The 53,113-nt window shown below is 42.9% G+C and overlaps 1 pseudogene; it reads right to left on the bottom strand.

Annotated features, from left to right (window-relative positions):
- Positions 1 to 43,386: 43,386 nt before the first annotated feature.
- LOC125932361 (protein Mdm4-like) lies at positions 43,387 to 47,573 on the bottom strand (annotated as a pseudogene).
- Between the last annotated feature and the right edge of the window lie 5,540 nt (positions 47,574 to 53,113).

The raw sequence follows: 53,113 nt of genomic DNA, 5'->3' as shown, positions 1-53,113 counted from the left end.
AGGGGGAGAAATCTGCTCTGGTCTAGGCCATGAACAAGAAATAAACTTGTATTTTGTTAAGCTGCTGAGATTTAAGGGCTGTTTGCTTCAGCACCTAGTAAGCATTGCCATAATAAAAATAGCAGAATAAAATGGAATGACGTGGAAAGGAAGGAATATAATGGAATAAATTAAAATACGACAGAGTAGAGTACAATCGGATAGAAACTATCAGGGTGCATTGCAGGTAATAAAAAGTAAATTTGGTGAAGCATTTGTTTCAAGTCCTATGTATACTACTTCTCAATATACATTTTATTTTTTGCTGGAGGAATAGGTGAAAAGTTTGAAAGCCACTGCCTTGAAGGTTGGAAGAGGTTTTGGGTGTGAGGGGGTGTGATACAAGAAGAAGCTTGAGGTAAGATGAGGATTGCATATCCAATACCTTTTTCACTATAGACTTGCTAGGCACCCTACTTCTGGCTGGTTGTAGTGGGAGTGTGTTCTTTGTGCCTGCCTGCTCCACTTTCTCTTCCATGGGAATAGCATCCCAATATTAGTCTTTTTTTTTTCTTTTAAGTACGCCTAATGTTGGGCTTGAACACAGGACCCCAAGGTCATGAGTTATGTGCTCTCCTGATTGAGCCAGCGGGGTGTCCCTCAGTCATCTGATAGCTTGTGTGGGGCTGGCTCTACCCTGTGAAAATCAAGATGAAGGACACATGTAGGAAGTCTGGACAATCAAAGTGTCTGGACGGTCTCAGAGATTGGTTCAAGGATGAACACATGAGCCGAGTTGGTCCACTCAGAGCTAAAACTGGGACTTAGGCTGGAGTGATCATAAAAAGAAGTGTTTTGTTTCTCCTGGTTTTGGAGCTTTGGGGATATAAATATTTGGGGATATAAACTGCTAGTGGCCATCTTACTTACCATCACAGAGGAGAACTTGCCTGGGAAAAAACACCATTACTGAGGAAGGCAGAGCTAGAGATTGAACAAGACAGAGTCCCGATGACATCATTTGAACCCCTGGATCTAGCCATGCCTGAAGTCATCCTTATAGTTTCTAAATGAGTGTATAAATTCAGCAGTTGGTTTCTTCTAGATTGGATTGGGGTTTTGACAGTTGTAATTGAAAGAATCCTGAGGCTGTGGTCTTCTACATCTTTTAGATTTCACTTGCATGGTAAAATGGGCCTCAGAAAAGGATTAAAGTTGAAAACAGCTGCTTTGCCAAGGCAAAGGGGTTTCAATCACTGAAGAATCAGGCCTTTGACATATGGAAAAAGTGTAAGGTAAAATCAAGGGGAACCTAATTTTTTCTTGTTTTCTGTTTGAGAGGATGAAGAACAGATGAGGACCATTAGAACTACTAATATCTTTCTCTTCATGTAAACAAATATTTATTGAACACCTTCCATGTGCTGAGGACTATGTTAGGTTCTGGTGAAACAGCATTGAGTAATAACAGAGTAAATTCTTCTGAAGAGCTTGCTATGTGTCAGACACTGTTGTAACAGCTTTATGCTTATTAATCTTATTTGTTCTTCATAGCCATCTTATCAGGCAGATAACTATTTCCCATTTTACAGATGACAAAACTGAGGCACAAAGCAGTTAAGCTAAGAAGCAGCAGAGCTAGTGTTGAACCTTGGGATACTGGTTTCAAGTCTGAGTCTTACAGTCATTAAACCATACTGTCATGTCCTTGCTCACTCTGTGCTCATAGCTGTTCCTACAAAGGGCCATCCTCGAAATCTCTTGGGATCTCTGCTCCAAGTTTCTTCTTTCAGAATTCAGATTAACAAAGTCTGACTTTGAACTTGACTTGAACTGTACCATCACTTGTTGAACTCTAAGCCCTCCTCAATTTATCTTTCTGAATTTGGTAACTATTAGCTACTCATATGTGTGACCCTGGTTGTGGAGAGGATAAAAGGTCACTCACAGCCACAGTTAAGTCTAATGGTTAAGAACATAACTTTTGGGGGGGCGCCTGGGTGGCTCAGTTGGTTAAGCCTCTGACTTCGGCTCAGGTCATGACCTTGTGGTTTGTGAGTTCGAGCCCTGTGTTGGGCTCTGTGCTGACAGCTCAGAGCCTGGAGCCTGCTTCAGATTCTGGGTCTCCCTCTCTCTCTGCCCCTCCCCTGCTTGTGCTCTGTCTCTCTCTGTCTCTCTCTCTCTCTCTCTCTCTCTCTCTCAAAAATAAATAAACATTAAAATTTTTTTTTTTTAAAAAAGAACATAACTTTTGGGCTCATCTTAGATACTGGATTCTAATCTCTGCTCTGCCATTTTCTGGCTGCGTGACCTTGCAGAAGTTACTGACCCTCTCTGAGCTTCTGTCTCTTCATCTTAGAAATGGGGTTAATGATTCTAATCCATCTCGTTGTTGCACAACTGGAATAAAGTAATAAAGCGCCTGGGGCAGAGTCAGTGCCCAGTAAATGCTTGTTGTTATAGCTTTTTCTTTTCTGTCTTTCCTTCTTTTTTTTTCTTTTTTCTTTTTTCTTTCTTTCTTTCTTTCTTTCTTTTTTTTTTTATCTTCTTTTTTTTTTTGGTTTTTGGCTCTCAGCTCCTTGTTTGTAAAATGAGATGCTGGGCAAGATGCTTTCTGAGGTCTCTGCTGGCTTATGTTTGTGTGACTAGTATTTTCCAAATGCTAATTTGGGAATGGCACATTCCCACTGTCATGGTTTTTCTTTTTAAAGAATTATTTTCTGTTGTGTCTCCATAAGATTGGGCTTTTTGTGCTAGCTTGCAGCCAAAGGAGCTTTAAGCCTCTCATATGACATCATAAGTTGGTGCCCATAAAAATGATGAAATGCTATATACCAAAAAATTCCAAGGGCCAAGGGTTCTAATCCAAATCTAGGCCTTCTCCCTCGGGTGGGGGTGAGTGGCTTGGCTTCCCAGGTCCTTGACTTCTTTGACATTGCTGGAAACACTCCTATCCAGAAGCTAGAGGTGGTGGCACTGGGGGATGGGAAGAGGGTGACAAAGCAGGGGAGGGGCCAGGAAATATTGGAGGAGGAGAGGAAGGGAGGGAGGGAGCAATGAAAGAAGGAGGGGTGGCAGGAGAGTCAGGGTGAGCTGGGGGGGGGGGAAGAGGAGCAAGAAGAGGAGGGGAGAAAAGTCAGAGGAAGCAGGGAGGAAAAAGAGAGAGAAAGGCTAGGATTCAACTGGAATGCGGGCAAGGAAGACTTGGGCAGGCCAACTGGGGAAGTCAGCTCAGACTTCGCCATGAAGTATTCAATCTGTTATGGTAAAAGGTGATTTCTAAACCATCCTGTTGAAAAGCATGGAACAAATTCAAAACTAGAAGACCATATTGGGTTGAGGAAAAATTAATGACCATAGAATGCTCCTCAAAAGCCAAACTATCATAGCGCCGTTGACCTTTTTTCCACTCTGCAGGGTTACACACAAACCATGACTTATTTCCTGTTGAAATGCATAACTAAATACAATGCAAACAAAAAATAGTTGAAAAAGACTAAATGTCTATACTTCTCAGAAAGACACTCTTCAATGGGGGGAATTTTCCTTCCTTCATTCACTTATCCATTGCTTTATCTGCCAGTCATTCAGTAGGCACCTGTTACCTGCCATGCCCATGGTAGATGATAGGGATTCAGAGATAACTAAGACACATTTCCTGCCCTGTGAAAGAATGAAAATACAGTGCCAGCTTAGACCCATCCCCCCATCCAGATCCCCTTGAATCTTATCTGGCCTTAATGACTCACCTGTAACCTATAGAATGAAGTGAAAGTAATGTATAAGGTTAGGTTATAAAAGGTGGTACAAAAAAAAAATGGTACAGCTTCTGCTTTGCTTTCTGGAACATTCACACTTAGAGCCTTGAACTGCCATGAAAGAAATCTGATTGCCTGAGGCCACCATGGTGTGAGGAATCTCAAGTAGCTACATGAAGAGGCCATGTGTGTATTTTCTGATTAACAGACCCAGCTGATGTCCCGGCCAACAGCCAGGATCAACTTGCAGATGAGCTGTTCAGTCACCTTCAACCACTGAGTCTTCTTAATTTAAGTCCCAAACAACATGGGGCAGAGCCAAGCCATTCTCGCTGTTGCTCTGGTTGAATTACTGACTCACAGAATCCATCCATGGGCATAATAAAAGTGTTGATTTATATCACTAAGCTTTAGGATGATTTGCTATGTAGTAGGAATAATTGGAACACTTTCTAGTGATCATTAAAATCCCAAATAACCCTGAAAACACAGTTATTATATTACCACCATGATCTTCATCCCTAGAGGTGTTCTTCATTCACCCATTCGTGATACTCACAATTTAAAGAGTCACTGCCCTCAAGAGGTTGATAGCCTGAGATGGGCAGATTCAACCCAAGGGGCTTAACACTTAACCAGAATGTGTCAAAGGGGCCAAAAATCTAGCCCTTCAAGAAGCTTTATCAATGCAACAACCTAAAAATGGCAACTACAGGCCTTCCTTATACCATGATTCAGGGATGTGCCAACTTCTTAAACTCAATTTCATTTCCCACCAGTCTGTCTTTTCTTAGAGCACAGATACCAACCCATGATAGCCATGCATTGAGGAAAATCTGAGTCTACCATAGACTCATGCAATGCTAAATCTAAAAGAGATTTACAGATCATCTGATCCAATTCACACACACTTGCCCACTGAGGAAATTATTGAGGTCCAAAAAAGTGGGTGCCTTATCCAGAGCCACGCAGCCAGCTGGTGGCCATGTGCCAGGACACAGGGTCCCTGTCTTGTTTCTATACAGCCTCTTTCCCTTGAACATCAGGGAAGGCATTGTACTCCAGGTGGCATCATGTAGGCATTCCAAGCACATATCATGGGGTCCAATAGAACTGGGGAGAATCTCCGTTCTGCTACTTACTAGCTATGTGAATGTGGCCCAGTTACTTGATTTCACTGAGCCTCTGATTTACCATCTGTAAAAGGAGGGGTAATTACGACACTTCACCGACCAGGGTGTCTTACAGCAGTTAATTGAGATGATACACAGAAACATAACTTCATGCCTGGTGTGGTCTGTAGTAAGCACTTACAAAGCCCAGATCACTCTAGAATGACAACTTTAGGCTATGCCTTGAAGAAGTGCACTTTGGGCTGAGTGAGAAAGTTTGGTTCATTTTTTTTCTAGTTTGAAGGTGATGCTGGCGCAGGCCAGCGCTGCTGCCAGGCTTCTGGAGAAGAAGCGGCTGCTGGTGTCAGCTGAGCGCTTGTGAGGCTGCTGCATCATCACCTCTGTTCCCTGGATGCTGACAGAGAACTCACTGGCTTGTCCCTCTGCGACATTGCCCTCCACCTGTGAATGACATTTCAACTCCTCTAGACCCTGATGCACCTCCATCTAATTCCTTCCTCCCACCTTAATCCTCCTTGTCGCCCCTCGTACTTGAGGGCTCCCTGAGGGTGTCTGCAAGGGGCTGCAGTGTGAGCAGCTTCCTGCCTCCTCATGCCCAGGGAGGTGGCGCAATGCGCTCTAGGGGAAATAATAATCCACCTGTTCCGCTCTGGCTGCTGGCACTTCAGAGTGCCTTGGTGACCTCACATCCTGCAGCAAGCTCCAGAGCTTAGCTATCAAGCAGGGGAGAGAACTGCTGAGGGCCCAGAACAGAAGGAAGTCGAACGGACAGCCCAAGCTAACATTCCCATCCAGGTGTGTGGGTTGGCTCCTATGCCAGGAATGGTGCCAATCACCAGAAAGAAGAGGCTAAATCTCCTTTAGTTCTCAGGCCCACGTGGTCATTGGTGAACTTTTCTTACAAATGTACAGTGTTCCAGGCATTATCTTTAGCCCACAGGTAGGGTACAGAGATGAACAGAATGGTGATGGACCTACTTTCTACAAGCTCACAGTGTTCAGGGAGGAGGCAGACTCAGAATCAACGACAGCACAGTGGGATCAAGGTTGAATTTGCCACATGTGTGACAATAACAGGGGACATAAAAGATGTGGCTGTTGGTGCTGTCAGAGGTAGAGGGAGGGGCTAGGAAGTTTTTACACAAGAAGTGGCATCCATACTGGGCACTCAGCGATGAGTAAGGCTTGGCTAAAGCAGTAAGTGGGATCCAGGCCGAGGGGACCAGCACATGCAGAAAAGGACAGCAGTCTGAAAGAACATGGAGTGTTTGGGGGAGCACAAAGCACCTGGTGGGAAATGAAGTTAGTAAAATGATTGGGGGCCAGACTTGAGACCCTTGGCTCCATATATAATCTAGAAGTTGTACTTTATTCCATAGGCAAGTGGAGCTTCTCAAGGTTCTTGAGCAGGGGACCGACATGCAGTTTTTTATTTTACAAGGATAGCGCTGCTCCCAGGGTGGAGGGTGAAGCAAATGGGTCTGAATTTCGATGCAGTGAGACCATTCAGCAGGCTCTGGCCTCATCCAGGCAGGAGGGGATGGGGTCTTCCATGTGGCAGGCACCCGCAGGACGGATGCTGGTGGAGTTCCATGTGGCCACAGCCTGATCGGATTGAACTTATGCACACCCCTTCTGGATCCCCCAGACCCTGATGAGTGCTAAGTCCTCCATAAACATTTGTTGAAGAAATGAACAAATGTGGAATGTTCTACCTTCCGAGGACTCCCGTGATGAGCAGCAGAGACTTTGCAAGACCCCGAATTGTCCTTGGATCTTGACCTCCTGATGTAGAATGTGGAGGCTTCAGTCTGCAACAGGGCAAACCGGGGCCATTGCTCTTCCCTGGTCATTCTAGGTGGCAAAGGCTCCTTATTTAGGAGGGGCTGTGGAATCACGCCATGAAGTGTCCCCGGCATCCACAGATTTTGTATGGAGGTCGGAAACGAGGGAGCAAAAATCAGTCAGATGCTTTTCACCAGGAGGCCACAATGCTACAGACCTACCTGTTGCCGCTGTCTTCTACTCCTGTCTCTTCTAGTTCCAGGGTCCCATATGAGCTGTTAGCTCACTTTTGCGTCTGTTAAGTCCTGGGTTGGCAGGGGGTGTCTTGGTTTGAGTACCCCCTAGGAGCAGATCCAGAGACAGAGAGTCAAATGCAAGTCATTTATTTGGAAAGCAGTCCCATGAAACCCTGGTTGGAAAGTGGACGCATGAGAAGGAAACAGAAGGGAGCCACAACTGCATGTGACGGGTAGGCAAGTTACCATGTGAGCTCCTGGAGATCAATCCCACTCTCTCAGGAGGGAACTCTCAAGGGTAGTGTTGGAGACATTCCAGACTTATCCCACTAGTAGGATGAGAAATCTGGGATATTTGTCTACCAACTCCCATCTGCCGTTGTTTGAGGGCAGTTTCCAGGGGCACTGACTCTCCAGTACTTCCGTCTTGCCCTGAGCACCTGCCAGGGGTGTTCTCCTGGAGACGTTTGCAGTAAACAGCCTTGGGTGTGCAGATGGAGGAGGATCTGTACAGGATGACCACAGGATCTGTTACAGACATTCACAAGCACGGGGAGGGCATGCGAGTCCACCCCAGGGAGAGTCTTCAGTCCCGAGTTCAGGGAGGAAAGTGGGCATGACAAACACTGAGGTTTAATGGAAATGCATTGCCATTTCCATATGGGGTATTGGGGTACATGTGTTATGAGCCTGAGTTTAAAAAAAAAATTAGCTTTGTGTCTCATTCAAAGCACAAATCAGATGATCACTTGCGCTTTGGCATCTTTTCCAGCCTGTACACGGGTAGACTGGAAGGTAGTACCATTATGTGGCCTGGCCAGGCCAGGGGCACACTTTAGTATCCCATAATTTCCATCGGCCTTTCTCCAGAACCTCTTTGAAGAAACACCGAGACCACCAAGAACCCAGGTGACTGTCAGCAAGTGCAGCCAGACAAGTCATCTGGCCCACCCCAGACCCCGTGTAAGGCCTAAGACATTCCAGAGCTGCCGCTCCTCATAGGCCTAGGACCAGTGCTGTGAGACTTAGAATCCCCTGGGGCACATGTCTAAAAGTCAGATTACTGGGCTGCACTCCTGAGATGCTGATTCAGGAGGCCTGGACTGGGAGCTGGGAATCTGCATTTTAGACCAGATTCCCAGATGATTCAAAATAAGTGTTGAGAAGTGCAGTGTTAGAAGCTACTGGGCACAGACAGAGGAAGCACACAGGAGGTGGGAAAAGAGGCAGAGAGTGAAGAGGTGAACTTTCACAGGCATGAAAGGAGGAAGAGACGTGTGAAAACTTCCAGTGGGGTGGGTGGCTAGGAGTGTGAGGGCCTGCTGCCTCAAATAATTGCCTTCAAGTCCCGAACGCTAAGAAGCAGCCTTCCTTCTGATAAACTCTCAGGGCAAACATGAGTTTTCGAAGCTATGTGATCTAAGGGAGTCGAAGCTACGTGATCTGAGGGAGTAGATTTAAGTAAGAGAGAGTATCAGGAGATCTTTGGGCTAGGGAGAAGTCTCCTCTCCGCAGGGCTGGATCAGGATGAGACAGGTCTTGCCAACCCAGCAGGACTTCCCAGCCGTTACAACAAAGAGGGAGCCGCCGACAGAAAAACACCTGGGGAAAGAGAAGACCTGAAGTGCCTGACTGGACTGAATGTATTTCATGGTTACAAAAGCATCAGTTTTTCAAAAGGTAAATTTCTTTCTGCTGTAGGGTTCTTAGGGGAGCTAAAAACACAGCTTTACCTTGGTGACAGCAGAAACAAAACAAAAATCAATGAAAAAAACAAAACAGATGAAACTGAAATGCCTTCACAGCTGCTCATACCACTTCGGTCTGGGAGGAAAATTCAGGGGGACCTACTAAGAGACTGCATGTGTCAAGTTAGGCAGTGAAGGACAGACTTCTGGTAGAGATTGGTCCAGTGCTTCTCACACTTGAGAGTTCATCGGAGTGACCAGGGGGACTTAAAACACACTTGAGTGTCTGATTCAGTAGGTCTGGGGTAGGGATCAAGGACTTGCTCCTGCTGCTGCTCTGGCAGTCATACTTGGAGAACCACTGGGTTAGACCACGATCTAAGGTTTAGACCAAGGTCTGGGATGTCCAAGGAACAGAGGATATGAAGCTTTGTCTAAAAACTGGGCAAGAGGAGAAGGTATCAACAGACCCTAGTTAAAAACATGATGGAGGGATCCTAAAACATTAATACCCCCTTACCTTAGATGGACATTTCTACTCCTACCTGTATGCTTCCTTCTTGGGGAAAGAGGACTTCATGTCCTTGCCCTCCACGCTCCTTCAAGATGAAGATGATATACCCTTATCTGCTCTAGCAAAACACTCCAGGCAAAATGGGAAGCTCTGTGTCCAACCCTGGTTCAGAAATCAGATCATTCCTGGCCTCTGAAGAGGAGACCAGATGCGTTCATGTGAATAATGAACTCTCTGGGGACCCTTAGTTCCACCCAGTAATTTTCAATGTTGGGACAGGCATGATCCACCATCTGATATTTCCAGCCCCTTTGCAGAAGCCCACAGGTCAAACTTTTTTTTTTAACTGCTTTGGCATTAACACGGTTTTTCTGGGCATAAACATCTCAGGAAATAAGAGTTGAGCCAGAGAAGAATTATTTCTCAGAATACACGGAAGCAAACCTCCTCAGTTCTAGGCTCTAACTTAGGCTGTTGGAGAGGAGCATGGCAACTCTTTGAGGTCACCAAGGTGTGCTTTGCGGCTGGACTTTTGCACCAGGAGAAAGGCAGCTACTTCATAAATCCCAAAGGAGGCTTTCATTCAGCTTCCTCAGCCTACCTACTCAAGTCTGTTCTGACTGGACTGTGCTTCCACATTTGCATTCACAATCTGACTTGAGCTCTTTACTTTGACTTGCACCTTAATTTGCATCTATGGATTACCCACACATATTCAGATCTCTAAATCATAGGCTGAATTAAGGCCATGGATTAAATTAGGAATAAGACATCGAAGACAAATCTCTTAGAGCAGTTTTCCCTAACAATTTGAGGAGCTTCCAGACCCCTAGGAGAAGCCCACAAAAGCTGTGGACCCTCTTTCCAGGAAAATGCACCAATGGACAGAATTCTGCATACGATCATGTGGACACCTCAGTTTAAGAATCCACAGTTCATACTAAAGAAGAATAATCCCAATGGAAAAGAAGAGGCTAAGGTGGAAGGAGGAGGGGGAGGAGGGGCAGAATGTGAAGAAGGGCAAGTCTCAGGGAGAGCAGTTCTATATTAGTTAAAGCAACATAACACTAGCTGCTATAACAAACTCTCTGAACTCAAGCGTCTTGACACAACAGTCCTTTGTGGGTGGTCCTGGTCAGCAAGAGTGACTTTCCCAAGGCAAGTGAGTGGTTCAGGAGCTCAGGCTTCTTCCACCTCATGGCTCTGCTGTGCCCCAGAGTCTCAGGGTCCATTGCAAACAGCCAGCCAAAGAATAAAGACCACAGGTGAAGTTCATATTCTTCTTCAAAACCCCAGCCTGGAAGTGCTACATATCACTTCCAGTCATATTTCATTGATAACTGGTTTCAGAGCCACATCTGCATGTGGGGCTGGAGAGTGTATTCACTGTCTGGGTAACCATTCCTTAGCGACAACTCCAAAGGGGAGTATGAACTTTTGGTGGCCAGAAAGGTATATCTTTCCCTAACCACTGCATGCATGTAAAATCCGGTTAAAATAAAAGGTGAGCATTGCCTTGAGAGGGAGAAGAAACCACCAAAAGATATTTTGAAGCCCCAAGCATGTATAGAGTAGACCATCTGTGGCTCTACCTTGTTGGTAGGATGTAATTGAGGTTACAGACAAATTTTCCAGTCTCAGGATTTTCTAGAACCAGATGGTGAAGTTCCCCCTTCTCTCTAGCTCTTACTTTCCTCCTACTTCTTCTTCTTCTTCTTTTTTTGAATGTTTATTTATTTTGAGAGTGAGAGTGCACGCACATGAGAGAGAGCGGGGGAAAGGCAGAGAGAGAGGGAGACAGAGAATCCCAAGCAGGCTCCACACTATCAGCACAGAGCCTGTTGCAGGGCTCATACCCACGAACCGTGAGATCATGACCTGAGCTGAAATCGAGTCGGATGCTTAATCAACTGAGCCACCCAGGCACCCCTCCTCATACTTCTAAACGAAAGTGCTATTTCCAGGAGCAATTTCCCATTTATAATGGATGCTTTCATACCCATCCATCTGAACCAGAATTTGGTTGGTCAATTGAAAAAAATAATTAAAACCAGGATACATGTTAAAACCGTAAACATTTTATTTAACTTAGAACATGTAAATAAACATTCATTCACTAAACTTTTGGTGTACAGCCAAGTCGTTCTCTTTGAATAAAAATCAGCTGATGGGAGTTGCAGACTTTCCTTCTTGCATGATCTGTATCTAAAATGCACTGTCTATGATTCCTAGTTTTGGAAATGCAGCAAGATTTTAAGACACTTGTGAGCTCAGTGCATAATCCTCCTAATTTCTTAATGATTTTTCAGTCTCTTACAGTTGTTTGGCAGACACATATTCAACAGCATTTTTAGCTACCTGCTCCTATTACATCTTCCAAAATTCCAATTTTGTTTCCATGAAAGCAACTATTTTTGCATTCATATTTTGTAATTCACACATTGTATAAATTAATTGTAATAACAAGTACAACTGGAACAATTGTCATAAACAGGCTTGGAAGCAAACACAATCAACTCTTAGTAAATGTAAACAATGGAAGCAGAAGCGTGCATGGTATCAGAGCGTGGCTCTGAGCATCCAGTGTGCCCTGGACCTCAATTGGCATGTTTTGAAGGAAATAGAGAGGCCTTGGCTTATTTGGTGTGGAGCCAGCCTCCAAGATGGCCCACAGTGATCCTTGCCTTTTGGTATTTACACCTTTATGTAGTTTCCTCCCATAGTGAATCCATGGTTGGTCTGTGTGACCGAGAGAATATGGCAGACGTGTCTGTTGTGTGGCTTCTGAGGGTAAATCTAAAAGAGTTTTGGGACTTCTGTCTTGGTGTCTTAGATCATTTGCTTTGGGAGAAGTGGTCATCATGCATGAGGACATTCAAGCAGCCTGGTGGGGAGAAACCCACTTGGAAAGAATCTGAGTTCTGCCACCAACAGCACCAATCTGCCACCTTGGAAGCAGACTGGCCAGCCCTAGTCAAGCGTTGCTGATAATTGTAGCCTCAGGCACTGTGGCTGTACTCTTATGAGAGATCCCAAGCCAGAACCACCTGGCCAAGCTGTTCTTGAATTCCTAATCCATAGACGTGTTGGAAGATAATGAGTGTTTATTGTTTTAAGCCACCAACTTTTAGGGTCATTTGTTACACAGCAATAGACAACGAATACATTTGACAAAATGGTTATGTGTCTGTCATTTAGAGAAGCACCTGTAGCAATGGGCTGTCTATTGTGCTGGAAACTTCCCTACCTGCATTTGCATTTTGGAGTGGTGGCCACAGACCGTGTGTGAGGTAGTTGAACAGGGAGGAGGATGTGATCATGAAGGAGAATGGCTCATGTGAGACTAAATCTAGAAATCTTGATGCTCTTAGCACCAGACTCAACCAAGCTAATAGGTTTAAGCTTGATTTAGAGTATTGTCAGATAACTGGAGCTGCTTTATTCTAAGCATAGTCCGTGGAACAGCAGCCTCCGTGGACCAGCAGATCACCTTGGAGCTTGCTAGAAGTTTAGCATCTCATGCTCCACCTCAGGCATATTGAATCAGAATCTGCATTTTAACGAGATCCCCTGGGGATTCATGTACACTTTAAAGTCTGGGGAGCACTTAACTAAAGGATGATTGGTGTAGTGACTTGGGAATTGAAAGGAACACATTCTGAAAGAATTGCTTCTAGAAAGGGTTTTCTTTTTCTGGAAATAAAATCCCTAACTAACAGGAATGCTGTGGAATTGGTTCCTGAATTAGAAGAGGTTGGATTTCATGTCCCTCAAGATGAACTCCACTTTTCAACATTCTGTAGGTCTATTCTGTGATCCTTGTCTCCAGTTTCATTCTGTCTTAGAAGGCTACGGTACCTGTCCCAGGAGTCCAGATCCTGAGTTTCACAGTGTTCTTTCTTCCTACCCCTTTCGTCACTCTTGTTTGCTTTAATAAGGCAAATTCATCAAAACCCAGTGATGTTTTCTTGCTACTTGAGGGTCTAGATTTGGCTCCAGTGAGAAAAACCCCACATTTTTCTGATTGTGGTATACCTAGGACACATGGCTTCCGGAGGGGCTGAGAAGAAGGCAGGCTGCTCGCTCCTGCTATTTACCTCCTGAGACTCCTCACGAGCCCCCTTGAGCTGGAAGGCAAGATTTTAAGGAGGCTGGAGGAGTCATTAATTATGTTATCACAAAAAAATATTTGGTGCTTTTTTTTCAAACATTACAGCTGCCATTGCTTCTGGTAATGCCCTTTTATTTGTCCAGGGGGGTTTGCTCCCATTAGATTAGATTAAGTGTCTCATCTGAGGCACAATAACAGATTTGGCCCAGGCTTTAGCTGCTGGCTGTGGTTGACTGATACCCAAGCTTTTGACTCCCTGCTGCGTATCTAAGCGGTACAAGCTGCAGTCAATGCATTTAATCTACATAAAAAGAACACAAATTGCACGTTAGCCTTTTTGAGTCCAGTAATCAGGTCCCCCCCCCCACATTCACACCTTTCCTGTGCCCTCCCCACCCCTGCTCTACCAGACGATTTGAGGCACCCTTGTGTTGCAAAAAAAAAAAAAAAATTTTTTTTCTGAGTCAGGTAAAAAGAAAAGTCTTTTGCATTTTAATTGCACTTGATCTGCACATTGAATGACCTCTGTAATTTATATATTGTTCATAGTTAGTGCTTTCTGCAGTCCTGCTGTGCAGCTGATAACATAATTCAGAGGCGCACACCTTGGGCTCTGTGGGTAGGGGCTTGGGTTTTCTGTTCTTTCTGAGTTTGCAAAATTCTCTCGCTCTTTCAGATTCAAGCTGCTGTGGCCGATGTCAGTCACTATCTGCTTATGCAGATGTAGCAAAAAAGCCACTCAATGAGCCCCAGCCAGCTCCTTTGTTTACACGTAAAGATTGCCCTTTCCTTTTCAGCCGCCTGCTCTGTTTGCAGACCCGCTGGCTGTTTCTGAGCAGTTTCCTCCACACCCTCCCCGGATCCTGCAGTGAATCAACTAGAGCTGTAGAAAGAGCAGCCAACCCAGGTATCACACTGTAGCGGGCTAACTGCAGAGCCAGTGAGACCCGAGACAATCAATAAATACGGAGGGCTTTATAATTAGAGAATGGGGAAATGACTTTTTTTTTTTTTTACATTAGATGGTTAGCTCTTTAGAGCTACAGCCATGACATTTTTGTGATTTGAAAACTATTCTAAGCATTTAAGACAAGTCTATGGGAATCAAAGTTCAGTTTTTAGGAAATGTTTAGGTGTTTAATCGTTTTTATTTGCTTCATATTCCCACTGAAGCTGTATTCCTCACATCCTCCAGAAGGATAAATTATGGGATTGAGGATTGGCCCATCTCAGATTTTGCTTTAGTGGTTTTGCTCTCAAAACCTTTCAGGATTAAGAGATTAGACCCTTGCCACTCCAAGTGTGGTCCACGATGCACCCGCTGCATCTTACCTACGAGCTTGTTTAAATGCAGAATCTCAGAATCTGCATTTTAACGAGATCCCCAGGTGGCTTGAAAATCACAGTCTGAGAAGCACTGAGTTGGGTCTCAGCCTTGGCCACACATTCAAATCGTCTGAAAACTTAAAACAACAACAACAACAACAGCAACAACAACATTAATGTCTGGACCCTAAGCCCAGAGATGGTGATCCAGTCGCTGTAGCATAGAACCAGGCATTGAGAATTTTTACCACCTGCTCACGTGATCTAACATGCAGCCAAGGGTGAGAATCACAGGGTTACACAAAATCTTAGAGAAGGATTCAAAACAAACAGTTCTAAGCCTAAATCAGTGCCCCACGGACATCTCCAAAATCCTTTCACCCAGGCTCCCTGGAAACCAACAGAATTTTCAGCACAATTTAACTTGACAAGTATTTCTTCACTGCCTCTTATGGGTCCATCTCACCACATCCCCCCCCCCCCCGGTCCACTGAGACAGGCCACGAAGGCAAAATCACCTTGTGGACTAGAGCGAGTTCTTTGTAGAATTCCCTGCGCCATGATACGGAGAGGTCACCCTGTGTGTCGGCTGATGGCCCCATGGGACTCTGAGAAGATGGGTGCTCAGACAGCTCTTGAGACACACCTTTTTGTAGAAGTTGTAGGACACACCAGTCTGGCTTCCTAAGAACTGCTTTAAGAGAATCCTGGTTTCACGGGCATGCATGATTTCATATTTTGACATCTTTTCTAGCATATGTTTAGCAAACTTTCTGATTTTTTATTTTTACTTAGCAGAGAGGCAGGTGGCCCTTGGGAAAAGATTTTGGAACGGAAATCAGAAGACATGGGTTTGAGTTCTTATTCACCACAAAGCGGTGTATTACAATATCTGAAATTGACTTTAAAATTCCTCACCAATTATAGAGCGATCTTACATGCTGCAGATTTAGGTTAAGCAATAACCCAGATGCAGATCAATCATGCACACGCCAGGGCTGGTCTGTGGGCATTCAAAGCAGAGGGGACACTCTCCAGAGGCTGCTACTATATCCATTTCTGCTATCTGGATTACCTAGGTTGTGCTAATGAGCATAGCAAATGTCAGAACAAGGTTTTATTATTGGAATAAATGACTTGTTAATTAGCAAGATGAATGTTGAAATTAGTTCTCATTGATAAAATCACACGAATTCAAGATAAGTGGATCTGCCCAAATATTTTAGCAATACTTTCTACTCTCACATGAGCCAGGCATAAGAACCTAGTGACATCCATAGCTTGTACCCTTAGGCATGGTACCCAAGATTATGGGTACCCATAATATGGGCCCTTGTCCAACCATTGGTTTAGGAAGGTTTCTTATTGCTGGCTATAATGATAGCATATTCCAGTCATGCTATGTTGTTGTTGTTGTGTCTGTTTTCCAGTGAACCTTTCGAGCAAGGTGATAGAATATGGTTTGAGGATTGCTTTCCTCATAATCTTGTCCTGCGGCTGCAGTGGAGTAGCTAGCTAACCCTCATCAGTTCAAACCTTTTCAGCAGCTACCATTAGCTACAAAAAATATTCTAATAGCTGAGTATGAACAAACAGGCATGAGTCAGCCACAACCCACTTTGAATCTCACATCTAGTTGCTATACCTCTCTAGGCCTCAGGCATTTTGTTTAAAGAAACCAGTGGGGCACCTGGGTGGCTCAGTCAGTTAAGCATCCACCTTTGGCTTAGGTCATGATCTCACAGCTGGTGAGTTCAAGCCCCATGTTGGGCTCTCTGCTGTCAGCACAGAGCCCGCTTTGGATCCTCTGTTTCCCTCTCTCTCTGCTCCTCCTCTGTTCTCGCTGGCTTGCTCTCTCTCAAAATAAATAAATAAAAAAAAGAAACCTAAAGGATTGTCAATGTTAGTTTTTTTCTGGCTTAATAATCTAAATTTTAAAAAGTTTTAACATGAAAAGTCAAACAGACCAAAATACTCTAGGCTGCAGTAGATCTTGCTTTTGAGCCCCCTGCATCCCCCTGCTGGGCCCCCTCAATCCCAACCCATATTGTGTGACTCTTCAATAATCCAAACCCCTGGGAAACTTAGCCCATGCTTGCCATTCTCTCTGTATGGTCCCAATTAAGTCTGTAGACTATAATATGGAATCCTGACAAGGCTCTGAATGTTGCTAAGTTAATAGAATATTCTGGCAAAAAGCAGAGTGGAGGAGATGATACTTTACAATTGTCCCACTTAGCATGCTCCCTTTATTCTGAGAAACCCTGGCAATGAGGTTGCTTTCAATTTAATAGTTTCCTTCAAGGGAACCTACAATGGCACTCATCTCCCAGTGTGGCTTAGATGAGGCATCAAGTCCGATGACCCTGAGGCAAGCCCCAGCAACTCCTGCTTGGTGCTTTGTGGGGTCAGTGAAGCTATTGCAAGAAGCAGACCCCAAACAGTGAGGCTCAGTCACTTGCATGTTCCAGCAAAGGAGGAAGAGCATGTTTAATTGACCCACTGGTAGATAGTTGGTCTTATTTCATCCTTCTAAACTGCCTTGGTATCTTTCTATTGTGGCTTCCCAAGGATTCCTGGCGTGAGTCTTTTATAGTCCCTCACGAAGCCATTGTACTATTTTCAGTCAAGATCTGCAGCATGAAACAAAGAAGGCACTTAACAGAGCTGTTTCCAGTGCAGTTGTTGAAAATAATCCCAACCTATTGGGGCCAAAACTAACCAAGATCAAGACAAAGATCAAACTGTTGTTGCAATCTTGTGCAATAGCAGCTCCAATGAAAAAATGCTGGGCAGCAAACCAGCAGAGACAGTTAATCTCAAAGATTTTTCCTTAGAAAAATTCTTCAAGACATCTGGCCCCCAGCTCTGAAGTTTTCCTGTTTTGTGTTATCTAAATGTTTGTTGGGTTTCAGCTTTGCTATGTGTTTTTGGTTTTCAAAAAGAATTTACCTTTATCTTAAAAGGCAGCATAAAATGAACGATCCCTTAACGGCTTCAAGCAGGTTATAATTGCATATTTTTGTACCTGACTGTATTTAAATAATGAGAACATGAAAAATATGAGTATCAGAAGTCTTGGTTAAATGTCCATGAAAGATAAAGCAGGAGGGGTTGACCAGTATTTCTTTAAGGTGATTTGGATTGTTCAAGTCTACTAACTAACTGGCTACTGAAGAAGTTCATTTGTCCACCATTATGTAAACCTAAAAAAACCCACTTAAGCCATTTGTTTGAAGGAATCTGAATATAAAACTCCAGTGATCCCACTGTTTTCCCAGAATCAAATGCGATGCGCCTTGAACTCAGGCAAGCTATTTTGCTTAATAAGCATTTAGTTTTTTTTTTTAATGTTTGTTTATTTTTGAGAGAGAGAGAGAGTGAGTGAGCAAGGGAGGGGGAGAGAGGGAGAGAGAGAGCAGGGGAGGGGCAGAGAGAGGGAGGGAGACACAGAATCCGAAGCAGGCTCCAGGTTCTGAGCTCTTAGCTCAGAGCCCAACGTGGGGCTCGAACTTGTGAACCGCGAGATCATGACCTGAGCTGAAGTAGGATGCTCAATTGACTGAGCCATCCAGGAGCCCTGATAAACATTTAATAATTATCCATTATATGCCAGTTGCTATGGTGGGAGATTAGGAGTATAACCTCAAAAAAAACCCCAAAACTGTAAGGAAGTACGGATACATATTTGAGAACCATCAGCTACCACCCTGATTTTGAAATCCATGGTCAAGATTCGAGCCACGGGAAGTGCTAATGACAGCCATCCAAAGCCAAGAGGCCAGTAGAAATGAGATGTACATGTGGTGCCCTAGAAGTTGGAAGGAGGAGAGCTTGGAAGGCCCAGGGGTTCAACTTTTTAACTCATCCCATTCTCCTCTCCTTACCCTTGTTCTGTCTCTGAGGTCATCAGTCTGTAGGGAGGAATGAGTGATTAAATCGGTCACTGTATTGAGTGTCTCAGCCATGGCTCTCCTTCAGAATCATCTCTAAAACTTAAAAAAACAAAACAAAAACCTTTTGCCCCAGTTCAGAATCACAATTACTAAGATGGAGCTAAGGACTCCATATTTTTATAGTATTCCCCTCATAATTCTGATGCTCATCTAGGGTTAAGGCTTACTGAACATAGAACCAATGTGTTCAGAACACTTTGTTGCTAAAGGGCCAGGGGACTGTGAAATAAATAGAGAGCTAGGTCCCTGCCTACAAATGAATTATTACAACCAGAAGAGAACTTTAGAGAGAGAACAAGAAAATAATAGAGAAACTGAGAGGAAAACAACCCAGAAAGAAGGCTATGGAACTGTGTTGTTACATTTATTGTTTCAGAGGTAGGAAGTAGGAAGTAGTATTTAAGCTTTTGTACAAGTAGGCTCACCCCTAACATTTGTAAGACATGGAACCAAAGCACAAATGGAAGGAGATATTTGGAGATATATAGATATAGATACATATCTCCAAATAATTAAAAGGTATAAATAAGCTCAGAAAGTATTAATCAAAACATGTCCATCCCTCTACCTTGACAAACATATCTTTGTATGACCTGAAAGAACAGGTTTGAGTATAAAATTACTGAACTCCTTGGAGTTTCACACTGGATCATAATGACATGGGGAAAGTAAGCCTGGGTCACCGGCCTGTAGCCCACCTACCCATCCCTTCCCTCATAGGCTCTATCTCCCACTGTAAGGAGCCCCATAGGTACATGGACCAGTGAGCTGGAGTCTCTGTCTAAATTCTAGTCACACATCTCTGAAAACAGCTACCCCCTTGGCCTTCTCTCTAGCGCATTATGTTCCTACTAGCTACATAATCTGCTCTTGGGAAGAAGATCCCAGAGAAGAAGCCCATGCAGTCTCTGAAAGCTGGCTTTGTTCATTTGGTCAGGTAATTCCAGGGTTCCTGTCATCTAAACCATGGTGTAGAAGGTTTTGGCCTTTCTGGTTCCTCACCCTGTAGGAAGGGGCCCAGCCGGAGTTGGGTTCTGTAATGGTCAAGGCCAAGGATAGGGCCCCTCTTCATGGGATTAAAGGATAGCCCTGTGTACAGGCAAGATGATGGATGAGTCCTACGAATTATAGGCTCAGCCTGTGGGAACATGAAAATCATTGTGTATACAATGGTTCTAGAGAAGAATAAGTTTATCTCATTCCCCATCCTTTTCATCCCAGGTGTGGGATCAAATTTACATCTGTCAGCCACACTTGACTCAGGGTTTTTAATCACTAAGTGTTACCTTGAGCTGAAAAGTAGTAGTAGGATTAGGTTCAGCTTGGAAAGAAAAAAAAAAACCCATTCTGGCATAAACAAGGTAGAAGTTTTTCTTTCACATAAATGTAAACAATCAAGTCTACTGTAGTGATTTTAGAATACCTAGGGTCACAAGTTCCTTCTGTTTTGATGCTCTGCCATCCTCAAGATTTGGTTTCTCCTTCATGGTCCAAAAATGGCTGCTTGAGCTCTACCCATCACATCCATATTCCAGCCAGCTGGAAAGAGAAAGAGAAGAGTATTCTATTTTTAAAGACACTCTCTAGAATTTGTGTATCCCACTTCTTCCTCTATGTCATTGACCAGAACTTAGTTATGTAGCCACAACCAGCTAAAACTTGTGCCCCGATAAAAATGGAAATTCTAACAGAAACCCATGGGGGAGGGGAAGGAAAAAAAAAAGGTGAGAGTGGGAGAGAGCCAAAGCATAAGAGACTCTTAAAAACTGCGAACAAACTGAGGGTTGATGGGGGGTGGGAGGGAGGGGAGGGTGGGTGATGGGTATTGAGGAGGGCACCTTTTGGGATGAGCACTGGGTGTTGTATGGAAACCAATTTGACAATAAATTTCATATATTGAAAAAAATGGAAATTCTATCTCTGAGGAAAACGAGGAATCTGGTGACAAGTAGCAATGTCTGCAATGGGGTTTTGATTTCAAACAATAGAAACTGACTTTGGAAAATTTAGGCAAAAGGGGAATTTACTGGATGGCTATTGGGTGATTCAGATATTTGATAGGCTGAGTAGAGGGTCAAGCTCTGAAAGTGAGCAAGTGATCTATCCAGAACACTATCATCAACCCAACCCTGAGAGGTGCCAACACCACCAGACTCTAAATGCTGCCATCAGTGCTATGTGTAATTTTTCAAATGTCCCTGCAACTTGGCATCATTCTTTCTAGAATTGTGCTGTTCAATATGGCAACAAGTACATGTGTTTAGTGGTACCATATTGTACAGTGCAGATGTAGAGCATTTCCATCATTGCAGAAAATTTCATTGGACTGTGCTAGTCTAGACTCAAAACCCTGGACCAAGGCATCCAATTTGCCAAGCACTAGCCATAAACTATTATGTGCCTACCTCTTGGCCATTAGGAGTACCCCCTCCCACACACACACCAAGATGCAATAGAACTCACTCAAAATAGGGACAGGTTTGGAGGCCCGGCAGCTAAAAAGGCAGGAAATGTCCTCTACACACTTACTGACAGTGTGATCTTGGGCTGACTACTTCTCTAGCTTCAATTTTTTTTTTTTTTTGCATTTGCACAATGGAAATAATGATAACTGCCTCTTAGGATTGTTATGGAGATAAAAAGATAAGATATGAAAATTACAAGGACCATCTGGGTTAATGGAGTCTTAGATATAATAATAACCAAATGCAGTGCGTGGTCCATGATTGGACCCTGCTTTGAACAACCAGCTGCAAAAGACATTTGGGAGACAATTGGGGAAATTTTAATATAGAATGAGTGTTAGATAATATTAGGAAATTATTGTTAGTTTTCTTAGGTGTGAGAATGGCATTGTGATTATATAGGACATGATAAAGTTTTTAATGGTAAAATATTACTATGTCTATAATTCTAAATATTAAAAATGGATGAAAGACATATGACAAAATGTTCATACATCTAGATTTAAATCTAGATGATAGGTAAATGGGTGTTATTCTCCTTAGTCTCTCTTATTTTTGACATTTTAAAATAATTTATGAAGAAAGAAAGAAAAGTACCATGTCCATAACAGGAATTCAATAAATGTGAATTTCTCTTCTTCCCTCATGGTCTTAAAGACCTTATAGTCTTTTCAAAATGGCTGCAATGTTTCCCATACTTTTCCCAGCCACCTTGCCCCACTTTTCCCAAGGCTACTTGCTTAAAAGTCGTCCTGCCCTTTCTGTGACAGCACACTCTCTGTATCTGTGGGGGACCTTTGAATGCAAGGAATAGTTTTCCCAATGATGGAAGGAACCTTGCAAAGAGGCACTTGTCCACAGCACTGATACAGGATGCAAAGCCTTTCCCCTTGCACCAGAGCAGGAGTTCAAAGAAAGAAAAATCAGTATACCAGTGTTCATTTTCATATTTGTCAGATCAGCCCCCTTTTCCTGATGCCTAATTTAGAAAGAAATAGTGTAGAGAAAGACGAGGATGTGGCACCCAGTTTTTCATTTTAGTTCATCCACTTACTCAGTGAATGTAGAGGACCAAGGTATGGAGGTTTGGAGGGTTTGAGTCATCTCACAAAGATCAATAGCAGGAGACATACAGATGAACCTAGAATGATCACCTGATTTTCTCTCTGAGTGGTCTTGGGAAATGACTTACCAAAAATGTGCGTTGTGAAGCCTGTGGCAAATCACCAACAAGCTACACAGGCTCAATAACATCTTCCTATAGTGTTGAAGTAGCAGCAGTTTCCATGTGTACGTGAGGTCAAGGCAAGTGGCCAAGACATCAGTGCCCACTTCTAAAGGCAAACTAACTTATGGTATGGGACCTATCTTTAGGTCTCATGTGCCAAAATATCGGTTTTGTGTCAAGAAGCAAGCATCTTGACGCCCATAGCTATTCTGAACGTTAGGGAATGATAAAATGGTGACTAAGAAAGCTAGTTTTATACTTGGTGCGGTAAGTGAAACAATATGTAATGGCATTTTTGTCATCCAAATTTCCACCTAAAATGTATGTTTGTGTTTCAGAGTTTGACGGTGTGTGTGTGTGTGTGTGTGTGTGTTGGGGGTGGAAGGAATGCTCTGAGTGGCTCTCCCACTGCACAGCAGCTATATCCTCGATGTAAAATATAAACACTCTTCAAGGCATTTCTGGTCAAGTCATTGGAGAGATTTCCAAAGGCTTCCACAACAGCAGCTCCTAAAATAAAAAATAATCCAAACCTAGACCAGACAGGAAGCCTTAAACTACAAGCAGTAGGTGTGTGTTGGGTGGGGGAGGGGGGGGGGAGGATGCTCTGAGAGTAGGTGCCAATAGCAGCACATAGCACTACTGAAACATGGGCCAGCATTGTGGTGGGAATGCTGATCCTAGAGCCCATTTACTAAACCAAGATCTTCACAGTGGCTGAAGTGCTCTTAGATCAGAGGTGTCTCTGATTTTGTGTTGAAGTAAATCCTGTTCAGAAAAAAGCTTCTCTGATTTAGACCTATAGGATTCCCACAGATTAAAATCAGGCAATAAGCTGGGCACTCAGCTGGCTCAGTCAGAGGAGGGTGCAGGTCTTGATCTCGGGGCCATGAGTTCGAGCCCCATGTTGGATAGACAGATAACTTATATAAAAATAAATTTTAAAAAATCAAGCAATAAGCTTGCAATATATTAAGACAAGCCACCATGAGCCAGAGGAAGCATAAACAGCATAGAATAGATTCAGATCTCCACAATGATTGGAGATATAGGAATTTTCAATTATAGAATACAGAGCAAGTATGTATAAAATGTTTAAAGACATACAAGATGTGGGGCACCTGGGTGACTCAGCCGGTTAAGCGGCCGACTTTGGCTCAGGTCATGATCTCTCGGTCCGTGAGTTCGAGCCCCGCATCGGGCTCTGTGCTGACAGCTCAGAGCCTGGAGCCTGTTTCAGATTCTGTGTCTCCCTCTCTCTGAACCTCCCCTGTTCATGCTCTGTCTCTCCCTGTCTCAAAAATAAAATAAAAAAAAGTTAAAAAAATTTTTTAAATAAGACATACAAGATGCATTTGCACAGATGAGCAGGCAACAATAGGTTAGCAGAAATAACTAGGAAGATTTTTTACTAGAACTTCTATAAATAAAAATATAATCATTGAAACACAAAACCCAACTGTACTGGTTAAACAGTAGACTAAATCCAGCTGAAGAGAGGAGTAGAAATTACCTGGAATACAGCACAATGAGGGAAGGAGATAGAAAGTATGAACAAGGGATTAAGTGATTGGAGGCTAGAATGAGAAGGTCAAACATAATTGGGTTTCAGAATAAGAGGAGAAAGAGAGATTTGAAGAGATAGTGGCATGACTTGTCCAAGACTGATGAAAAACATAATAGTACATATCCAGGAATCACAGCATATACCAAAAAGAACATTTTCAAAAAAGGAAATTCATGCCTAAACACAACATAATTCAACTGCAGAACACCAGCTGCCATGAGATCTTAAAAGGGGCCAGAGAGAAGAGATGGGTCATCATCAAAAGAATGACAATTAGACTAACAGTTGCCTTCAACAGCAATGGAAATCAGAAGACTGTGGAATGATATTTTTCAATTGTTGCGAGAAAATAACTTAGAACCTAGAATTATGTACTCAGAAAATCATATTTCAAGAAGGAGGGTAAAATTAATATGTTTATAAATACACAAAAACAGAGGGATTTACTACCAAAAGATCTTCACTACAGGAACATCTTCTAAAAGATATACTTCAGGAAGAAGGAAAATGATGTCAGAAGGATGATCTGAGATGCAAAAAGGAATGGTGAGCAAAAAAACATGCACAGGGGCACCTGTCTGACTCAGTCAAAGAAGCGTGTGACTCTTGATCTTGGGGTTGAGTTCAAGCCCCACATTGGGTGTAGAGATTACTAAATAAATACACATTAAAAAACCATATATACATATAAGCAAATATGTAAAAATGTAAAATCATACATATATGAGCAAATAATGTTTTGGGGAAAAAAAGGAATACCAATGTTGAATTATAAAGTTAAAAAACTGATAAAATACTGGACAAGAATCACATACAAGTCAGGAAAGGGGAGATTGGAGTTAAAGTCTCCTAAGAGCTTTAAGAGTATTATTAGAAAACGGGCTTTGGCAAACATTTTGTATAAAGGGGCAACTAGTAAATATTCTAAGTAAGTTTGGGAGACTATAGAGTCCCTGTCATGAATACAAAACTCTGTCATTATGGGGTGAAAGTAGCCATAGATGGTACACAAATGAAAGAACAAGGCTGTGTTCCAGTGAAACTTTATTTACAAAGACAGGTGGTGGGCATATTGGATCACTGGGCCATAGTCTGCCAATCTTCCTTCTAGAGGAAAGTTAAAATATTGTTAAATTTCTGACATTGTAAGTTAATTATACATGATAAAATTTCAAGAGTAATCACTGAATGAGTAAAAATAGAGTCTAAAAAGTCCAAATAAGTAAAAAGGAACAATAAAATAAGGAAACCGACATACCCACGAACAGATAATACACCACAAACAATCTGAGCAATGGCAAGAAATGGGAAAGCAAAAGAATCACAGAAAAAGCAGGACAAATAAAAAAATAAGGTAGCAAACCAAGTCCAAATATAATAATTGCTTTTACTCACCAAATATGCAAGTGAATTAAACTAGCCAATTAAAAAAACCCAAATTATCAGGGCGCCTGAGTGGCTCGGTCAGTTAAGCATTCGACTTCGACTCAGGTCATGATCTCCCAGTTCGTGAGTTTGAGCCCATATCAGGCTCTCTGCTTTCCACACAGAGCCTGCTTTGGATCCTCTGTCCTCCTCTGTCTCTGTCCCTTCCCTACTCACATTCTCTCTAGAAAATAAAGCATAAAAGAATTATCAGATGGGATTTTTTTAAATGTAGCTCTAAGTCCATTACAAAAGTCACACTTAAGGCCTAAGAATGCAGCAAGGCAGAAAGTAACAGAATAAAAAAAGACACACCAGGCAACTAACCCAAAGAAAGCTACATTGAGGAATACAGATTTTAGGATAAAAAGCATCAGGGTTAGTAGGAATCACTAGATAATTATGAAGGATTCAATTCCTTAGAAAGATAAAACAATTCCAAACTTGTATGTACCTAATAAAATAACCTAAAATGCATAAATATTGGCAGGGGAACGGTCCTTTGGGAGACCCTAAGAGTAGGTGATGACTTTAGGAGCTTAATGAGATTGACCACTTAACTAGAGTCATAAAGTCATGTGCTTCCTATCCCTAAAAGTAGAGCCACACCCCAAAATAGAGTAGTGTTAAGACCACCTAACACCATGAAGAGGAGTGTGTGTGTGTGTTTTAAACTTAATTAATTAGAGAAATTCCCAAAGGGATGTGTGTGTGTGTGTGTGTGGCAGGGGAGGGGGAGTGCTAGAGGATTCCTATTTACATAATAGCCCAGAGGCTGGCTGGAATCCATTATTAGATTCCCTGCACATGTGCCCTAGAAAAACTGAGTAGAGGAGAGACCATATGGCCAGCAGCAGAAGAAAGCTAGTGTGATCGGTTCACAAAGGTAATGTTTGCCCTGCACACAAAGGAGATCCACCCCAGCTTCATTTATTTCAGAGAATGGTGACTTGGACAGTGAAGGTAGACATTGGGAACACTGGGAAGAATCCTGTTGGGAAAAAAACCCACTCCAAACACAATTCTGAGGTCATTAATCATCATTCTCTTCATCTCTGTCAGTTCAGGCTGTAGTGGGGTGTACATAATACTCAGAATACCTGCTCTTTGCCTTTGAAGATCAGCTATTCCCTTTATAGAATAAAGGCAAGAAATCAGTGAAAAGAGAAAAAGTGCCCATCTCTTCATGCTCTGAGCATGGCAAGGGCTGAGTCTACTATGAAAGATGAGGTTGGGGAGGCTAACGGAAAGTCACTAAACATGGCTATCTTGAGGATCAAGGAGGAGACAGAGAGGTGGGTGTGGAAAGATGCTTTTGGCTTTTGGTTGTTATAGGAGTAGTGAGGCGTCCTGGTTCTTTTCCTTTGGCACCCCCATCCCATCCGCCAAATCTATTCCCCAACTCTCGCTGCCTTGCCCTGCACCTGGGGAGTTGAGCCCTGTGGATGGCATCATCTGGGCTCACTTGCTGGCCAGCTTCCATAGAGACTGAGCAATGGGAGAACTAGCAGGAAGGTGGAGGGTGGGAAAAGAAAGCAGTGAGGATCTTTTTTCCTTGCTCCCTTTCTGCTTTGCCAGTCCATGCTGTCAGGACTCTTGAAGCTCCAAAGACCCTTTGGCTATTAACAACCCTGCCTTAATGATAGTGGCTAGCATTTATTGAGTGCTTACTATGTTCCAGTGCTCGCTGTAACCCACCACGTTATATAGGTGAACTTGCTGAATCCTCCCAACAACCCCATGAAGTAGGTACTCTATTTACAGATGGATAACTGTGACACAGAAAGGTTAACTAACTTGCTCAAAGTCCATCAGTTACTAGATGCAGATTTGGGTTTTTAACCCAGGTTGTTTGGCTCAAGAGTCTGTATTCTTAAGCTCCAGTAGAAGCCATATATGTAATTTTTTTCTACTAGCCATATTAAAAAAAAAGTAAGATGAAACAAGTAAAATTAATTTTAGTAATATATTTTAATAAACCCAATATATCCAAAATATCATTTTAACATGTAATCAAATATTTTAGAAATTAAGATAGTTTGCATTCTTTATTTTGGTATAAAGTCTTTTAAAATTTGGTGTGTACTTAATACTTATAGCACATCTCATTTCAGACACTAAATTTTCATTGGAAATACTTGATCTGTATTTAGATTTCATAAAATTTACAGTTGAAAAAGTTAATATACTGAAGCCATTCCAACATAGCTAAAAGTTTTCCAATAACTGAATTGAATAACAAATTTTTATTTTAATAAGCTTTTTATATTAGAATAATTTTACATTTATAGTAAAGTTGCAAAAATGATACAGAGGCTACCATATACAAATCACACATTTCCCTGTTGTTAACATCTTACATTACTATGGGACATTTGTCACAACTCAGAAAACAGCATTGATACAGTGCTATTAACTAATTCTAGTTTTTATTTGTATTTCATCCGTTTTTCCACTAATGTCCTTATTCTGTTCCAGGATCCAATCCAGGACACTACATTGTATTTATTCTCGTGTCCTTAGTCTCTTCTGGTCTGCAATAGCTTCTCACACTTTCCTTGTTTCTTGTGACTTTGACAGTTTTCAGGAGTACTGGTTGGGTATTTTGAAGAATGTCCCCCAATTGGGGTTTGGCTGATATTTTCCCCATGATGAGACTGGAGTGATGGGTTTGGGGGAGGAAAACCACAGAGGTAAAGTACCATTCTCATCTCATCCTATCAATGGTACATGCTATCAACATGACTTACAACTGGTGATGTCAACCTTGATCATCTGGCTGAGGTCATGTTTGCCAAATTTCTGCACCCTAGTTTATTTTTTTCTCCCTTTCCATACTCTCTTCCTTGGAAACAAGTCACTGGGCACAACCTATACTTAAGGATGTTGGGGGAGGTGTGCAGATTAAGCTCCAAGTATCAGTTTTAAATTTACATTTATTAAAATTAAATAAAAATTAGTTCTTCAGTAATACTAGCCATATTTCAAGTGGCTTATAGCTACTGTATCGGATAGTGCAGCACTATACATTACTGCATTTCAATATTCGAGGCAAGGGGCGCCTGGGTGGCGCAGTCGGTTAAGCGTCCGACTTCAGCCAGGTCACGATCTCGCGGTCCGTGAGTTCGAGCCCCGCGTCGGGCTCTGGGCTGATGGCTCGGAGCCTGGAGCCTGTTTCCGATTCTGTGTCTCCCTCTCTCTCTGCCCCTCCCCCGTTCATGCTTTGTCTCTCTCTGTCCCAAAAATAAATAAAAAACATTGAAAAAAAAATTAAAAAAAAAAATATTCGAGGCAAGAGGCAGCTGGTGAAGAGGTGAGGTACTCACAAAGGAGCTGATGGGCCTGAGTTAATTGGAAGGAAAAGAGATGATGAGAGAATGAGTGAAGCGCAGGGAAAGGCCAAGGACAAAAGATAAATTCATGAGAAGCATTAAGACAACATGGGGTGTGCGTGTGTGCGTGCGTGCGTGTGTAGAAAGGGGAGAGGGTAGGAATGGAGAGATGTTCCAGAGAATGTACACCTCAACTGTGTGCTTAAACTGAGCCCTGGATTTTGGTTAAAAAGTTTGAACTCACACATCTGGGCTCGTGTTTCACCTATGCCGTTCCTTAACTATATGATGATCTTGGGTGACCCACAAATCCTCTAAGCTTGTTTCCTCATCTGTAAAATGGGTAGGTACTAGTACTTATCTCATGGGGACATTGCAAGGATCAAAGAATATTTGTGTTTCAAAGGGCTTCATAATCTCTGCTATAATCTACAAATGGAAAGGTGTGGGATGGTGTTGGTGGGACATGAAAATTAACTGTTCTGTTGGTAAATTGAGGTGTACTGGTTCCTCTTTTGCCCCCTCTCAACCCCCAGATCCAGTCTCTCTCCCCTTTCTACCCCATTCTGTGTGTCGGGAACTTAAACACTGCATCACTCAGTCTCCCTGGCCACCTGGCATGCAGCTGGGGTTGGCCAATGGGAAACACCAGCAGGAGCTCTGAGTGGCAGGAGAGAAAGCCAGGGGATTTCTTCCTTGCTCTTCCCTGCTTTGGCATCCTGTGTCTGGTAGTGTCTGCACCCATCCGGGATGACAGCTCCCATGCAGAGGCCTCTCCTCCATGGCTCCAACTCTTACCAGGCTCTAGTAACAGTGTTTCCTTCCCTCACTCCCTTCACCCTAGGAGTGGCAGCAGCCCCCCACTCTTGCTGGTTCCTGAGTGCTTCACCAACTTGGTTTGTTCCCCTAACCGTGCCCGTACTTTGGTGTGTCATTCTCTCTTTGAGTTTTCATTTAAATTATCTGGTATGAATTCTGTGTCCTGCTTGGCCCCTGACTGTGGTGGAGAAGATTGTAAGGAAGAGAATGTTGAGAGTGACATACAGGGTCAGTTGAAGGAGCTGAGAACATGAGGTGATGGCACCAATGCAAGGACTGTAGTGATTGAACTGGGGACTAACCAGGCTCTGGACAAACACACTGTCATTGAAATCTGAGGAGAAGAGAAACTTGGGAGTAAAATTGTACACAAAGGCATGGAAGATGCCAGTGGTGTGGGTGAGATAGAGAACAGAGAGGGAGAAGAGATAAAGGCTAAATTGAGATTTCCATGCCAGGTACATCAAGAAGTCAGCCAGACCACAAGAGCCAAAGCAGAAGGTACTACTACCGACAGGGATGAAGACATTAAGAAGCTGTGCTTGGTTTTGAAAAGAGTGTAGGTACTGGACTCATACAAGCATGGTCCTGGTTCCACAACTGACTAGCTGTGTATCCTTAAGAGATTTAACTTGCCTCTCTGTGCTTAATTTCTCATGTGGAAAATGAAGGAGAGCTATGGGATTTAGATAAAACCCATTTGTTCATTCCTTTATAGTCCACAAATATATTTGAGCACCTATAATGTGCCAGACACTGTCTAGGCCCAGCAATAAGGGAGATAGATAAGGTTCCTCCTCTCATGGAACATTCTAGTGAGTAGAACAGACAAGGAACAAGTAAGGCATCTTAAATCAGGTTCCCTGGAAACAGATTGTGATGGAGACCTGCATACAGGAAGTTTATTATGCCCTTAGGGATGACACTGGTTGGCAAATGAGGGAAGAGAGACTGAGCAAACACTGGTGGGGAGAGGTGGGTGTTGCACAGGCTCTGGCCCACCCCACAGAAGCTCTGGGACCAGCATAGTCCTCCAGAGTTGCCCCCAGGCGAGGCAAGTACGTGGGCCTCTATACTCCCACTTAAACTGTGAGGAAATGCAGGATGCCCCAGGGGAGGGGTGTGATCAAAGGACAATTCTTGAAGGGACACTCAGCTGAGAACACTCAGCAGCCATCACTCCCACTACCTGGAGGAGTGAGAACCATAGTCTTGAAAGGAAGATCTGGAGAGCACAACAAAGCATCTGTTACATAAATAAATACCTGAACATGATAATCACAGCTAGCAATAGGTGCAATGACGAGAACAAAACTGGGTAATGTGATAGATGGGGGAGTGGTCCATTTACATTAGATTAGGTGGTTAAATAAGGCTGTGGCACATCCTAACTGCTTAATAAGAATCGGTTTCATTGCCATCCGTTTTATTTTGTTGATAATGGTGGACACATGGATATCAACCCGTCATGAGAAATATGTGGTGCTATTTCTCTGGATGAGGCAGACTCCTAGATGCTGTGGAGGTTGCAGAAAAGTAAGGCATTATCTCTGACCCCAAGGAGCTTACAATGTAGTTGAGGAAGATAAGGGATATAGAAAATTAGCAAGCAATACCAGGTCATATAGCACTACTGTCGACAAATGGTGCAAGCAAGCAAGGATAGAAGTGTCCAGATCCTTTTAGCCTATGTGAAATTTCACAGGTGAGAAAGAGCCGGGGTGGGGGGATGGTGCTAGTTTTGGTCGAGAAGAATAACTGGAGCAAAAACCAGTGATCTAAGAATGGGCATGCAGTGTTGATGTGTTTTATTGGTGGACTGGGCTCAGCAGAGCCACGCTGTTGTCCTTTTGCATTGGCCTGTGATGTTACTGAGTTTGTCCAAAGGCAGATGATCACTAAAAGCCATTTCTTGGAGACATGAGATCTTGCAGTGCTTTGGTGAGTGGTGGCTGTGTGGGATGGGAATGACAGACTGGGACCAGACAGTTCCAGGAGCTTCTTGATAAGGAGTAAAATAAGCCTAAGAGTTTGCGTCCAGGCAATTTTGCAAATGGTGGAACCACCTGTGTAGGTGGGACTTGCAGGCAAGTGGAATATGGGATCAGATTCCTTAGGAGATACTGGGCATGAGAGGTAGTTCTGGAATAATATCTGTAGAGCTAACGCCTTGAAACCAGGAAGGAGAGCGAGAGCCCCATGAGAGAACTTACAAGCAATGAATGGAGGGCTAGAAAGCTCTGAGAAGCATATCTCTAGCACTTGGACGATGAGTCCTGTGCTACTACAAGACGTACAGTCTTGGTCCTTGAAAATATATGTTCTAAAGCATTTTCAGAAGATAAGGATGGTCAGCAAGACCATAGGCATCAGGAAGAAAGAGAAATGGCAGCAGTTTCAGAGCCTTGGCCCCGGTATGTTTTCTGTCTCCTTGGTTTGAAAGACTTTGTTGGTAGCAGAGATCTGTGCATTCCAAGGGTTTGAACTTGAAGGGAATGTCATTTTTGTTAACCTTTAACCAAGAAGGCAGTCCGGGAGGAGATAAATTATCTGCTCAAAGAGGAATAGTGGTTGCATTCAAAGGGGATAGGAGATTACTGAGGTGCTACTGCGAATGACCCCATGACCCTTCTTTTCTTTGGAGGATTGATGGAGAAAAGGCTCCCCCTACTTTTTCTCTGGGTATTAAAGGTGAAGTCCCAGGAGTCCTAAGGAAAGGATGACAGGAGAACTTGAAAAATTAAGAAGAATATGAATCAAGTAAACAAGGAGGCATTTTCCCAAGACTTCTAAAGCAACTAAAGAAAATGTATTAACCTTCTAATGAAAATATTGCTATCTAACTCATCACTGGAAACAGCTCTTGGGGTAACTGCTCCATTCATCATTTTAGGAAGTTGCTTAGCAGGATCCAAGCTCTTGGGATTTCATCTACAGTGCCTACCTGCTATTGGTCAAGAGGCAGTGACAGAAAGATTTAGATTAAAAGGAATAGAATTTTGTCTCACAGTTTTGAAATGTGCTTAGGGCAGTGATAGCAAGTGTTAAGTCAGAACCTGCTCTAATGTGGTAGACACTAAGATGTAGTGATCCAAGTAGCTAGTTTAGACTCCTCAAAGATCACTAGAGATGGGGAGAGCAGAGGCTAGAGGTATGAGGAGAAATAGAATGGAAGATTCTGGCAAGTCCTTAAAAAACGTAACTGAATAAGGTCACTAGTCAAGAGTATTGTACCAGTATCAATTTCCTGGTTTTGATATCCTACTACCATCATATTAGATGTCACCATTGTAGGAAGCTAGGTGAAGGGTACATGGGGCTCTATGTACTACTATTGTAACTTCTTGTGAGTCTATAATTTCAAATAAAATGTATAAAAGAAGTTGTGTGGTGGGGGAAGTGAGAACAATCCTCATGAACTTTAATGAGTATTTTTGTGGCTCTTTACAATTTTTAACATTTCCACAACATTTACCTCATTTGCACTTCCCAACAGCTCTGTTAGGTAGCAAAGGTGTACTATTATACCCATTTTATGGAGGAAGAAACTGAGGCTCAGAGAGAGAAAGTAACTCACCCGTGGTCACAGAGAACAAATTGCAAAGGCAAGGCTCAAATTCACATCTTTGAGTTCTGAATGCCGTGATTCTTTGAGTCCAAACTCATTGGGCCTAGGTTGGGTCACACAGACACAGACCCTGAGACAAGGATCTAAGGGCAAGTACCTTATTTGGGAGGTGATCTGAAGCTCCCGTAGGGGACCAGGGAAGCATGGCAGGAAAGTACATTATGGAGAATATTGCCTATGTGGGCAACTGGGGTTCACTCCTGCTGGGGAACTCTGGGAGATGAGATAGAACATGCCTTCGAGTTATACCCAATGAAGGGATGAGGAAGCTGGTGTATTGACCTCTCAGTCTATCCTATATTGAGTGAGGACAGTGCTCTTGGGGTTCTTACTCCATGGCTCCTCTAGATGAGTCCATTCTCAGGCCAAGAGAAAACCTCAGGCAGAGAACCGAAGATACTGCTTGAAGTTGGACTCTGTCAGCATATACTGGAAAGGTTAATGCACAGAGGATGTGGGCAGGGTCCCCACCAACAGTGACTGTCCCTTTATTTTATTACCCACACTCTCAACGTTCTGTCACTCAGACTGTTTCCTCTTATCCTAGAATATTCTCCAAACATGTGCATGCACGTGTGCACACACACACACACATAGGTTGAAATAAGGGAGGGCTGCCTTTTTCTTGCTTGTTGGGCACAAGAGTCAGCATCTAAGAGAGAAAGAGCAACAAAAGAAGGGTGTGTGTGTGTGTGTGTGTGTGTGTGTGTGTGTGTGTGTACATGGAGCCTTGATGCGTGCACATCCGTGGCTTATTGAACATCTCGATTGTTACAATCCACCAACTTATTCCGAAAGCAATTTGAGGCTGAGGAGAAGATATAAATGTTGATGTCCAGGGGGTCAGAGGTTAAGTCAAAAGTCAAAGGTTAGTTGGCGTTTTCCATCGTACCGATATAAGCCTAGCCCATCTCTTGGGACTCCTTTCCAAGGGTCTAAACATGACCAAAGAGAGCAATCGGCTGAGGAAAGGAGTTGCAGATAGCATTTTATTTAGTTTGGTGGATGCTACAGAGGACGGTACTGGGATTCTAGAGAAATGGGCTGGCTAAGTAGTCATGTGAAGGAGGGGTAGAAGCAGAGTCAGTGGAGGCCTTTCTCATAGATGTTGCCACACACTCAAGAATTGATTGGCTCATTCCTTATTCATATGGCATTTCTTCTCCAGGGTACACACTGATATACTCTTCACCTCTGTGGGCTAATGTAATCATTATGTGCACACTCTAGAAATTAGTGCCATTTCCCCCTGCTTGTGCCTGAAATAGATATTTCAGACATTTATAACTCTCAGTCATTTTAATCCAGGCGTTTGCCCCAAGTATGTTCCCAATTAGAGCCATTTTGCTCTGTGGTTGATACCATGAAGTGGAACACATGTTCTGATCTTAAAAAAAAATCTTTTAAATGGCAAAGGTATACTATGTTTCCCTCTATTATAATAATTGAAAGGCAGCTGATAGAATCTTTCTCAACCGTTTATCCAACCATAAAAATTTGACCCTTGAATTAAAATCATAAAAATATCCAAGGGATGTAATACCGTGAAGTATAGAACTTTTTTTTTGTTTTTATAAAACGTCCACAGCTTTAATTCATTATATCTTCGCAGATTTTTTTCATATTTAAAAGCTGCTGTAGGATTGTGATATCAAGTCATAAATAATAAAAGTGTTCAGTTTTGGGACATGTAACATCATTTTATTTCCCAATTTAGTATCAATTCCTTCTAAATCATACCATATTCCTGCATTAATACTATCACATTTTGTAGGCCTACATATGAAGAAGCATAAAAGCACTTTAACATAGAAAATGCATTTGGATTTACTCATATTTTGATACCATGCTTTTTTGTGCTCTTCGAGCTTCAGGACTTTTTTTTCTCACCCATTTTCTCACCATAAACTGGAAACCACATCCACTGACAGCCTGATGCCCTTACATTAATTAGGTCTGCCTCCTTTTCAAGGGGCTGGTGATTTAAGAGGGCCTGTTTCTTGATGCTGGGCTCACTAGGAGCCCATTAGAGTTTCCCAGGTATAAGACATGAGGTACAGGTTTGCCTCCCTTCACAAAATAACATTTCTCTCAAATCTGTGAACAGAGAGGCACTTGGTAGCCCGTCAGCATAGAAACTAGGATGTGCTGGTTTTTCAGTGGTTTTTACTACCAAACGGATGCCCCTGAATTACTGGACACAAAATGAATAGTCAAAGGATGCCCAAATGCATTGTTAAATGGTGGAGGCTACAATATAATTATGAACAAATATTAAGCAACACCAGCAGAGCCGGCCATTTAACTTAAGTTTAGAAAATAACTTGACATATGGTATGGCAATTTTGGCTTTGCCAAGAAAGAGCGATTCACAAGCAACCCGATCATCGACCATTGGAAGCATTTCGTCAAAGAAAGGCCATTTGAATTGTCAAAAAGTGCCAGAGGTAAAGTGTATGTTGGTGCCCATAGGTATAGCTGGGCCCTTCTAGGAAGGGTGGGCCTTTGTCTCAGTAGGACCCAGGTTCTTGGAGAAAGAGATGAGTGAGACCCACTATCTTAGCGAAAAGTAGAGACTGCACCCCAACCTCCACTTTTTGATTGGGGGCTCTCTACCTGGGAAACTATAATGAGTTCCTGGTGAACACAGCATTTTGTCTCAATCCAGAGGCAGAGGTCCTCTGAAATTGCCAGCACTTTGCAAAAGCCTCTTTATTTGGAATCTTCATGAATTACTTTTCTTTTTTTGAGGTATAGCTTACGGGAGAGTGCACAAATACGGAGTGTACAGTTTAATGGATATTTACCTATGTCTACACCCATGTGACCTCCATCAGATCAAGATGTAGAACATTTCCAGAACCCCAGAAGTCTTACTTCTGCCCCCCTTAGCCACTACCCCAGGGTAAGCACTATTCTGACCTCTAGCGCCATAAAGTGGAATTGCTGGATCATAGGGTATATGCATGTTTAGCTTTGCAAAAGTATTGAACCAATTTATAATCGTAACCAATTACTTTTTGTTTGCCCAGATTTTCTGTTGTTGGCACTGAAATTCGCGACAGCTCTTCTCTTGCTAGTGCTTGACCTAACCCATGACAAGTTTTCACTACCCCCCTGGGTTTATAATGGTGTATAAGCCAGTATGGCTGTCATTTGTCATTTGCTTGTGGTGGCAATCTCAGAATGAGCAATATGGTGACACCCTATGATTTCACACTTATCGTGGGTATTAGCATGGATTTCATGGTAAGTCTCCATAAGACAAAACAAGACCATTTTGGTTAAATCTCAACAAATCCTGACCTGTGTCATTACCTTCTAAGACCCCAAAGCCTAAACCACTTCTTTTGCCTCCCAGGCAAGGAAACACACCATTCTCAAAGGGCTTCCAAGAGCTCTTTGGAAAATAGTGGATTTGAAAACCTCGGAGTGTGAGAAGAAGCCAGGGGTTTTGCCAATGGGAGTGTCATCATTCAAGCCCCATTTTAAAACTAAACCAGCTGATGGTGTCTCTTTACATTTTCTTTTTTTTCCCCCCAAATCATAATTAGGCTTAAATTTTTTTTTGTTTCAGTTTTTATTCAATCCATCTTGGAAAAATGTGTACCTTTAAAGGTCTGGGCACAGCTGACAGACCTATGACACGAATAGTCTGCTTGGTATTCATGTCGTAGACTATTAGTGCCATTTGTTTAGAATTTGATTTTATTTTAAACATTACTCAAAAATAAATATATAAATGCCTACCAGAGAACACCTGTACGTTTTCTTGCCACCAAACAAGCTAAGAATGCATGCCCAATGGCAGGCAATGTTGTCTGGGGGTTGCTTTATGGACAGCTGGTGAAAGGAGGCTATCAAAAGGGGAAAGTAAATGAGGCAAGATTGACCAAATATAGATCGTTGTCGAAGCTGCATGATGGGTGCAGGGGGTCCTTCCTACTATTTTCTCTGCATGTTGGTGTTTGTTTTTCATAATAAAAAATTTTAAAAATCCTATCAACAATAACAAAAGCAATCAAGTTACTAATTAAGGGGGGTATGGAACTGTGGAAGAAGCAGAATTTTGAAAATAATTTATGGAAATATGAATGTGAACTGGTATTGTGGCTATGTTTTACAAAAATAATCCTTATCTTTTAGAGATATACCCGGAAATATTTATGGCTGAAATGATATTATATCTCATTTTTACTCAGGAAATGGGTGAGATTGGCCATGGGTGGATGGTTGTTGCTGGATGACGGAGCTATGGGGATTCATTTATACTGCTTGAGCCATCTTTGTGGACATTCAGGAATAAACTAAAAAGGAATTCACGCATATCTATTCAAAGGACACAGATTAGTACCAGCGATTGCAGATTTGGTTTTCTCTTCATACTCAGGTGTTGAAAAGCTTAAATGAGAATGTTTTCATGACACCAGCTATTGCATAAAGCACTTCTGAAATTGTTCTTACATTTGGGAAACCCATTAAAACCAATAAAAGTCCAAACAAAAACGTGGCTGTAGGGTTCAGATAAATGTCACCCAGTGGATTAACAATTTCCCATGGTTCCAAGGGTACCAGTGCCAGGTTACCTGGGGAGTAGGGTTTCTGTGTCTCTAAAGCACGTCCATCGAATCACCAGTCAGCGGGCTGGGTAGGGCAGGTGCGGGACACAGCTTCCCCAATCCTGCCTCTTCTAAAAGTTTACAGACCATCTTTCAAGGACTAATTGTTTCTGAACCAGTATCAGAATGCCTTGGTGTGATAAGTGTACCCCACGGGAACCATGGGGCTGAACACCGCAGTATGTACAGTGCTTAGGGACACTGGCTCAGAAGCCAGAGCCAGCATCTCTGGATTTAAATCTGGAGCTGTGTGACCTTGGGTAAGTCATATGATCTCTCTGTGCATCAGCTTCCACATCTTTAAAACAGTGATAATAATACTCCATCCCATGGGGTTATTGTGAGGCATAACTAAGGTCAAGCCCTTAGAACGGTGCCTGATACATAGTAAATGCTTCACAAATGCTAGCCACTATTATCATTATTTGTAAGTGGGTCTGGCCTAAAGCATGCTATTTCCCCATGGAGCAGCAGGCAAATGTGCAGATGACAAACAGTCATGCTTCCCATTCTTTTCTCCCCGAAGATTCCCTAGCCGGGGTGGGGGCAAGTAGTGTTCACTGCAAGGAACTCTGGGAGTATAGTCTGAAGGGATCCTGTTGCAAGTACAAATCTCTTTAAAGTTTAATATTTCAGCTTAAAAATCTCACATATTTTGCAGCCTGCACCACAATACAGCAACGTTTGTTTTATTATAGAAATGATATGAGCCACCCCGTATATTTTTGCATAGAATTGAGCATCAAGAGAGATGCTTTGTGTTCATCCCATGGCTTTCCTGATCCTCTGGATATGTCTCTCAGTTCACGAAACTGAGACACTTAGAGCCATTTGATTTAATGAACTTCCCAGATCTTCCTCCCAGACAATCTAGTGTCCTTCTCCTCAACAGCACTTTCTTTTCTCCAAGGAGCACTGCCTAACTTTACCTCATGGCCTTTTATGATCAGGGTATTAGGTCACATCTCCTCCTATCCTCGTTTCCATTGGTTCCTCTGTGACTGTTGACTCCACTCTTTTTGAAACTCACTCAGTTCCTTTCTGGGAGGTCATGTGGCTTCAGGACCTCCTCCTACAGCTCTGGCCACTCCTGCTGCGTCCCTTTGGCAGGATCATCTTTTTTTCTATTCTCCCAAGTGTCATGCTCCCTGGGATGTTGATATCAGTGCGGGGTTCTCATTCTATGTGTCCTCCCAAGGTGGCCTCACTAATACCCAAGCCCTCAGTTTCCACTTATAGGGAACATTCTAGTCTTTGCCTGCTTGACAGCTCTTTTCCCACCTGCTAGTGCCAGAATTTCTCTTTCCTGGAGGAACACACTTGTGGATTTCATGGAGCTGACCCTGTCCCACCCATTGCCACAGGTCTGGGTTCACGACCTAGGCGATTGTCGATCAGAATGTTCCAACTTCAGGTTATAGGACTTGGTTCAAGAATGGGCATGTAGGGGTGCCTGGGTAGCTCAGTTGGTTAAGCATCTGACTCTCGGTTTCAGCTCAGGTCATGGTCTCATGGTTTCGTGAGTTGGAGCCTTGCATTGGGCTCTGTGCTGACAGTGTGGAGCCTGCTTGGGATATTCATTCATTCTCTCTCTCTCTCTCTCTCTCTCTCTCTCTCTCTCTCCCCCTCTCCCCCTCTCCCCCTCTCCCCCTCCTACTCAGTCTGTCTCTGTCTCTCTCAAAATAAATAAATAAACTTAAAATAATTTTTTAAAAAAAGAATGGACATGTAACCCCCAATGGATCAATCACAGTCTCTATGGAGACTTTTCTGCTGGAGCTATCAGAAAACAAAAACGAAAACAAATCTCTTCTGAGTTATTGAATGAATAGATGTGAACTGGGGACTTTGGGGTTGCCAGAGGCCGTCATGCCCAAGAGAGTCCAAGAAATTAATTAAAAGAGAGACAGAAATCCAATATTGTCATTTAAAACCCTGAATCTAGCTATGCCTGAAGCTGAAGAAACAACCCTGGGGCTTTTTGGTGTCTTCAGCCATGAATTCCCTTTTCTCCCTGCACTAGCCTTCTATTCTATTCATTTTCTTGTCACTTGCATCCACCCATATGCTGATGACTCCCAAATCCACATCCGTGGCCAAGGCTTCTCTCCTAAGCAACAGACTCATAGAAACAACTTGCAATTAAGCAATCCCCCCACAGATGTCCCACACAGACAACCCAGACACAACATGTTACTTGCTAAATATAATCACATTATAAATTTACATTTACTTGTTAATGCTTTAAAATTTTCCACCAGAATGTAAACTCTATGAGGACAGGAACTTTGCTCGTTTATTCAGTGTTCTATCTCCTAGAGGAACACACATAGTAGATGTTCAGTAAATATTCCTGAAATGAATGAAACAAAGGGATTTTCTTTGACTCCATTTGTAATATCAAATACCATATTCGGTCAGTTGCTAAGTCTTATAGTTTTAACTCATGAATATCTCAAATCTCATATCTCATCCCCTCATAGTACCCCACTGCTTACTTCAAGCTCAAATTGCTTCTTGCCTGGACCATGGCAAAAGTCTCCTAACTGGTATTCTGCTTACAGCTACTCTCTACACAATTGTCAGGCTCTTCCTAAGTTGCTTAAAATATATCAGTGATGCTACAGAGTTTTCTGGCTCAAATCCTGGCTCCTGCCTCCCTCTCAAGGCTCATTTCCTGGATCTCTTTCCATTCGGCTATGCCTAAGGAAGAGGGAATCATTTGGGGGGGGTCTCTCAAATTCATCAGCATGTTTCTTGCCTCTTCATCTTTGTACATGCTGTGGTCTCCTCCCATGCTCCCCCTTTCACCTTCCTGATTGTCTTGTACAACTCCTGTCCTGTCCTTCAGAAAGTCTTCTCTGGTCTCTGAGTCCCCATTCTTATTGGACGTCCCTGCTATGTTCACAAGGCTCCCTTTGCACTCCTTTGTGTACCAAAGCAGTTACGTAGCACAGACTGTTTTAATGCTGATTAGTATCTATATTTTATTTTCCTCTTGGCACACAGCTAGACTACATTTCCCATCTTCCTTTGCAGTTAGGAGTGACCATGTGTCTGATTCTTAACAATGGAATGTGGACAGAAGTGATGTGCATCACCTCCAGGCCTTGCCCATTAAAACCTCTCACATATGGTCCTCACTCTTTTTCCCCTCAGTTGAGTAGGGAGGACTGAGGGCGTTGGAGGAGGGAGAAGCCACGACACGTGTGGAACCACTGTCCAGCTCTGTGACTTGGGCTACTGTGGGGTCAAAACTGGGAAATAAAAGAGGAAAAAACCCCAGGAAGTCCTCTATCATCCTGACTTCTTTGACTTGCCTCCCCAGTCTGCCTGCTAATTATTTGCTTTTCAGAGTCTTCTGCCAGTTGTTGCTGCTGTTGTTTTGGTGTCCTGTCTTAGTTGTAGTCCCCGGGGGCTGATAGGATGTAGAGGGCGTATCCATCTTGGGTAGCATCCCCTGTCACCTTGCTTTTGTTGCCTACTCCTGAATACCTGGCTCATGTTTGCCAGGTGGACTAATTAATTGTCTAGATTCAGAAAACCAACCATGACCTACTCTTACCAGAGTAGTATTTCTCATTCTCAGCTTTACAATTTATGTAAGCGTGAAAATGTTTGAAACAGTTCTTGGGAGAACTGCAGACGTGATTAAGGATAGAGAATAGATTCTCCAAACAGAGGTTACACTGTGTGCTATTACTTAACTTTCCTGCTGGGAAAAGAATGAGTGGTGATGATTTTGCATGCAGATCTTCAGATTACTAAGGGATGGAAATTTGCAGACCACTGTTTTTTAAACTGAATGTGTCTTGTTTCTTGAATCTTATAGACACATGTTAAGCTGAGCTAAGAAATCTATATTCGTGTGTGCGTTGAGAATTTAATTTTCAAATTTTTGATTCCCTAAACAATAACATTTACAACTCTTTATTCTTATTTATTATAGACAGGTATATCAGTTAACACGTATTTGTTAAGACCTCCTACATGCAATGTTCAGGGGGACTTAAAGAAGTTTAAGTATTACCTCCTGTTTAAAAGAATAGTGATAAAGCTCACTGATGGGAACCTGACATTTTGCAAAGCACTTTTACTCTTCTCGCCAACGTTTTCCTCACAGTGTCCCAGTGAGGTAGGTTTTAGTCCCATTTGACAGTCTACAGAGGCTCAGGAAGTGTGAGGAGTCTGTCTCTGATCACATCATAATGGCAGAATTGAGTCTTCTACCCCGGTCTTCTGGTTCCACTGTCTGTTCCTTTGTCTTTATGCCTGACTCCAGCTGGGGAATAAAATATCCCCCCCCCCACGAACAGTTATCCGATGGTTCCAAGCCGGTTACGACACATGCCAACTTGAATGATCAACTGTAGCAGGGAGCACACATTCCTACCTCCTTGTTAGGGCAGGCAGCATTCTAGAAAGGGTACTGTGGGCCTGACTGGCTCACTCAGAGCACTAAACTATTGGTTGCAAATGTTCTTACCAATACTGATGAGGTAGTGTTATTCACGACATAATAAATAAAGAACATGAAAAAGGCTGAAAGAGTGCTGGGGCCCAAAGTATGAGAAGTAGCCATCTTTGAGTAAAATTCCGCACGTAACAAGCTACCAATAATACACTCAGTGGTTCCATCTTCCCTGTCAGTGAAGGAACTGTGGAACACTTGAGCTGATCACTTCTTCCTTTGTAAGCAATTAAGTGTATTTTGCAAATTTAGATGTCAAATTAAAGATGTGCAGAGCGAAGACTAACCCTGGGTGAGAGTCAGGACATGGAAGATCACCTGCACAGGGGCCAGAGGGACGATTTTCAGGTTATGGAAATGTTCTACAGTTTGTTTTGGGTGGTGGGTTCTCAAATGCTTAAAACTTACAGGAAAAGAACATTTAAGATCTGTGTATTTTATGGTATGTTCAATATATCTCAGTTTTTTAATGTGGAAAAGAGGGGCACCAGGGTGGCTCAGTCAGTTAAGTGTCTGACTTCAGCTCAGGTCACGATCTCATGGTTCTTGAGTTCAAGCCCCGCATCAGGCTCTCTGCTGTCAGTGTGGATCTTTGACATTCTCTGTCCCCCTCTCTCTCTCTGAACCTCCCCTGCTCATGCATGTGTGTATGCTTTCTCTCTCGCTTTCTCTCTCTCTCTCTCTCTCAAAAATAAACATTAAAAAATGAAAAAAGATTTCACATGGAAAAGAGCATACAGTTTCTCAAAATTCCTTGAGGGGTATATTAGCAAAAAGTTTGATAACCATCGTTCTGGGCACATGTGGAACAAATCTCTTGTTTTCCAAGCTTATTTTTCCTTTTGGCTTCTCAGATCCATGTAGCTTGACTGTAATGTAAATGATCAGTAACATGTCTCATAATTTTTGTGTTTTGATTGTTAGCTTTAGTGTTTTTCTCATAGCCACCTTGGATTTTTGTGCCAAAGAACATTCTCCAACAGAATAGAAGAGAAGGGTGGGGAAGAAAACTAGGGAGAAGGTTAATCTTCAGGTAATTTGGTGAATGGAAGTATTTTTGTTTGTCTTTGTAGTTGCTCCCTCCCAGAACCTGTTTTTTAGAGGAAGAATGTGAGTGATTAAAGTAGCTTTTTCATGGAAATAGAGCCCCCAGATCAATGAGCTGGTTTTGAAGAATTGCTCTCCAATTCCTTATGAATTTAGAAGTGAAAATGTCCTGGCACAGGGACGTTTGCATGAAACAGGGAACGGATACAGTGGATCACACTGAGTGAAGATGCTCTGTACTGACAATTTTATCCCTGACCTGGCTCTGGTTGTCATTTCTCTGCGACTTGCCCATTCAGCTAGGCCATAAAAACCTTAATAACCAGCTGAATGTTCTTGCAAAGAGGGCATGAAGCCCCAGGATTCTTTAATCATCTGTTGCAGTGGAAACAAGTGACAAGGTGGCCTGTTCTTCCGGGAATAATAATTCTGTCTCGTGGCTACTTCTCACATATGCTACACAGCTTCAAGAGATTTAGTCAGTCCTCTGTATTTTGTGTGTCTGGTCTCTGCTTTCTAAGGCCATCTGATTGTTCTCTGTGCTTGAGATGGTCTCCGGGCTTTCAGAACTGTGAGCCACATCTGAGAATTTCACTGAGCTGCAGGGATCAGGAAATTGAGGTTTTTCTTCCTTTTCTTACAGATCTTCAGATAACTGGGGCCAAAATGGTGCTTTGGCAATAAGGAACATTAGTGCCTTCACTTTCCTTCTTTGCAGGTGTGGCAGTGATAACAGGAATGAAGGGATGATGGGCTCACTTAGAACAGTCTAAATACTAATCTTTCAGGGCCCAACAACAGCAACACCTGTCTCTGGTCTAGAGAGTTCAGTTTCTTGCACTCAGTAACACTACCACTCATCCTCAGAAGCAACTTCTCCACCGGTGTCATTAGTTATGGATGTGGTGTCCTCAAGATCCTCTTTTTTTTTTCCCACTTCAATCACTTTTTTGTCACTCATGTTCCCGAATTTTTCACTTGTTTGCTCAGTGTTCGCAGCTTCACCTTTAACTCCAGCACCTAAGTGCTCTAATACCAGCTCATTTAGAACCCACACATCATGTTGAGCACCTGAGACCATGGCAGCACCTAGCTCCTTCTCTAGGAGCTCAGTATTGACGTGGTGAGGTAGGCAGTATGGACTCCATCCTCTCTGGTTCTTGTCCTGGAGTTGGAACTTTCCTCTGCACATTGCCTCAGATGATCTTGGCTCAGAGTATCTATGCTGCGGCCCAGGAGTGCTGACGACAAGACTCCTTAGCTTATCACAGACCGGGCTTGGATATTTCACAGAGACGCTCCGATGTCCAAATAGCTCCCGCAAAAGATCTCCGCCACAGGCTACCGAAGGCTACTTCGCTATCATATGCTAGCCTAGATAATGCACGGCCGCTCCATTTCGCCTGTGTGCCTGCCACCTGCAAACTCTCCAAAAGCAGCAGTTTTATCATACTCGTTGTACACATAAAATCAATCTGATTGATTTGGTCTGGGGAGAAGCCGCAAGCACAATCAGATGTTGGACAGTGTGCAGAAGTTTTTAAATGATGTCCTCTTGGCACTGAAGAAATTGCAGTCTGTTGACCAAAACTTACAGCTATTCCACGGCTTGCTACACCTCAGCTGAATCTGGCAAGTGTTAGTCAGAGGTCCTAAGGCCTCTCAGCAGCATTTTGAAACTGATAGTAGCTGAGGATTTGTAAGAGACAGTTGCTGTCCTGCAACGATCTCTGTGCTCTCCTGTACTCTGTTGAATAGTGTCTCCCCCAGCCCTCCAAATTCATGTACACTTGGGACCTCAGAATGTGACCTTACTTGGAAATAGGGTCTTTGCAGATATAATAAGTTAAGATGGGGCCATACTGGATTAGGATGGGCCCTGATGCAACGATTGGTGTCCTTATAAGCAGAGAAGAGGCCACAGAGTGACACACAGAGAAGTCCATGTGATGATGGAGACAGAGATCAGGGTGATGTGCTATGTGTCTGTGAGCTGGTCACCACCAGAAGCCAGGAAGAGGCAAAGAAGGATCTTTCCCTAGAGCCTTCAAAGGGAGCATGACTCTGCCAACAGCGTGAGCCTGGACTTCTGGCCTCCAGAACTGTGAAAGAATACATTACTGTTGTTTCAGGGCACCCAGTGTGTAGTAGTTCGTCATACCAGCCACGGTAAATTCATACATCTTCTTTCTCTGTCCACACTCGGCATTATTTGCAAATTCTTCTGTAAGTCCCACACCAGTGAGAAGAATCTTAGCATTGTGGTTCAGTGTGGTGACTCCGAAGCCAGATTACTTGGGTTTGAATCTTGACCCTTCCACTTATTAGCTGTGTGACCTTGAGCAACTTATTCCACTGCTCTGTGCCTCAGTTTTCCTGCCTGTAAAGTGGGGATTGAATGAATGAATGAATGGATGGATGGATGGATGAATAATGTTAAGGGTGTAGAACAGTACTTGGCACATAGGAAATGTTATCTGGCATTTGTTATATGAAAAAAAAAGAACGTCTGTTGGTTTGAAATGGCCACATGGAAATGGGAATGGCTCCATAGAGGAGGAATTAGGACAGGAACTTGACCTTCAGAAATTGGGTAAGGCTGGTCAAAGTCCAGTGAAGCAACAGCGTGAGCAAAGGCTTGCTGGGAGTATGAGGGAAGGGGGCAACAAGACTGTATTAGAGCAGGACTTCTCACTCTTTTCTCCATGATGGTCAGCAGTGAGACATGACATTTGCATACACATAGGGTCAGGGTCAGTGAGGCTGCTTGCAGTAGTGCCCTGGAGGTCACCAACCAAATTTCTAAGAGCCAAGGGGAAGCAGTACCTTGGCACATCTGAAACCCACTCCCAGAACCTTTTGGCAGCTCAGGGTTTGAATAGGACTTCTCAAACTCAAATGTGCATTAAAATGCACATTCTGACTCAGTAGGTCTATGGACTACACTTTGCCTCAAAATCCTTTCTACCCCAAGTGTGATTTATGAACCAACAACATCAGCACCCTGAGAGCTGGTTAGAAATGCCAAATCTCTGGTCCTCCCATTCCCACCCCAAACCTAGTGAATCAGAATCTGCATTTTAATCAAGTTCTTAGCCGACTGAGCTAAATGCTAGCCACACTCTAGCATTTGAGAAGCCCTGGATTAGAAGACTCAGCCCAGCTTGCTAGAGGGGAGGGTCTGGCCACCTTGTTCTCAGACCCAGCTATACATAAGACCCTTGAGGGAGGCTTTAAAAAATCCTGATGTCCCGGTCAAGGTGGCTCAGTTAAATCAAAATCTGTGCAAGTGGGGCCCTGGGGAATCAGTATTATCTTTTAAACTCCCTGGGTGATTATAATTGTGCCTTCAGGGTTGAGAACCGCTGAGCTAGGGACAAACCTCTAAGCAGGGCTAGGAAGACACTGAGGGCACACGGAGTTCTTGATGGAGGGGTTCAGGCCCTTTCTTCACAGCCTGCCACAGCAGTTAGAGACATGGGCTCTGGAGCAATTAGGGCCTTGCCTGGGTTCAAATCTGGCTTTGTGCCACTTGCCAGCCATGCAATGTGCAAGGTACTTAGCCCCTCTTTGCCTCCACTTCTTTACAGTGGGGATGATAATGATAGTGACCGTGCCATAGGCTGTTTATGAGGATTAAATGAGCTAAAATGTGCAGTGCTCATTATAGTACTTGGCACAGAGTCAATGCCATGTAAGCGTTTGTCCATTTAAATACCTGTATCTTACTCTTTTTGATTTGGGATTATGGAAGGGTCCTCACTTTCCTGGCACCCCACCCCATCTTCAGTGCTAGGTTCTTGGGCAGCAATCACACCTCTGATTAGGCGCTCAATAAATGTTTGAGGAATGCATGACTGAATGGTTACAATGCCCCCTTGTGTATTCAGTGGGAAGAAATAACAAAACATACAGTTGGGACATGGGACTTGTACTGCTAAAACTGGTGGAATCCCAGGAAACCTGGGACAAGTTGGTTACCCTAAGTATGGACACCACTAAATGTCTCCTTCCTCAAAGTACTCTTTCCACATAAGCGCAAAAAGAGATTCCCAAAGTTAACTCATTTGTGTGCACATAACAAAAGTAATGGCAGTTCACTTCCTGGCCTTGGTGTATGTGTGCATACACACACACGTGCCCCAATAATAATAGTAACTAGAATGTAGTAATGGCGGCACATGATATACACTGTGGTGAACAGTTTTCACACTTAAAAGGGAGCATCGGATGGCCTGATTCAAATGCTGGTTGTCTCACTTAATACTTTTGTGATACTGGGCACGCTTCTTAGTCTTTCTGTCCCTCCATTACTCTATCTGCAAAGTGGAGACAATAATAGCACTCACATTTCAAAGTTGTTAGGAGAATAGATGTGTTCATACACGCAAAGCATTAGCAGAATGTTAGACATATAATAAATTTGACTGATAATAGAGATGATGATGATGATGATGATGATGATGATGATGATGATTGCTGTCATTTTTGACACTCGCAGGCAATCTACATCCCTCTTCGGCTTCTCTCCCTTTTTCATCTCCCAGCCTCTTCCCTTTGCTTTCCCAGAGCCTATATGAGCCCTCTGCATCCTGCCTTCTATTTCCTTTCCCTGCTCTCTCCCTCCCTCACCAGAGGGACCACAACAATTGTACCCTGTTTAGAAGATGGACAGAGCCCCCAGTTCACCCTGAGACACACGAACTGAATACATGCCTTATATTGTATGCCACGACAGCATTATGAACCTGTGTTAAGCAGCCTTAATCTGGATATAAGAAACCAATACACTTATTTTTCTCCCTGTATTGGTAGATCAGAGCCAAGAGGTAGATGGCAATGGATATGAACATCAGCAAATATTTGGTAAGTTCTATGCCTACGACCTTAAAGATGACATGTAGAATCATAAGCCAATCACTATTTAAGTTGTTACTGTTTAAAGAAAGAATGAACAAGTGTGCTGAGCAATATAGGTTTCTGGTGGAGCAGGAAGGCATTTCTCAACTTCATTCCATTCACTATTTCTCATCCGCAATTTGAAAAAAAGTATAGTAGCCACATATCAGATATGCAGGAGATTAGAAAAATAACAAATACTTTCACTGGAGAGTAGGGATATAAAAGTAACATGACTCTTGCGGCGCCTGGGGGACTGAGTTGGTTAAGCATCTGACTCTCGATTTCAGCTCGGGTCACGATCTTACGGTTTGTGAGTTTTGAGTTCCGTGCCAGGCTCTGCACTGATGGTGCGGAGCCTGCTTGGGATTCTCTCTCTCTCTCCCTCTCTCTGCCCCTCCCCCACTCGTACAGTGTCTGTCTGTCTCTCTCTTTCTCTCCTCTCCCTCTCTCTGCCTCTCCCCCACTCGTGCTGTGTCTGTCTCTCTCTTTCTCTTCTCTCTCTCTCTCTCTCTCTCTCTCTCTATATATATATATATATATATATATATATATATCAAAATAAATAAAATCATCTTTAAAAAAAGTAACATGACTCTTGAAGCAATGGGTGAAATATAGCCAGATGAGATTAACATGGATGAATGTAAGTCTTGTGCAAGAGTCCAAATAAAACCGCACCTGAACATATATAAACTAATATATATTATATATTATTACATTCCATAGCAGGTGATTAATGTATTAATTTTTGTTATTTATTATATTTGACTATTGGTATATATAATTATATAACAAATACTATAATAGCATATATTACCGCATATATAACATACAATTTTGCATATCCTTTGGACCCAGAAATTCTAGGAATTTACCCTAAAGAAAAATTATATGCATCGATGGGTGGAGGGAATGATAAAGAGAGAGCCTAGAAATTAAAGTCAGTGCAGAACTAAAATGATATTTAAAACTTGGAGGGCAACCTAAATACATGTTGGTGTTGATTGGCAATAAATTATGGTAAATGTAAACAAAAAAAAGGAGGAATCCTTATATTTTGTGCTGAACCAACAGTGTTTCTCAAACTGGGATCTAAAAACATTATGCATTAGAATTTTCTGGGGTGCTGGCTAAGCATATAGGTTCATAGACTATCCCCAGAATATGGAATGAGTGTCCTTAGGGGAGGGTCCAGGGAAATACTTTTTTAACAAGCACCCTCAGATATTCTGATATACTCTTAAAATTTGACAATTACTGTATAAAAGAACATTTAATGGCACAGGAAAGTGTTTGTGATATAGTAAGTGACAAGACAAGTTCCAAATAATATGGTCCCTTTTATGTAAAAATACATAATTGTACAGAAGAAATTATGGAAGGATACAGGCCAAAATTATAGCCATAGTTAATTTAATGTTATATGACATTAATGGCATAAATGTGCAGATGGATAGTTCCATTTTATTCTGTACTTGTCATATAATACCTGGAATATTCCATTTGAGGAGGTAAAATCTATTTAGATTCAAGCAGTGTGGTGTATAGGGGTGCCTGGGTGGCTCAGTCAATTAAGTATCTGACTCTTGATTTCGCCTCAGGTCGAGCCCCACATCGGGCTCCACACTGACAGTGCAGAGCCTGATTGGGATTCTCTCTGTCCCACTCTCTCTGTCTCTCTCAAAATAAATAAATAAACATCTTTAAAAAAACAGTATCGTGTATAAAGACAATGGAGAGGAGGAGTCAAAGTTGGATCCAGTGTTTGGAAGAATGGTGATGCATTAATGGAGCAAGAAAGTCACAAAGGGAAGTTGGTTTAGGGAAGAAAGATGAGTTGGTTTTGAACATGGCAAATTTGAGGTATGGAGGCACGTCCAGCAGTTGGGATTCTGGGTCTAGAATTCAAGGAATTGAGCGGGGCTAGAGGTGTAGATTTAAAGACAATAAAAGGTGTAGGACTGGATTAATCAAGGAGGAAAATCGAATAGAGATAGAAGAGAAGGTGGCTAAGATTAGCTCCCTAAAGAATGCCCTTGATTAGTGGAAAAGAAAGGAAGAAAAGGCAAAGGAATAAAGACGGCATGATCAGAAAGTTAAGAGCATGAACCAGTACAATCCAGCATTACCAACCACCCCACAGAAGAAAGAGTTTCAGGGAGGAAGAGGAGGTCAAAGAGGATGAAGATGAAGCATCGTTGGCCACTGGACTGTACAGATAGGTCAGTGGGGACTTTCCACAGAGTTGTTTTGAAGAATGGTGGCATCCGTAGCCAGGTGGCAAGGAGTTGAGAAACAGTCATGTGGTGAGGAAGGCCATTGCTACATTCTGAAGTTACATAGTAGCCTCCCTCAGTATAGAGAAATGACTCCTTGCCTTTCGAGCTCCTTTTCAAGATGAAGCTGGGACAATTTCCCCCGGCATTCTTTTTCCCAGAAAGAACGAACGGCGATTGGGGTTCTTTGTTCTTTCATGGAACTTTAAATCACCCTTGTGCAGTGTAATTTTTGAGAAGTCATTAATTTTTCCCCTCCCTGCACAGTTCCCTTTCTTCCCCGCCTCTGTTTTCTTGTCATGGTGAAGGTTTGGGGCTGGATAAAGAGTAGAAGTTACCTACAACACATTTCCTTTCCTGGTTTTTGTTTCCAAAAGGCTCGATCCCTCCAGGGAATTGTAATGGTGTCCTAGAGTGTGAGGCAAGAAAGGTAACACTTTTGAGGAAAACAAAAAGGGTTTCTGAAGGAATTCCTCTGACTTGGGACAGGAGAGATAAGTCTAAGAGCCTAGAGGGCACTGGGTCCCTACATTCTTCATCCTGATAGGACCAGGAGGAGGCAGATTTCAGATAAGGAAGCTGAGAGAAGGAGGACCAAGGCCTAAGCTTCCAGCCAGCAAGGGCTTTAGAACCAGCAGCCTGGGGAGGTGAAGGGACCCTGTGCACTGGATCTGTGACATCTCAATGATAATATCTCCGGCAGGTCCAGACGGTCATCCTGATATCTTAGCACTGCCTGAGACACAGAGCCTCGATGCACTTAGAAGAGTGGGGGAGGGGCACCTGGGTGGCTCAGTCGGTTAAGCATCAGACTTTGGCTTCAGGTTATGATCTCACGGTTAGTGAGTTCGAGCCCTGCATCAGGGTCTATTCCGACAGCTCGGAGCCTGGAGTCTGCTTCAGATTCTGTGTCTCCCTTTCTCTCTTAATGTTTAACAAATAAACATTAAAAAAAAATTCAAAAGAGAGAGAAGAGTCGTGGAGAGGACCCAAGGATGCCTGGGACTGAATTTCCAGCTTGGCAGGATGGGTCTGGTTGCTTTATAGAAAGTAAAACAAAATCGTGTGTCCTGCTTACCTGGCTTTGTGGGTTGAGATTTATATCTGCTGTGCTAGAGGAAGTGAGGCTCATATTCTCAAGCAAGATGAATGTTTTCTTTACCTGAAGGTCTCCAGATGATGTGACAGCTGGTGTCTAAGTCATAGTCAGTGTGGTAGGGTGTCTAGAGGAGGGTAAAAATAGTGACCTCATTGTGTGAGAAAATGGATTCTTGTCCATCTCTGCTGCCTGAGCTTCCTATAGCTTTGGCCAAGATATTTCATCTCTCCAGGCCTGAGCTTTCTCATATGTAAAATGAGCACATTAGATTAAGAGAGTGCTCAGGGTCCTCCCACATTCTGAGGCTCTTTGGCATGGCTCTCTCCTTTTGCATGGTAAAAGGACTTTCTTCTCCCCGAGGAGTAAGGTGGATGAACCTGCTGAGGCACAGTCAGCTTCGACTAGCGTGTGCGAGGAGACCAGCGAGTTGAGGCAGCTTGCGTTACTGAGGAGGCTACGAGTGTGTGTTTCAATCTGTGCAGTTGCGGCATTTCAGATACAGTGTGTGAGTCTCTGGGGATTTCACTGGGCCGGGCAGAGGGTGATGAAACTACCAAGTTTGCTTCTTAAGTCTGGACCATCCGTGAAGATGGGTTTTCATACTTGTCTCACAGGGCTAATTTATCACTCTGGAGAGCAATTTCTCATTAACACAATGTCAATACTGCTGGGGATTGGCTAGACCACCTTTGGAAGAGGTTAAATTACCTTTTAATCGGTGTATGGAAGAACAAAGCTCTGTTCCATTATGGCATTGCCGCCTTGCTAATTTGATATTTGATAGAAAAACCGAGGCAGTTCTAACTATACCTGTGTGATACAAGCAGGATTATTTCCAGAGTGGCGGAAGACAGGAAAGGAGGGTTTCTGCAGCTGTTATCCAAACTGGCATAATTGATGTGGGTGCAGTGGGTTATAGCTAATGGTCTGTGTTTAATTATGGAGGCAGTGACACCAGACCTCGAGGATGATAAGGCACTAACCAGATGATGTACCACTTTCTCAGTTATGAGCTTGCTGGAGAGGGTCAGTACAGTGGCAAGATGGTCTAAATTCCATGTTTCTCCTGGGATTCGGGCTTAGTCCTTGAGAAGCACAGGACTATATTCACAAGATGGATCCAAATTCACACTGACAAAGTCCCCTGGGAGAACAGTCACACAAAGGCCCCAGACAAAAGTGCTTTCAAATCCAGCGCTCTAAGAATTTATTCTCCATTGAAACCAGGATAATTTACATTGATATGTACCTAAAACTCAGCAGCCATAGTGGAAAGATGGAATTTTTCATCTTGTTTCATTCATCAGAGCAATCAACAACAAAAACACTTTTGTTCACTAGCTTATTGGACTGCATATCATCACACTATATCATTATTAATTTTTAGAAATAGAACTTTCAGGTTTTAGCTGGACACCTGGCTGCCCAGCTAGAGACTATGGTTCTCAGCCTCTGGGGCAAGAGTGTGAGACCACGTGACTCCCTTTTAAGCAATAAGAAAGGAGCAGAAGTGACTGTGTGTAATGTCTGGGTCATGCTCTTAAAGGGAACTTCATCTTCCACTTCTTCTTTTCCCCTTCTTGTGGGTGAAAGTGAGGTTGTGATGGGTGGTGGTTCAGTTTCAGTCTTGAAGATGAGGAAAACACCTATAGGGTTTTGTACATTTTCTCCTTAAAATTTTTTTTTAACATTTATTTCTTTTTGAGAGAGAGAGACAGAGTGTGAGCAGGGGAGGGGCAGAGAGAGGAG

This window comes from Panthera uncia, chromosome X (assembly GCF_023721935.1).
Source record: "Panthera uncia isolate 11264 chromosome X, Puncia_PCG_1.0, whole genome shotgun sequence".
Classification (NCBI taxonomy): domain Eukaryota; kingdom Metazoa; phylum Chordata; class Mammalia; order Carnivora; family Felidae; genus Panthera; species Panthera uncia.
Note: the sequence above shows the minus strand (reverse complement) of the source record. Positions and strands in the feature narration are given on the sequence as shown.